Below are 51,948 nucleotides of genomic sequence, written 5' to 3' on the forward strand. Positions count from 1 at the left end.
CATGTTTGGACTCTTATGGGCTAGACGAGAGAGAAGAGCACGAACTTGGAGTCAGGCAAGTGTTGATAACTGAAGAATCAGATGTCTTGGGGCCAATGGGGTTTTCTCCACTGGACAATATGACCTTCCTGTTGAAGGCTCAGATGCATCACCTGGGTGTGCCCCTGGATCCAGCTTTGCTACTGATGATTAGGTGGTAGCCGTGGCTAGAAGTGCATTTAATCAACTGTGGTCAATATGCCTGTTGCATCCGAGGCAGAATTCTGCAGCCTGCCTTTTAACAGAGGCTCCATAGTCTGCTGCTCAGGCATAAGGCACTATCACCACCACCATACGGTGCAATCTTCCCACCATGTACCTGCTCACAATACCTACACCCCATGAATAGCAGCTACCATCCTCCAAGATCATGAGCTATGGCAAGATTGACCTGACTAGTCACTTGAAGAAAAGCCAAGAGAAGCTGCGCAGCTTCTCTCCACCAGCTTGTCAGCTGGCAGGGCTAGGTCAGGTCTAATGAAGCAAGAGAGACTGAGAGTCTGAACACCTTTCTGCATACCCAAGAGTGGAACTGTGTGTGACTGTACCAGTCTGCAATCTAATGAAGTTGGAAAGAAGAGGATAAGAACGGAACAGCCCTGTTGGATCAGGCCTATCTAGTCCAGCATCCTGTTCACAAAGTGGCCCACCAGGAATGCCCTCTTTCCTGCTGTTGCTCCCCTGCAACTGATATTTAGAGGCATCTTGCCTCTTAGGCGAGAGGTGGCTTATGGCCCTCAGACTAGTAGCCATTAATAGACCTGTCCTCCATGAATTTATCCAAACTCTTCTTAAAGCCATCCAGGCTGTTGGCTGTCAGCACATCTTGTGACAAAGGAACAGGAGGCACTCTAACTATAGTACAGGTATTAGAATGGAACCCATCTATGACTTTTTGCAGGTTCTACTTGTATTAACCCTTTGCTTCCAATACATGGATGTTTCTACTCCAGCATTCAATACTAAGATTCCCACTCCCCTGGTAGGTGTGTGCAAACAGGTTCGACCATTTGGGGTCAAACGGAATCACCCCTTGTTTGGTCTGACCCTGGACCGAACACCCCCGAATGTTTTGGGGGTTCGTGATCTTGATTTTGTAAAAACAAAACAAAAAAAACCTTTTTAAAAAATTTTCTCCCCCGAGTTCCTGGAGGTGGCGGGGGTGGTGGTGGTGGTGTCCGCAGAGGGTTCCCCTCCCCCCACCAGCCTTTTAAATGATCCCTCGGCCGATTCAGCTGCTCTTTGGCCTTCACCCGGCAGCCCAATAGCCATTATGGAGGCTGCACACCTGCACACATGGACCTTGTGTAGCCCAGGCCACAGGTGTGCGGCCTCCATAATGGCCACTGGGTGAAGGCCAAAAACCGGCCAAGGGGGTCATTGAAGGCTGGTGGGGGGAGGGGAACCCTCTGTGGACACCCCCCCCCCGCCACCTCCAGGAACTCGGGGGAGTAAATTTCTAAAAAAGTTTCCCCCCCCTCAAAATGAAGACCATGAACCCCCCAAACATTCAGGGGTGTTCGGTCCAAGGTCAGACCGAACAAGGGGTGGTTCAGTTTGACCCCAGACGGTTGAACCTGTTTGCACACACCTACCAAGGCAATGGGAGTGGGAAGGCCAGCAGGGGGAGGGGGAACCTCCGTGAACACTCTCCCGCACCAGCTCCAGGAACTCCCCCGAGGGGAGTAAAAGGTAAAAAAAAGTCTTTTTAAAAAATTATTTATTACAAAATCAAGATCGTGAACCTCCCCCACCAGACTGAACTGAATGGGTGTGGGTGTTCGAGGGCCTTGAACTGAACCAGGCCAGCTGGTTCCGTGCACATCCCTATGCCTTGGTCCTAACACAAATACTGAAGAACACCACCAGTAATAGGAGAAAGGGCAGGTCATAGAATGCTTTCACTAGCAATCCAGATCTCATTTATACAACTGGCTGATCTGGTAGCATAGGAATAAAAATGACCCACAGAAAAAATGATGAAAATGGATCCATATAGGCAATCTGATGTCCATTGCTTGAATAATTTGAGGGTCTCATCTCCCACTTCACATGCTTTTGTTTGCAATTTACTTTGTAGTAAGAATGATGATGGGTCTAACTTAAGATGTGCCAGAGGGAAACACTTGCCACAGCCTATAGGCCAGTTTATACAAATTAGCAGAATCCCATGAGGCTGCAAAAGGTGGAAGGTGCACATCTGAATGTTCCAGCATGATAAAATTCCTTGCACATAGAAAACTAGTATGTTAGGGAGAACTGATTGTTTTTCAAAAAAACTGTTTCTATGCATAGCTGATAAGGGGTAATATTTTACTGTTAATGATTAAAGCATTACAATCATGAAGAGGATTATGGAAAACCTCAAAAAGAGGCCATGGCCCTTGGCAAAGCACCTGTGGGATGCAAAGGCGGAATTATCAGTATTAATGGCTCAAACAGCACACCTTGCCACCACATGCTTAAGTCAGCAGGACACAAAAGGGAGGGGACCAGGTTGATTAGCGCTATGCCTGAATGCACACAGCAGGGGTCCCTTGGAGCCTGCCAAAGCCTACTTTCGGATAATCTAATCTTCTACCAGAATATTCTACTTCATTAGCCCTCTGGCCTTAACAAAAACCTGCCTTCATTTTCACTTAGAGGCCCACTACAAAATACCTTTGACTGAGATACTACTACCCAATTCTAATTATTGTAGAAAAGGCGAAGTATGGCTGTTCTGAACATGTATGTGATGCACAATAATAATTATACTGGTCACATAGGTAGATATGAACGTAACGGCTCAAGCATGAAGCAATGCTAGTGGAAGAAGAGAGCTGGTGCAAGTAAATCTCAGCACCACAGCAGCCTTAAACATGCCAGAAAGATAGCTCTATTTGGTTGTGTGTTTATATGGTGGTAACACACAACAGGGTAGCACTGATGTGGTTCAGAGTGTATAATGAAAATGGGCAGGAAAATAGGCACTCATGTCAAACATATCCCCATGGTTCACAAAAGCCAAGAGGTCTCACTTCAGAACATAATGCATGTCCTAAGCAGACTCACTGAAAGCAAAAGCTGTGCAGTTCCAAGGAAGAGTGGAAGTTGGAATGCTGATATTTAAGAGTATTTTTTCTGGCTGCTAGCCTAGTTCCAGTGACAAGGATCCCTAGTTAGAGGCTACCTTAAAGCAACCAGAATAAAAGCACTTATATGGTGGCCCTTTACTAGATGCGCTGCCCCACCATAGTGGTGATGGGAAAGACCAACAAGGAGGGATGTGGGCAAATGTGTCTGCTAAACGGAAGCAGAGACAAAAAGCAGCCACCAATTCCTACCTATGGGCAAAGTGGCATTCCTACCTTTAAAAAGAGGGGAGGCACCTGACACATTAAGCTGGTGGATGGATTAACCAGCCCTTTTAAGGACCTGAAAACCTGTTCAGAGAAGCCTCTGAGGGCTTCTCTGTTTGCAAGGCAGCTTTATGGATCCCTCAAGAGATGTCCCATGAAACATTTTTTATATGGGTTGCAGCAATTAGAGGCATTCCTCCAAGAAATGCCTGTTTTTCCATTTTTCTTTTGGGGCTGGCCATATTGTACATGTCCAACTATCATATTAGGAATAGCCTGTAATCACTTTCTGCAAAAACGTTTTATTAGTAAAAGGACACGATATGTAGAGAAGGTCTGTCAACCCTAACCAAGTGGTATTTTTCCAACTCTTTTTACTAATCCAAGGTCCTTGAAAAGACGTTATCATTTACAATGAACAAAAAGAATTTTATTGGTACATATACACACAGGAACAACAGAGGTATTTGAATAATCAAATATGGAATGTTTACGAGAGTGTTAAAATAAATAATAAAGATACCCAGATGTGTCAGTGCTAACTCTAGCACCACTAAAAGGAAATGCCCTCTTTTGAACAGCTCTGATTGTAATGGGGCCATCCCCGCAGAGTCTGGACAGGTTGCTACCACCAGAAAGTGGTAAATATTTCTGGAATACAAAGAGTCACTATCGTGCTTTCTACGATTTTGCATTCTAAACGTTTATTCACTGCTCTCGTCCCTTATTTCTTTAATAATAACTATTAAGTTTTGGAGTCCAAAAACATAACCCGTGTCCTGGCCCTCATGCACCACACTATCTTCTCCATAGTACCTGCACGTTGTGTGGGCAAAGTCTATCATTCGAACATCAACAGAGCTAGCAGTGGGCTTGTAGGCATATGCACCTGCTGATTCATCTGATGATTCCTCTGAAAGACCTTCAAGATCTTCTGGATCAGAGTCTACAGATACTTCTTGTAATTCCTTCCCATCATAAATGATGAGCAAAGAGCTGGAGTAGAAGCGGTAAGATTCCTGTTTCTCTAGAACAGATTTTAATTCAGTCAGTTTTTTTAGAACAGATTCAAAAAGTTCCCGTCGCAGGTATTTGCCATTATGAAAGAACTGGTAAAGTGCTTCTTTAAATCCTTGGACTGAAAGCTTCCTTCCGTGGTATTTATTCATAAACATTAATTGGCCAGAGCCTGGCTGATAAACCTGTAAAAGACACAAGGGAAGGATGTATTAGTACTGGCATACAGCAGTTATTCTGAATCAAAATTCTTACATTTTCCTAAATAGATTTTTCTTATTCATTAAAAAGCAAGTTTTTTCAGGCTGTTCTTCCATTTAGGAAACAAGTTTGAAGAATGTTAGCAGATTACAATTTCCTTTGGCTACTGTTTCCAAAGTCAGGTTTTAACATGCCCAGTGGCATTCAGTCCATTAACAGAAATATAATGTCTGTGCTTGTAACTCTGTCTGCAAAACTAAGGGCAGCTGGCACTGCTGCTTGTCATGTTCACTGGCCTGATCATGGCAAAAATGTTATTTTAAAGTGAGAAATGATGTGTGCCAGTGTCACTCCTAGGATGAATCACAGGAGAATAATAATTTAAGGAAACTGAATGGAATAGCGAAGCTACCATCTACTATCGTGATACAAATATTTGTGTATTTATGGATTTATACACTGCCTCAGTCCGTAGGCATGTACAAAACAGTGAAGACTGCTGAGTCTGCCTATACAGACAAACACTGAAATGTTTGCACCAGCTTGTCTCTAATAGAAAATATTTCCACATTTCTGAAACTGCTAAAAAGCATACCGACTACTACTGATCTCTCTACAAGCAGAGACAATGAACTGAGAAACACGTGGAGAAATATTCTGCCACTTGAAATAAGGAAAGATCCTATGAATGGGAGACTTATACCACACAAGAACTGTCTGCAGAAGAGGCACTACTGTAAGAAGGGAAGGCAAGGCAAGGCACTAGGAAAGGCAAAATGAAACAAATACCCTCATCACACAGCAGTACAATGAGAAGGTGAAGAGGTGCTACCCCACAGCAGTATTTCAAAGACTTTCTTAAAACTACAATTCCCACAATGCCAAGCGCCAACTGGATAAAAGGACTCTGGCCTCATCACCAATACTGTCATATTGATGTGTATCCATCAATTGTGACTTGCTTTACAAGTATAATCACGTTCTTTGTGAAAGTGTAGCTTTATGAAGTCTCCACACTACAAAGACATAGTTCATAAAAACCACACACAACACACCAAACAAACCCTAATGGGAGTCAGAACATTTTTCTAATCTCACTAGAAGTGAAATTCTCATTCCTACTTTAAAAAACAAAAACAAAACAAAGCCACACATACCCTTCCCGCAGCAACTAAAATGAGCCAGCACATTCTTTTACAGAAGTGACAGTGTTCCAAAAGAGATTGACTTACAAAATCCAAAAGCAGAATGAGAGAAGGGTGCAATTTATAATGTATGCTTAATGACATACCTGCATTCAAGGGCTGAAATATGTTACATTAAGCCTGTCAATGGCCCTGACATACTGTTGTTGTTCCCTAAACAGCAACTGGGTGTGGGGGCGGGGGGGGGGGGGAGGACAGAACATCAGGACCACAACACAGAGCAAAAGGAGAATTCAATCCTTTACTTCTGTCAGGGCCCCATCCACATACCCTCTAGCTGCTGTCTGCCCTGGGAGGGAAGTGCTGTCATTGGCACAAACGGGAACTTCCCTCTCAGGGCAAACAGCAGCTACTGGGAGGCAAATCTCATGAGGACAAAGGGTTAAAAGCACACATGCACGCACACAATTCCAATCCTGATCACCCATCAGCAGCAGCTGCTATTTAGGAAACATAAACTGGTCCTTGTTTGGATGTTTAATATAACACAGAGTTTGGCCACATATCTAGCCTTTCAAGACTCCAAGACAGAATCTCCAAAAGATTTTGGACTCTTTACTCATTAGGGAGAGGAGAACAGAATGTCTGGGTAGATAGGATGTGTGTGCGTGCCTCACTCCACACACAGACGTGTGCAAACCCAAACTCCCTTATCCATTATCTCCCATATTAGAATGGAAAGCCTGAGGATGATTAAGTAGCACATGCCATGCATGGTTAGAGAAAGGAACAGCAGCTCACTTTCTCAGCTCTTGAGAAGAGAGTGCCTTTGCTCTGAAGTGGCCCATCCGCCTGATTACAGCGATACCACCACGCTCTGGAGCTTTCTTCAGCAAAAGGGTGAACAAAATGTAATAGCTCTCAGCTAGAAAAGCATGAAAGTGGGATAGTTACAGAATTGTTTCAAATAAGCTACTTGACTTTGAAGACAATAGTTAAGTTTTTTGTTTTTAAGATTTCCTAGCAACGTTTAAACAAACGTTTTCCACGGTCACTACATTTAATTCTATTATTAAGAAGTTAATATTTCTCCAACACTTTTCTTTGGAGAAAGCAAGAAATGCACGTAGAAATTGGTTTCACTTACAGATCTCTTTTAAGCAACAAGTATTCATTCCAGAACACCTCCTTAGACTCCTGCCCTTTTTGAAACTCACCTGCATACCACACACCCGAACTCCTATAATGGCCGAAGTACTCTGCTGACATTTCCGGATCTGATTAGCTTTCTTCTCTTCAGAGGCATCATCTCCATGCTGCCGAGTTCCCATCTTTAGATCCAACACACAAGGCACCTCATATCGGGAGGTTAGATTTTCCAGTAAGATAAATTCTGTTTCATTTAGGAAAAACCTAACAGCAGAGGCTGACATCTATATACTGATAGTCAAAGTAATGTTCTAACTACTAATTAGAATCCCCAATGTTGCCCCCTCTTCTGCATTAGCACTTGTGCAACTGAACAGTAAAAATGTTTAAGGGCCAATACTATAAATTTTGTTGGCTGCACTTCAGCTACCTATATGCCTTGTCTTCCACAGACCTAAGAAAAACACTTTCCTATAGGAAATCAGGGTTCAAAATCTTGAAGTCAGAAAATCTGGATTGCATCTGATCTGCTGCAAATATCCTAATATGACCTTGATAACAAGCTGCTCTTGTATATTTTTCCATGTATATCTTCCAGTGTTCTACGGGATTAATACCAATTTTGAAAATCCATTGAAAGTTGTTCTTATGCATGAGATTCATTTCCTGAAGCATACAGCAAATTGTCTACTTACAGGCAAAATACAGCAAAAACGTATTATTCTTTTTCTATGTAAACTGCATTGAGAACTCGTATTGAAAAGTGGTATATAAATAGTAATATCCCGCCCCTGGTCAATTTGCTTTATATTATTGTATTTATAGGATTGGGAGGGTGGGCAGGGCTCACATATAGGATATTTTATCTTAGCAACACATGAGGTGTGTGTGGATTCATTTCATCAGATATTTTACTGAAAATATATGCATAGCTCTCTAGGATACAGTGGCAGAAAAACTAGAACTTTACCACTTAAGAAATCGCTATTTTCTGTCAACACAGCTGTTGACAGAAAGTCAGATAGCTCCTTGTGCTGCTCAAACAAATCACACTTGAGGTTGTAAGGAGAAGTGGAGGCCAATAATGCCCTCTGGCATTATTCAAAGACGTCAGTGCAGGAAGTTTCAACATAAAGCAGCAGCAACATTTCATTCCACATAAGGAATATCCCACAGGTGAATCTGAATTACATCAACAGCAAATGTGCCTATAGTCCGAATTGGTCTGATAATCTTCCAAAGTTAAGTTACACCTCAGCTTTAGGGCTATTTAGCACTGTACAATTCCCAAGATAAAGCAGTCCTTGTTCAGGTACCATACCAAACAAACCCGGACAAAGGATACTATATTGATTCCGATGCTTCGCATTTTCTTTCATTCGCTGCAACTGTTGCTGATGGCATTTCATACTCCAAGGATTATGATGTTTGAACTGGGAACTCACATTCCCCTTTTTCTCAACACTATAATATAACACTTCAGATTTCTTCAGCCATTCAAATTCTTCCTCTAGCTTATGACTGAAAAACAAAAAGGAAGATTAACTTTTAGTGGCAAATAAAAATATTAGTACCTTATCTTTTCAAAAATAATGTGAAACTCTGCATTGTGTCCGCTAGTCTTCAACTGTGTAATGCTTTCATGAATTATCTGGATAACTTCCCATTATTCTCTTTATCAGGCTTTCATCCACATTTGTAAGGACTTTTCAACATTCAAAACCCTTGTATAGTAGTGCATCCAAGAAAAGGTGCACATCCCAACAAAGCGCTGGCAGAAGGCTACCACGCTAGTGTCGAGTTGTTGCGCTAGCTACCTGTACTATATCTGGAGCATGTGTTGCAGTTGAGTGCTGTGCTAACGCAAGCATGCTTGTGCAACACGATGCATCTTGGGCATGTTTCATTTGTTTTAAATTGATTGGGGGGGGTGGGGGGTAACGTTGTGCAAGTCCTTGGGTTTTCTTGCACAAGGGCAACTGTTCCATTACACTAGGGTGTCAGTATTACACTAGGATCCCTATTTCTGGGGTGCCGTTCTGGGTTAGCTGGCATTACAAGAAACTCAGTTAAGTTAGGCAAAGGACTGCTTATGTTTTCCTACATAGATGTGTCTTAACAATTGACACAGGTTTTTGTAACTTTCAAGACTCAAATGACTAAAAATCCCAGATATTCCTTCTGTTACTGAAAATGCCCTAGACAGCTTCAAAAAAGTAGAAGATGAAGCATATTGCAAGGGAAGCCAGAAAAACTAGGATTTCTGAGCTCCATTTATCCCCAATTTGCCAAAGCAAATATTATCTTAAAGGACACTAGATTTACAGGACACAAGCTTATACAGTTATGTCAAACAAAGGCTGATGTCATATCCACACTTACACAGGAGCAAGCCCCACTGAATATAGTGGAACTTACTTCTGAATAAACACACCTAGGATTGCATTGTCAGTCACTGTGTAACCACCTATCACACTTGAGTATTCATAGCTGGACAATAGATTTTCATGCTTAGTGTTCATTTTTGAAGAAATAAAAAAACTCTCACCTTTTCATTTTTTCTTCTTTTCTGTGCTGTCGGACCCACTCCTTAGTTAACTTTTCATTTTCTAGCAACACAGTCTTTTTATTAGTCCATCGTAGTAATTTATTTTTGGGTTCACAGTCAGAATTATCTAGGCTTTCCAGGTTATCGTGGTCCCCATTTAATGGGTATGCTATTAGACAGAGGTTTCCATCTTCATCCTCTTCAAAGCTTACTGATACGACACCTTGGGAGGAAAAATGAGGCATTCAGTTAAGAATCAGCATAATGAAAAATAAAATGCATCTTACAACACAACATAATTTTACACTAAGAATATAGCAACTTTGGTTTTTCTCTTACCCCAAGTCCTTAGTTTTTTATCTTGCCACAGGCCAAAACTCATCTGTCAACCTAACAAATATCAAAACATCTAGACAAAGTGACACCTCACAGAGAAGACAATTTATCATGAAGACAACACATTAATGATACAGGAGATTCTTCTCTTTCTTGTGAGCAGAATCACATAGGAATCAAATAATAACAGGAGACGTTTTCAATTATTAAAATTTTTTTATTATTTTTTAAAATCTGATCTGTCCCTAGAAGAGATGTAAAACATTGTATCTTTACATCTTGCAGAGAAATGTGCCCTGCACAAAAACACCAAAAGCTTTTAAGTTTTGCTTAATAGCAAAGCTAAAAGCATTTATCCAAACAAAGGCTTTCAGGAGGGTTAATAGATTCCAGGGAAAAGGAAAGGCTTGCAAAAGCAGAGTGAAACAAGAAAAACATCACACATTACAACAGACAACTAATTCAAAGGCTTCCACTTAGAATCACCACGTTTAATTTTACAATTTTTTATTTTCTTCCTTTGGGGAATATATTTTATTGATGTTGATTATGTAGCAGTCTTGTAAAAGAAACAACAAAATGAAGTACAAAACAAATTGGATTGAGGTACATCAAAACATGGTGAACCTTGAAAGCATTTTTGCCTCCTCATCTCAAAAGTCTCTAGAGCACTGCGTTTATTTTGAGTCTTAGAGGAAAGTTCTTACAGGGGTGCACCCCCATGCCATGCAGGAATGTTACTGCAGAAGTTGTAACAATTGGCTGAATGGGTTTTTTCCCTCAGTCCTCTCTCTTTATCCTGAAATCAATCAATCTGCACATTCTTGCTGCTCATCACTAGAGTTCTCGGCCGAGAGACTGGCACTTCTGAGCAGGGCAGGCAGCTCTGAGACCTACAGTAGCAAGGGTGGGGAGTGCGGAAGCTCTGACTGACAGTCCTGCTGCCCACACAGGAAAGAGCTACAGGAAAGGGGGGGAAGCCAGCTAGAAAATGGCCTTTAGCTTTATCCTGGAAAAAACAACAGAGATGGACCAAAATGAGCCCCCCCCTTACCCCTAGAGCCATCCCACATCCTCCCAAAGAGAAAAACCACATATGCTAGTACAATTTATTACATTGTGTCAAACTTTTATAAAACACATTTTCATCTTTTAGTCCTAAGAGCTTGTAATGAGAGTTTTTCAAATGTTTCAGTAAGCGTGCACACCGTACAACAATACAGCTCAGAGACATCTGCCCTTGGTCTTCCAATTAACAGATACAATTAAAAAACCAACTCCCCCACTCACCAAAAATAAATAAATGTGTGCTTTATTCAGTGAAGATGTATAATAATATAGTAATAAAAAGCTACTCAGAATTTCAAAATTCAGATTTTTTAAATCAATTAAATTCTTGGAGTACCTCATAAAGAGCCAAGTGTTTTGGTCCACTAAAGTAATGCTAAAAAGAACTGGAATATCCACTCCCACATACCATCTGAGTCAGCCTCGTCAACGGTATTTCACCTTTTGCCTACCTAATGGTCGCGTATTTTCCATTTCCTTAAGGGCAAAAACAAGCTGCATATATTTAACAATAGTTTTTAACTTTGCTATGCTGAAAGTTATTAATCATGACCAAAATATAAGAGGCAGAGGACAATCCCAAAATCCACAAACTTCCAAAAACAAGCAAATCTTATCTAGTTTATTAACAAAACAAAAATCAGAATGCAGCAGCACATTATTACTGAGAACATTTACAAGCTGTTATCAATATACTTACCTACCTGCACCCAAGGGCGATCTCTAGGCTATCATCAGCAGAGTTGTTCTACTCTAACGCTGTTAGTCAGCCCAAAGACCCACTGGCAAGCATCTCCACCCTGCATCTCCACAGCCTGGCTCAGACAACATCAAAATACATGAAAAGAAACCCCCTAAAATCTCTTCGGTGTAAGAGATTTTAGAGACAAAAGAGCAAAGTGAATAAGACGCCCGGCCCCCGTCTAAGGTTGAGAACATACCTTCATACTGAGGAGTGAATTTACGCATTTCTGCAGGAAGAGTCTCATAAAACTGGTGTTCTCTCTGGATGAGGGGCTTACAGATGGTCTTGTCATTAAACCGGAGGACACAGGAGTGACCCCCAACCTGGTGAACAAAAGGCTCCAGCAGGACGCCTTTGGAATAGTGCTCTACTTCCATTGCTCCAAACGCAGGGCTCATCCTTGTAGCACATTAGACAGACCAATGTGACAGTTGTGAAGGCAGCTCACGGTGAGATCTGTCCCTCCAGAAGGTGTTTATTCCAGTTTAGAAAGTCTACAGAAACAGAAGAAAATCCCTTTTCTTTTAACAACTTTGGATAGACATGGCCCGAGAGAGCAAAGCTAACAGATCCTTTCGTAATCAACAGCGAGAAAAACAGAAGTCAGTCTCTCCTCACTGAAGCTGAAACTGAAAAGAGCCAACGAGCTCTAAGCACAGAGACAAACAGGAGTGAGGTCATGCAACTAGAGCAAAAAAAAAAGTCTGCATACCACGCCCGTCATGGTCTTGGCCAATGGGAATTAACACAGAGCTACTTAGGTGTGTCCATTATGAAGGAGCAGAGACTGCCAATGCAGAAAGTAGAAGGGGGAAAAACACTTACACTGCTTCTGTCAGTTCATATCTGCTAACCCTAGCAGCATTTTCTTATCAACTCAATAGTCCACAGGGTAAAACCCAAGATAAAGGATGCATTTTCACTCTTGCCTACATCACATTCCAGATAGAAAACTAGCCTTATAAAATCCGGCATATACAATATCTAATCAATATTATAGAGCAGTTTCTTTCTTGGCTTCCTTTTAGTAAAACGAATGTATTATGCTAAAAGTAAAAGGCTTTTGTTTTTAGCACATATATACACGGTTGTTATTTATTAAAAAGAAATAGCACTGGCCATGAACTAAAGCAGTCCTTTTGCACAGAATCCCTAACTGCTCATAAACACTCCACAAAATGAACACAGTTTGCAATTCAGCTTTTAAAAGAGAATACAAGAAGCTCTTTGGTTAAACCCCTAAACTGCTTTCTTAACTCAGGAACTTTAAAAGGAACTGTTTCAGAGCTATGTGGGTCAGCTTCTGAGGAAAAAAACAACAGAGAAATTCAGGTGCACATATGATTGTACAAACACAGATCACATCCAGAGATCACTCCCAATTTAAAGATTCCTCAGAAACCTACCATGTATATTTTCAGAGTATGTTCAGCACTCCTTACTGTATTTCTTAAATAGCTCTAATCTTAGAGCAACCTTAAAAATTTAATCCAGCAACTATTACATCTACAAAGATTCTTCTGCTAAAAGAGAGCAAATGTGATCCAGAATTACAGCAATGATTGCCCGAGAACAGTACATTTAGTAACTCAATGGTCTTATTGAGTTATTTAACAGGTCATCTTGGAAAACCAGTAGAGGATAAAGTCACCTAAATCTTATTAGCAAATTTAAAGAGAGCAATACAACTTGAGCTACAGCTTTAAATCATTAACGTTCACATCTAAACATAGCCGGACACATGGTTCTCCCTTCAAGAGTGTTAACATGAACGATAATGCACCTAATTCTGAGATACCACAAAATGTTCTAGGTCATTGATCTGTTATACACACTCAAGTAACACTGTAAAGCTCTTCAAATTATGTTAACTCAGAAGTAAATCCTACAGAGTTCACTAATACTTACTTCCAAGTCAGTTTGCACAGAATTATAAACTTAAGAATAAAAGTATATACTAAGAGAATGAATTACAGACATCAGGAATTTTCCTCTATCAGATCTGATGAATGAATCAATAAAGATATTGGGGCTGGAGGAGAGAGATTTTGAACACACATGTGCTGGTTTATTAGATGATGTTGACAATGTTATCATAAGCACTACCTACCGATATAAAGGCCCGGGGGGGGGGGGGGAGGATATTCTCCCTGACTCATTTTCCCACCCCAATTTCAGAGACTTATGTAAGACACTGAAAAATACTAGATAATTATAATGCTAATCCTGTACCATAGAGAGTCATATATTAACTATCAAATCCGAGAAGCATTTCAGCCTTTACAACTCACAGGACATCTTATCTTTCTTTGCTAGTGGAACAGACAGAACAAGACCCTACTTAGGGACCTTCTTTGTTTATGCATTGTTGTTTACTTTAGCCTTCTTTCTTCTTCGATTTGAAGAGTACTGGATAGACTATCCTCCTGATTTGGCCCCTGTTCATTTGTAGAAAGAACTGCAACACCATGTTTCACCCTCCTGCAGGGAAACAAAGAGCGCTGAAACTGCTTCTTCCTGGCCCTATCGCATCCCATTCCTCCTCAACACCAAGATCCACAGAAGTAGTACATAAACTGGATCTTACAGGTCCATCTCTAGCACAACATATATTTGTAGTTGTTGTTTTGTATACTTATGGTACTTAAAAGCTCAAATTAATTCATTTTCCTTAAAAAAAGAAAAAGAAATGTGCTATGCTGCACATAGTTCATTTTGTGTCTTTAAAGCAGCAAAGTAAGTTTAAATAAGCTACAAAAATAAGTATTGCATGTATTTCAATTTCCCCAAAATTTCATTTTCCTCCTTCAAAATTTCTGAAAATGGTACATCCTCAGCACTATCTGTGAAAATACAATGTTATCTAAACTACCTGAAATATTTCATGTTCTTACAGAAACATTTGTTCAAAAGACAGACTTAATGTTTCCTCTTTTAATGGCTTACCAGTCTGAAACACGTATTGAATTAAGTATTGCTGCACTCAGTCAATTTCTGCAATACACTTTTACTCAGAAGATGGCGCCCTTACTATTTTTCTAGTTACAGTAAACTGCACACCGTACTCTCAGATTTAAGGCAGTGTTCCTAGTATATAGGGATGTGCACAAACCAAGGTTCATGCATAGGTTCTGTGCTGAACTGAACTCATGCACCAACGCCAGGTAAGGATCTGCTCTCCTCCTTTTTAAAGATTCCGCTCACTGCTCCCCACCAACCAGTGGCGCCAAACCAGTTCAGACCTTGTCTGAACTGGTTTGGTGCTAAACCTCAGTTCATGCACATCCCTAATCCTATGCCTATTTATTAAGATCTGCACAAGTTAGTGGGATGGGACTTACTTCTGAGAATGCAAATGTGTATGATTGATCTGTAAATCTGACATTTCTTTATCCAATTTTAATCACAATGAATATGTTCAATATCCATAACAAAAAAGCAAACAAGAATTCATCTGATCCTTACAGAAAATATCTGACACAAAGTAAAAAAATTCACCTGACTCGCAAAAGCATAACCCTCCTCACTCACACATCCCCAGTGAGCTCATTAATTTTTCAAGCACTTTCACAACTTGTTTTCTTTCATTTATGTACAAGCAGCCCTTAGGGAATTTTGAACTCTGTGTATTTAGAAGACTGTAGCCTCTTGTGTACTATCCAGGACATGATTCAACAGGATCCTGCCCCCTAACACTCAAAGAGTATTAAAGCTATATCTCATACTTGGGAATGCATAATGCACCAATATTATGCATCAGAATCGATGCATTCTGTTCTGAATGCACTGGTAATCTTCCACTTAAGACAACTCTAATACACTTTCTGTTGAACTACCCTTGAATATGGTTCGGCAGTTTCATTAGCCCAGAATGCTACAGCCTGCTTGTTGGCTGGAGTACATAAGAGCAATCCTGTTACTCAACATGAAAGCGGCTGCACTGCTTGCCTATTAGCTTCCAGACCAAATCAAAATGCTGGTGGTTACTCTAAATGGCCTTTTGCCTATATATCACAGAAAGTACCTTCTCCCATATCCATTTCCCTACTCATTAAGGTGATCTAGTAAAAGTTTGCTTCGCACCCTTCCATGTACAGTTAGATCTGGAAGGGTGTGGAGCAGAGCCTTCTCTGCTGTGACACCTACTCTTTGGAACATCTTTCTTAAGAAACGTAGACTGGCTCCTACCTTAACACAATTTTTGCCTCCAGGTGAAAATGTTTTATTGCCAAAGCATTTGCTGGAACATGCCAAGACTACTGGCTCTTGTTTAAATAGGAGTGCTTCATTTTAGAATGCTAATTTTAGCTTGTTCCATTGGGTTTTATGTGATGGCTTTAGATTTTTTGAGCACTTAACTGCTGGAAAGTAACTAAGAAATTTTGGGTTGGATCCAAATACCATTCACACAAGCAGAATGGCACTTCTGCTCATGGGGAGGGGGATTTCCACAAAATTCCCCCACGACATATCCCACATTATTCTGATGCATCCTCTGACCCTCAAGTGTTCAGCGGGCACTGGGGGCTGCAGAACAGAGGAAGGGAAAAGGAAACCCCACTCCACAAATGGCACACACTAGTGGTTCTCTGGATCCAAGCCTTTACAAATAAATATGGGTACCTGAAGTCACTCTAACACTTAACATTCAGCCATTATATTTACTTATTTATAAGCATTTGTTAATTGCTTTTCAGCAATTAAGTGCTCAAAGCAATGTACAAGAATTTTAAACCATCACAAGCTCACGACTCATTTCTATGGTATAAATTCTCATGGCTACAATTTGGTAGGTAAACATACCACATATACTAGAGTGGGCGGGGGAAGGGAAAAATGTTGCCTTATTGACTGTATGGATCAAGCATAAAAAGGAACTTACATCTAACTCACAAAGTTCAAGAACACACTATAATATCAAGAGAGACTGGCTTCAGTCTGAAACCACTCAAAGTGATTGTCCAAACAACAGTTTTCCTAACCTCTGACTTAATAATTAATAATAATAATAATAATAATAATAATTAGTAATGATTAGTAGTAATAATAATAGTAGTAGTAGTAGTAGTAGTAGTAGTAGTATTTAGGTGCTCAGAGTGCAGCATATATCAGTATTTTCAGTAATCCCTAAACCTGCCTGCACAGAATTATTGTTCCCATATTAGAGACTGCAGGGAAACTTGGGGGTAGAGGCCGAGAGTCTTGCTCAAGGTTACACAATTAGAAGATGGCTGAACAGATATTTATATCAAGAGATGTTCCCAGATCACAGCTTGTGCATTTAACGACTACACTAAGCTCCCATGGTTCAGCACTGACGGGGCGGCAGCAGGGGGAGTATCAACACGAAGGGGTTTTGGTGCCACAGTTATGCTTTTGGATGTGCCATCTGCACTTAACCTGGTAGTCCAAAGTCTGTTGTTTGGACTAAAAGACCTTCACAGATATTGCCAGACACCAACTCCCACCCAATGAGGTCTGCAGGTATCAGGCATACTGTACCAGCACACTTGACATCAAAAAAGCAGCCTAAATCTATCTAAGCTACCAGATCTTCCTAGGTAGCATTTTAGTGTTTACAACTTTTTAACAATGGAATCTTTATACTTCATAGTTCTACTGCAAACAAGATTTTCTATCTTTTCCTCATAAGACCATTTACATAACTCTTAAAAGGAAAGAGTTTTAACTCCTGGAAAATCTTCCGAGCATAAAAAGTAAAGTATTTTAGTAAAACAAATTTCTTCAAGTACAGAATATCCTGCTTAAATATTGAGGAGATATAGAAAATGACCCACCTGTCTGGGAAAAAGGCATTCAAATAATGAAATACAATAAATGCTTCTTTATTGGCAATACCCTTTCTGAGAGACTTAGCAGTTTTCACAATAGTTACTTATCCTTTTTCACTATTTCTCCCTCAACTGCAAGCTATCCTTTAATGAACAGTCTCTCAAATATTCAATCAATCCACATTGACAAGTTTTCAAAATGCTAGCTACTGGCCCACATGTTACAATGTTAAATGTGGGCACTTCCCAGTTACCCTCATTATTATGGTATCCTAGTGAAGCACTGGAGGTCCTGCACATGAGCACAAATATTTAAACTAGTGCACCTACCCTCCAAGAGTGGCACTTACACTGGAAATAATAGAAGTACTGCTAGTTTAAAGTCCAGCTGAGTCAAAAATTGATGCAGTTGGGACACCAGCATAACCTGAGCAAAAGCTCTCGTAGCCACATCGTTTTGTGTGACGTATCAGAGCAGTTGAACTAACAGGATAACCTAAAACAGCCCTAATCCTGAGATCTCTAGCCACCTGCAACAGGATACTAAAAGCAGGAAAAGATCTCAGTGTTAGCATTCCTAACTCACAATGAACAAACTTAGAGCACAGAGAATAGGTCTAACAATGGCTTGTGGCTAGAGGCCACCTCTAGCCTCAGAGGCAAGATGCCTCTAAATACCAGTTGCAGGGGAGAAACAGCAAGGGAGAGGGCATGCCCTCACCTCTTGCCTGTGAGCTTCTCAGGGGCATCTGGTGAGCCACTGTGTGAAACAGGATGCTGGACTGGATGGGCCTTGGGCCTGATCCAGCAGGGCTGTTCTGAAACAATACTGGGTTGCAGGAAAGCCACATGATCTAGGGTCTAAATAATTCATAGTTAGTTGTTTCTGCAAGCTTAGCTTAACCCTTCCAAAATTTCAGAAGTTGAGATCTCAGTGCATACATGTTGTCAAAGTTAAGAGTTTTTGTTTTTTTAAAGAACAAACTGGGGAATTGGAAACTGTACTCCAGAATTACTCTGCCAAAGAGACTACAGTCAATACATCAACACTATATATGAATGGAATTATTTCAGATGGTAAATAAATGAGGGAGAGCTCCCACAAGAGACTAGTGTCACATCAGGGAAAAACTAAGCCAGCCTGTTCTTGATAGAAAAAAAGAAAAACAAACCAGAAAAACAAATCTAAACAAGTTAGCCCACTTGCACCTCGAATGTTTACGCGTTTGCCATCTTGGATTGGGGGGATGTCATCATCACAAACAACGCCACTGAGGGCATCCCTATGTGTCCCTACAACTGTAGCAAATTTGGTTCAAATTGGTTAGGTAGTTCACAAGTCAGCACACTTGAGCCTCAAACGATTACACATCCGCCATCTTGAATGGGATGGATGACATCACCACAAGCTACGCTGTTGAGGTTCCCTACAACTGTACCCGATTTGGTTCATATTGTTTCAAGCACTGCCAAGTTGATGGGACACACACACACACACACACACACACACACACACACACACACACACACACGGAATGCCAGGTGATCTCATAAGCCTACTGGAAAGAAGGCTAAAAATATGCAGTAGGGGAAAAAGAGGACAGTCAGTAGAGAACTGTCTTAAATTTTCTTCCAAAACCTTATATTGAGGCAGAAAGTGCACAGATTACTACAAAAGTTTAAAAGCTCATTATCATTCCATTCATTTTCCAAAAGAGAGAACTTGTAAGAAAGTATCAAAATTTAACTGTGGTAAATGAGCGATATTATGTGGTTAAGCTGTAACACATAAAGCTGAAGTAAACAGAAAAATATAGTCTTCTTCCACAAGATCAGAAATTGGCCACCTGAACTGTCCTGTCAATTATATAATACATGCAAGATCCTACTTCTCTCTCAAGACCACAGTTACTTTGTCAACTAAAAAACTTGCCACCAATACTAAGCAATCTTAAACATCACATCTGACAACTGAATGTATATGGAAATTCACATATTTTTATTTAAAATATTTCTATACAGCCCAAAACATGCATCTCTTGGCAGTTTATGACAACCATCATGCATTATGGCATCATACCTAGGAATCATATTTTATAAAAACACACAGATGGAATGTAGATCAAAGTCAGACACAAGACCTAAGCCAAGCAGGACTAAGACAGCCTGCATTTGGACTGCCGCTGTCTAGGAAGGAGGGAAAAGTATGCACACACAAATGGGGGGGGGGAGAGAGAGAAGAGGAGGGGCTTCATCTCAGCTTCCTTTCATTCTTCCATATAGCGGAGAGAGAACTATATTGTGGTCAGCCCCTAAATTGAACAAAAATCCATAGTGCATAAGCTGCAGAAAGAATAAAGTTTTAAATTGTAAGACTACCCCTTCCTGTATAGAGCAGGCTAAATAAATTATTAAATATAACACTAACAAAAGAAGTCAAATATTTTCCATGTTAAACTTTCAAAGTATTTTCAGAAGATCTATGACTATATCATGATTACGCTGCTCAGCTTGTATTACCATTGTGCTCTCATAGGACAACTGCAGCCAGCAAAGGGCATGGAAACGACATAGTTAGCAAATGCACGGTGAAACCTTTAAAGAACAGCTTATCAACCTAGAAAACTCCTAGATCACATTAAAGGCAACAGAACAAAGCTATCTCTAGTATCTACTGTCTGAAACATGTATATATTACAGCAAGGATCCAAATCAGGTAAATCTTGACATTCATATGAATCCCAACAATTACAGATGAATGTTGTGTCTAGAAAGAAATATAGTAATTTCCCTTTTCTGACATACACGAATGAATGTTGACTCACACATATGTTCAACATTCACTGGGATATTTCTGAGTCTGAGCATTTTCAAGAGTTCTCAGGTATTCTCGATATTTACCTACAATAAAAAATTCTAATTGTCTTTTCCTGAAGTAACCAGTCAGCAAAACTGGTTATGAAGGTAGGTGTTCTGTAGGTTAACACTTAATTCAAATTAAATACTAGAAAGTTTACATTTGAAGGAAAAGATTTAACATTTACTTCATATTTGGCTTTAAAATGTACAACTTTTCAGTAGATATTCCAACGTTATTAAGTTGTTCAAAGTAACTCGCCGGGGGTGGGTGGGAGAGAGAAGATTACTTGTACGGATTTTTAAATAGTCCCCCCACCCCCTGCAACATTCCATGAGCAGCAGCAGCAGCTGTGTTTTTAGTCTAGCATGAAGCAGGAAATGAACTTAAAAGGTTACAGAGACACTTCCTCCATCATTCTAAACTAAAAGAGATGGTGAGCATCAGGAGTCAGCCACTGAGAACCTCTCAGCGCTTCCAGGTGCAGTTCAAGCCACTGCTGCTCACAGAAGTGAGACAAAAAAATTTATTTGAAGCAGCAACAGCAGAACAGGGCCACTAACAAATAAGGCACCAGTAGCTGATTCTATGTATGTATTTGGGAGATTCCAAAGCATGTACTGCTAAGTTATATATCCCCCAAGTATATAAAACAGCTACGGGTGCCTTATTTGTTAGGGGTCCTGTTTTGCTTTTGATCAGCTAGGCACTCAACAACCCAAGTTTACTATTATATACAATATGAAGCAGTGTCTTGCATGTTCTGTTTCTCTGTGCCCAGTATATCAGCCACATAATTTAATTGGGAACATGTGCAACCTTACACGTTCTTGTCCCACAATAGTACATAAAAGTAATGAACACGTGCACACAGAGCCTGAGAACTGAAGTTCAGTGGCCCACAGGAGCCATGGAATTGAGGTGTCAGAAGAAAAGAGCAGAATGCTTCAAGGGCAGTGGGGGGGAAGGGGAGACAGAGACTGTATTGGCCTAATCCCAATACCAATTGGGCATTGGGATTAGAGACACGCAACATATTCTTGCAGGTTTTACTTGTGGTTGAGCAAAAGCAAGTGGCCGGGTGCCTATCAGTTTGGAAGCAAAATGGGGTCACCAAAATATAAGGCAGAGGCTTCGACTTATTTGGGGAAACCCACGGTATGCATACATTTGTAAATTAAGAGGAAAAGCATTTTTTAGAGTCCTGTGAGCTTCCAGGTCTTTCACAAAGTGTAAAGGGCATGGAGATGAAATACTATAGCTTGCTGTCTGAAGGAACTGCCCTCTTTACTACCTTGTTTTGGGGATGGGATGTACTGCTGTCAGCTAGTCACAACTATGCTTAAATCCTGAATTTTTTCACTGGGTAGTTCCCATTTTGGCCGCAGGAGAGGGAAAATAAAGGATCCCAAATAATCAAGTTGGGCAGGCTGCACAAATCTTTAATTCAGCTTATGGTTGAAAGTAATTGATATCTGGAATGTTGAAGGTGCCAGTAAAAGGAGGGGGGGTAAGAAGAAAATGGGGGTGGGGAGAGATGAAGGGAGGGCACTGTATAGTGCAGGGAGGGAAAGGAAAGACCTCAAAGAAAAGTGTCCTTTTTCTCTTCTCATCAAGGCCTGAACCAAGATCCTGTTCCAGGCTGGCTGGCGTCTCAAACAAGAGCACTTGCCTTAAAGGTTGGGGATACACTACAATATTTTGTTGCAGAGCCACTTGTATCATTATAATGAAGCCAGCCTTTCCTCAGCCTGGCTGTCTCCTCTGCTGCTTTCCTTGGATCTGGAAGATCACACTGTTGAAAGTACGGGCAGATAACTTATCCCTGTACTTGTCTCTTCATCGCAGCAGAAAGCCAAGTATGGGAGTAGATTCTTCACCACTTGTCTCTTCAGATTCCTGAGCTCAAGGGAAGCAACAGCAACAAGCACTGTATCACTGCCATGTCAGGCTATGGACTCTGTCTTCATTCTGCCTTAAAGAGCCTGAAGTCCTAAAGGTAGAAAGGAGACAGTGCTGCATACACAACATTATGCTGCAGCAGCAGATTGCCCCCTCCTCCTGCTTACATCCATCCATCAGCAGGCAGAGGAGGGAGCACCAAGTTGCTGTTATTGAGGCTGCCAGCATTCAGAGCAACTGCAGGCCTGAGGTCCTAGGTGAGACTGAACCCCATTTCCTCTGGCTGCCAGTAGCAGTCATGATCCCTGGGACTGCCCTCCACATCAGAGTTGTCCAAGCCAAAGCCTATCAGGACTTTACCACCACAGGGCGCTGTGTGGGCCCCAGTGGCTCTCACCTTGGCAAGGGAAAAGGTCTATTGGCAGGGCGTGTGGCACTGCTGCTGCCAACAAGACCCAAAGTAGAAACAAACAGGGAGAGGAAGCAGCTGCGGCAGCTGATGACCAGGCTGGCCAACGCCAACCTTTCATATGTGGAATGACTGAAGGTGGGAGCAACCAGGCCCAGGCAGCTCCCTACAAAGTCCTGCTGGGATTCAGTTCAGATGACTCTCTGGACAGTTCCAGGGTTCAGGCTGTTGCTGCTGACAGTCAGAAGGAGTGGAGTTCAGCCCAACGCCAAGACCTGCAGCCACCCTCAACACCAGCACCTCAGTGGAAGCACCAGTCAATAGGAAATCCAATGCCTGGTGAGGAATGGCAGTTAGATGACTTGTCAGAGCTGAGCCTTGGAAACTGACTCAGGACAGGAGGAAGCTCAAGGACAGCAGCAGAGAGGAGGCCAAGACGTTGTTGCTGCAGGAGTGATGTAAGAACTATGGAGTGAGTGGGAAGAACTCCCTTACCTACAATACTGCTAGTAGGAAGGACAAGTATCTGGACTCTGAGACAGGTAATGTAGCAAGTGACAGCTTGGTGCAGGCTGAGTAGGAACAAGGGTGCTGTCTTTGTAGAATCAGTTTTTGTTTCAGTGGGGGAAACTAGGAGCAGAAGCCTTAAAAGAATCCTGATCATCTGTTATCTCGTGCATTAGTTGTTAAGTAGATTTAGTCCGTTCTCACTAACTTGAAGCATAAAAATGCTTCAACATAATCAATTAGGCATCATTTAATACCAGGAGTTAATACACTTGGATGTGTGCTTATTCTTCTTTTTCTCGCAACAGAATAGTTTACACTTCTCCAGATTTTTTTTTTTTTAAGGGAGACTTGATCCAAAGTTTATAATCTATATGCCGAGTGATGGCTCTGTCTCGTAGGGTGCGGCTAGTATGCGTGAGTGTGTGTGCGCGCGTGTATGTGTAGTAAATTTCAATCATACATACATAGAGGAGACATGTGAAACCACAAAAGCCAAAATAAGTATGACTCAAATTTTTGGACTGGCTCCCAGATTTAAAGAAAAGGCTTGACATAACAGGTGAGTGTCAAATTACAAGGCCAATAAGAATTTTTACATCAAATAGAACTTCCAGCAAGATTCCACACTTTGCTCAACTGACACGCAGGGAGTTTCCCTCTAACAAGCATGATCCAAAACCACACCCGTGTCTATCTCTCAATGACAGGGCTGCAGAGGTGGGCAGGGATCATGCCAGTTGCACGGCAATCCCTAACCCTTCCCGAGCTCCAAAGTTAAGAGGAACGCTGGGCATGGTTTGAAAGCTGAGTTGTTGAGGAGCCCTGAATGCAGCAACGGTGCAGGCCTGGGCCAGTAAGCCCCAGCATACCTTTCAGCCAGTGAGCTGGAAAGGGGGCAGGGAAACTTCTGCTCCTCAATCACAGTACGTGGAGTACCATTGGCAAGCAACTTCCATGCTCCCCTTTCTCACAGTATGTGGCTGGGATGCTTCCTTGAGTTGTTTGGTCAAGAAACCTGGAGCATCTTGGTCAAGCAGTGGCACAACTGGTAAACTCCATGCTGCCCCTTCCAGTGGAAAGGGGGAGCCATGGGGATTTCTTGGTCTCTGCTTCAAAGAGCTGCCCAAAGTGAGACAGGAGCAGAACTCAACTTCTGGCTTGGTGGCCAGAACTGTGGCTGGACCTCTGTTCACTAGCACAGAAGGAAATGACTGGCTACAACTGGCATTCTAATTCTTACTGAACAGAGTCAGAACACACAGTTTTAGAAACAAAATCATTTGAGATAATTATGTTTGCCAAGTTCAGCCTCAGCCTAACAATGATGCTCCATTTCACAAATATGTATTACATTAATTTTTGCAGCCCTCAGATTCTTGTTCAGCCATGGAGAGGCAGCAATATAATGCTAGACTGGCAGTGCTGGCACAGAGGTACACTTCATCTCCTGAGATGGCACAAGAGGAACACCTGCTCCTCCTGCTCTTGCACTGCAACCTGGCCACACCCCAAACAGAAACAACAGTTATCTTTACTGCTATACTAACAGTCAATATGGGGTGGGAGGGGTAGAGAGACAAGAGAACGCAGAATACTTACTATCAGGGCACACTGCTCTAGCAAAATCCAAGAACAAGCAATTAAGAGATGCTTAAAGTAAAGCATCAGTACAGCTGATTTGTTAATTTCTCTGCATGCCAAAACATTTTCTGTCAGCCGTAGGATATGGATCTAACTGTCCCAGAACCAGTTTAGCATCTCTACAGCTTGCTTCAAAAGATTAAAATTTTCCATTGCAAGGTAGATTCCCCCACCCCCACCCTTATTTCCAAGTTCTCTTTCATTTTCTTCTTCTTTAAAGATGATTGTATTTTGAAACCACAGAAGAACCATGTATATATCATAGACTATAGCAATGCCATTTCGGTAGTTTGTTTCTGAATAAGGCAGTATATAAAATTATAAAATATATAGTTTAAAATGCACCATTTTAGACTTTATTTAGAAACATCTGTTCTGTATCAGGATTTGTTTGACTGAAAATTTGCTTCCTTGTTTTATAGCAGATTAACTCAGTACCAAGAAATAAAGTTATATAGTTTGTTTCCTGCAATTCACTTACAGCTCCAATCTGGGTACTGAATGCTTTAAAGTGAAGGATTACATTTTACAATAGAATCATGAACACAAAAATCAAACTTTCTAAAAACATGCTGGCAAGACACTGAGTCAGCATCAAAGCCATCAGAATAGCCCATTGCTGATCTCCAATGGCACCTCTGTGTTCACAGCCTTTGTGTAGTGGTGATGCAGGGACACTCTTGGGGCTCACCCAGGTAAGAGGGAATACAAAGAACGATGTTTGGCAAGGGCCCCCTGAAACCTGGTGCCAGTACCAAACACAAATTACTCATTAAAACTGCTTGTTTGCCATTTTCCATTACATTCTATGAATGTTTTGTATCATCCATACAGCTACATGCATTAGGAAAACTGTAGTGGATTATAATGATGCCACCAATAGGACAGCATAGTACAGTACTCTTGTCTGTGTATAATAGGTTGTCATTCTTGAGGTTTACTACAATTAGGCCACTGTATGTGCAAGTTTTCTGCTTTTTTTCCTGAGCAGCACCCCAACCATCCCCAATCACAAGCTGTTTTTAAGTTCAAACACCCATCTGTGAAACAGTGGACTAAGCACATGCTGCTATATGCATATGCAAGGATCTCCCTGCCGAACAGATGGCCAGCACTGTGTTGGTGCCAGGCACTGGAGGACAGGTGCTGGATTCAATCCTTCCAAACAGTTGATCATCTCTTTCAGTGCTGACAGTGCTAGCCAGCAGATACACACAGTCCTGATTTAACAATGGGTACTGTGCATACAACCCTGAGTGCAGGATATGGTATTTTTGTACTATACACCAACCATCTGTGGCACCCAACTTCAGCAAGGCAAACTATGCATATGTGACATTTGCAGGAACATTAATACTTTAAAATCCCATATGACTTATTTATACTAAAGTGAATCACAGATAAATATGCTCATTTGTTATATCAAAATTTTAAAAGGTATTTTAAAGCCACAGCCAGTCTTGGGGGAAAAGAGCATCTTTAATATTTTCCTCCCCCATTACAATAAGCTGGACACAGTCAAATAAGGCTAAACGTAAGCAGTATTTCAGTATGTTTATGTTTGAATCAGCATTTGTCTCACAAATAAAATTCTGTATGCCACCTAAAAATTTCGATATTAAGCTGTATATAAATTCAATAAATAAAATAAATTAAATAATAATAAATAATATATTCAAAATAAACTACTAACTTGGCACACTGGGGAAGTAACCTGCCTAGAGAGCAGGAGACTGTTGGCTCAAATCCCTGCTGGTACGTATCCCAGAATATGGGAAACTCCTATATCGGGCAGCAGCGATATAGGAAGGTGCTGAAAGGTATCATCTCATACGGAGATGGCAATGGTAAACACCTCCTGTATTCTACCAAGAAAATGACATGGCTCTGTGGTCTCCAGGAGTCGACACCGACTCGACGGCACAAGCAACCAACCACCAACAAGATGGAAATGCTCTTGCAGGGCACAGGGGATGGCAGACATTAGGCGTCCACTACCTATGGCTGAAAGTGAGTGAGTTTAGAATCTGATTAATAAACCGAAGCTACTGCTGTTCACTGTCACCATTAAGACTAGAAAAAGAAAGTCAGATTCTTAAAGGCAACAAGCAGCAATAATGGATAAAATCCATCCAAAATTATGCACTTTCAAACCCACCATTTTCAGTGCAACAAAGAATGCACTTTATTGTCTCTTTCAGACCAATGGGATTTGATAGTATTTTGATAGTATTTTGCTAGATTGCACTTTTTCTTTCTTAAGCCACATCACAGTAGTAGGGTTAAAAGCAAAGTTGAGTATTTCATTAAGGTTATATAGTCTATTATTCAGCATGACAATTATACAGAGACAATGAACTCCCTAAAACAAGGCTACAAAAGTCTCAAGTTTAAAGCATCATTACAATATGTAATGAGGGAATTTTCATACGAAAGGACTTTGGTTAAGAGTTCTAGGGCACAACTTATTCTCAAAGTGTCACCATCTACACCTGCCACAGCTTGCACTGAAACCCACCACCCCCTCACAGGGGCCAGCAGAACCCCAACTGCCATCTGATAAGGAGCATAAAGGCACAAATAAACACTTTTTATTGCTTTAAAATGATTTGCTGTTTTTAAAAAGCTGTATGTAAGCCATTCTGGGAGCCTTGTCGGCTGAAGCGTGCAAGTAAGCATGCTTTAATTAACTCACTAAATACCAGAAGGAACCGGTGACACAAAATATACACAAATTGCAAATCAATAGTGAAGGGAGCAAAATTCAAATATAAGTTTTCCAATTTGAAAATCTTCACATCTATGAGGCAAGCCCAGAAGCCCTCTGAAATGTAAGCCTGAGCTCAACTGCCATGTAAAAGGGCTCAGCCTTCCCCCCATCTTCTGCCAACCAAACCAACCTCCCTCCCCTGCCAGCCATTTCCCATACCCTTATTCTTGAGCCTGCCTGCCTACAGTATGTCTCAGCTTTGTTTTTAAGGCCTGGGTTTTGTTTTTGTTTTTTTTAACTCATTTCCTGGTAAGTTCTAATGGCTGCTTTTAGCACAGTAGTAGCTTGCTATTGATTTACATATCAAATATTTTCATAACTGAAAGTGAGTTGCAAGAATACAGCTATATCTTACATCTGTTACGTCTTTGAGAAAAACACCACATGACTTTGCCTGGGGAGGTCCACAAGGCAGAAGACAAGGGCCCTCTCAGGTGACAGATTGGAGGCAGTGGTAGTGAGAGTGCCTGCACCACCACTTCAGCCTCATCAGGTTGCTGCTCAAGCTCATCTTTGTCTTCCTCACTGATGACTTCCAGCTCCCCACTCTCACTGCCAGGAGGGAGCAGGGAAGAACAACAGGAAGGCTAATGTTTCACAGTGGTTAAGGGCTTATCTATGATAAGATAGAGCCCCACTTCTGGATCCAATCGTTTCTTAGCTTCTCTAGGTCTAACATAACTTTGCAAGAGACATGGCAACGGGTATGTCAGCCCAGTAATGCTGCATGCACGTAAGTCATGCAACCGCACATGACTTCACAAGAGTAAACCCATTATTTCCAATAGCCTACCCCTGTGTAACAAGGGCAGAATTCACATGCATGCATTGTTAGTGGTCTGATGTGCCCTTGTGCAGCATGTCAGTCATTAACATCAACTCCTCCTCCAAGAGTGATAGAAACCTCCCTACACAAACCAAGGCATCATAACATTTACAACTGGAGCTGGTTTCTCCCAGCATTATGTTATTAGCCGAGAATGGCAAATATCCAGCAGACAGGTGGCTGTATGAAACTGTTTACATCCTCAAACTAAACTGGAATAATTCCAAATAAACAGATCAAGAGAGCGCTAAAGTGACCTCTAGTAGAGGTCCCATTTCAAACGTGGCTCCACATCAAGACAGACACGAGCAATTTCATTTGCAAACTGGGAAGCAACCTGCCTAGAGAGCAGGAGGCTGTTAGTTAAAATCCCCGCTGGTATGTTTCCCAGAATATGGGAAACTCCTCTATCAGGCAGCAGCGATATAAGACGGTGCAGAAAGGCATCATCTCATACTGCACAAGAGAAGGCAATGGTAAACACCTCCTGTATTCTACCAAGAAAACCACATGGCTCTGTGGTTGCCAGGAGTCAACACTGACTCAAAGGCATAATCTTTCCTTTCCTTTAACAATCAATAGCAGTGCATCAGCTTATGTGAAAGGCAAGCTAAAGAACTAGCCCTTTTGCAACTCAAATAATTGGGCCAAATGGCAATATGCAGAAATAATGGGGACAGACAATACTTTTTTGCCATTGATACCACCTCAAATGGATTCCACTGAATCAGCCACTCCTTGAATTATTACTTTCCTTGTCCCTTCCAGTTAAAATTACCACTTTGCCTCTAGAGACCTCTAGCTTATTAGTCCCTAGTGATGCAAAGGTGGGATGGTGGTGGTTCATGTAATGGTTTGGTCACTCAAGCCTATTACAAGCTGAACTCACAACTTAACTTATTATAGGCCCTGCTTATATAAGCTGGCTTGCTATTACTACTAAGCCACCAACCTGCTATTCTCCTTCCTCTGTTCCCAAGCAACTGGGAACTTACCCTTTCAAGGGAGGGGCTACTGGTGGCAGAGAAAACTGACCTGTATCCTACAAGATGACCTACTAAGACTCCACGTCACTCATTTGCTCTGGCAACAGTTCACATACCTTTGCAAAAGGGATGCAAGATTGCTTAGAGGGAAGAACTGAGTGAGAGGGGGATTTCTACTGTGCCGATATTTGGGGGACAATTCTTACTTTTTAAAAACCCACATTTTTTCTAGAAAGCTCAGAAAAATTAAGATAAGTAACAAGGCAAGCTGGGGATGGTTCAACCATCACTACTGGCCAACAACTGAATATGCTTCTTAAAACTTTAAGTACTAGTAGTACTTAATGTACTACTTAAGTACATTAATTCTATATACCAACTTGACTGTGGCAACCTTGGAGTCATATTTTATATTACCAAAATTGGCACAGCAACCCACAAACTTCTGGCTCAACTGCAGCGGGTCATTCAAGTCCACACTCAAATATAGAAGGGAAAGCTCACATGAGCAAATGTATGCTGTACCGTTTGAACTGACCCAACAGTGCAAAATAAGCAATTGCTGTTTTGTAGTTGATGTGGTGGTGTAAGCAATCTAAATACTCCAGCTCAACTGAGGCGGCAATGGCATCTACTGTAACTAATCAAATGAAATGCCAAACAACAGTTATGTCCAGCTTCTGTTAGACTACGCCTCATTCAAGGAGGTACCATATGAGGGTAAAACACACAATTCAGTTGAATCCAGACAGGTAGGCAGGTCCTATGGTCTGGTGCAAGAAAGAAAGAATAGAGATGGCCTTTAATGGATCAACCTTCCCCATTCATAGCAACATGAAATCCTCGTATCAGTGTTTCCTGTAACAGAGACCCCCAAATGTTGTTGACTACAACTCCCAACATCCCAAGCTGCAATGGCCTTTGGCTGGAGTTTACGAAAGTTCTAGTCAACATCTGAGAATTTCTGTTTTAGGGAACGCTGGTGTACTCCTCAACTACCAGGCTGCAGTGATGAAACATCTGCTTGTAAATTATCTTAATACAATGAGAAGGTTGACATTTTCTTATTGATTCAGAAGGCATCTTTCCTGAATCTGTAGTGTTAGGAAGATTATCAGAGAGTTGCTGGACCAGTGCTCCAGCATCTTCAATAGTTTCCTGAAGTCTTCCATCAGATCACTTAACTGTTTGTCTTCTGATGCTTTTAAACACAATTGCTGTTCTCTTTTAGTAGCCAGTGTGTATCTGTTTATTATTGTGTATCTTACCATTGTTATCTGTATATTGTTTTGAGTACACATTCTCAAAAAGTAGCAGGTGTGTTGTAATTAAGCATCAAGATCCTAGTCCTGTAAACAATATAATCTTCACACTAAGCTGTAATATCAATGCTATATAGAATGGTGTTCTCAATGCCTATTCCATGGAGATCTCTTTTCACTGTGTGTTCTCCAGAGCATTTTTGGGGAGATCTGTAAACCTTTTTTGGATAGAGTCTTCTGGGATTATATGGGGGAAACACATATTCACACTGAGAGTAATTTGGTCATTTAATGACATGCTATCCACAACAAATCTCTAGAATAGGATGGCCTAAAAAATCCAAACATTGGGGATACAAAAAGCCATCAGAAACATGTAAGAATTATAAACTTCTGCTGCACAAGCAATCCGGGTGAGAACACCTACAATAGTAGGACAGATTGCTGCTATTTTTTTCAAGGCACTAAAGGTTCTTTGCCATGTAGCATACTACCTAGGAAAGAGTCAGAAGTTCAGTTCAATCAGGAGCAAGTTACTACAAACTAAGATTTAAAATGTTTCAGAACGTGATGAAAATCTCATCTAAATATCTTTTTTTTGGGGGGGGGGAGGATTGCATCTGTTAAGTCCACCACTGAGTGCTATTTCAAAATTGCAGAGTAACAATGAGTCATGCACTTCCCATCACAATAAGAGCTTTAAGCAGACACGTCACGCATACACACCCAGGAGTTCTGATTACCTCACCATTTTATGACGTCCCGGGCCTACACACCCACCAGCTTTTCTAACACTAGTGGAGTCTTCCTTATTACGAGAAGGAAAAACCTCCTAAGAATGCCCCTGCCCAAAGCACCCTCGCTCCCCTTTGGCCTTGGGGGTCGGGTAGGGAGAAGAGCGGCCATATATGGGCCGTCAGGCAAAGGCCACCGAGAGGAGGGGGGGGGGACGATGCTCATCCAAGCAGCCGCAAGGCTATCTCCCCACGGGATGATGGGGAGTTCATCACGAAGGCGATGCAAAAAGAGCAGAGGCAGAAGGCGGAGGCCAAGCAGAGAGAGGCGGCGGAGGCGCCCGCCAGCGTAGCCTTTCCTCATCCCAGCTCCACGCACGCAGGGAAGGGCGCCCCGAGAACCCCCCCCCGGCGGGATTAGGAGGGGAGCCCACCAGTGAGAGGAGGGCAGCTTCGGCGGCCGCAGAGGGATGGAGGACGGAGTGCCGCCTCCGCCCAACCAGGTGAAGCGGCAGAGGCCAGGAGGATGGCAGGCCGGCAACTGAAGCCGCCGCCGCCCGCCGTTGAGAGGGGAGGGAAAGATGGTGGCAGCTGCCGGCTCTCCCAGCCGACGCGGAAGGGAAACTCGACTTCATCAGCCAGCGGGCGGGCGTAGCTATCGTGGGACCAAAAGGCGCCTGACGAGGTCGAGGGAGACGGGACCCGGTCCTGATACCTAACCGCGGGGCACCCGGGAGGGGGGGGGAGAATAAAGCGGGATGCCGTTACCTACCAATCAGCTCCACACCAGCTACAGCCTCGGCTCTTTTGTTTCTCAGAGGGTAAAATGGCGACACGGAGTGGGGCGGCCCTTCCCCCGCTCGCCGCGGGTAAGCTCCGCCCCATGCATCTCCATTGGCTCTGACGGAGCAAGCCTCCGCTGATTGGACGATAAGGGAGCCGGACTCTGTTGCTAGGGGAGCCAAGGCGGGCGGCTAGGCATCGTGTGCCGCGTGATGCTGCTGGGGCTGGTGGAAGATGGGGACAAGGGAAGGCGGGGGATGGGATGGGAAACGGAGCCCGTGAAGATGCACGCACCGATAAGAACGAAAAGAGGGTTCTGCATTTTCCCTTTAAGATTAGAGAAGGCCCCAGTAACGCTGTAGGGCGTGTGAGACCTGCCAGTACCAGGCATTCCAGATATAACAACAATAATCCCGATAATACAACAACAATCTTCTCGCAGGGGCGGCTCGTGAACTCTCCTGGGGGTGGGGGGGGGGGGGGCGGCTGCTTAAGGCGCGATATGGTTGATCGTTTATTTATTGGGGCTCAGCCGTGCAGTGTAAGCCATGTGCCTGGAAGGTCAAGGAGAGCATGTAGGGACAACCATTGCCCCAAATCTGTTTGGTTTCCGGTTAGGAATCCTACCTTTATTGTACTTCAGCAGCACCGACCTGAAAGTCTTTATCCAGGAGTAAGGTCCTCTGAGTTGAGTGGCGCTTCCATGGGATTGCCTGCAGTGTGGGGCAAAACAGGTTCTTCATTTGTGATTTGACAGATACTATTTAAAGAAAGAGTTTGCTGATAGACTAGGAGACATTGTGGTTAAAGTAAGTGGCCTGTACTTCAAACACTGCCCACCTGATACACCCTGTTTTGTCCACCCAATATTTATGCCCCGCTCAGGGGCAGAGGTGCACACACCTAAGTAAATGTTGAAGCCTGGACCTAAAGGCCTTTGGAGGTGCCCGCCCCCTCCCCCCAAGTTCAGCATCATTCCCCTACACACACAACACACACACTGTGACACGTGAAGTATTTTTAACATGGGGTTTTGAGGGCACAAACAGCAACAACTCACAAGAATTTAAAACAGGTATATTTATGCAAATATGCATTAACAAAAACATTTCAACACAACTCAACATATTCCCATCCCACATATTTCTCCCCCCCCCCCCCGTCTCTTAATCACCCAGAGCTGATCAATCACACTCAGACACCCAGTGCTGCATGGGCCAGCAGCACGGCACAGCAACCACACCACCCAGGACAGACTAAAGAGGCTTTGGGGGCCTCCAGAGGGTGTGGAGGCCCTGGGCTTTGGCCTCGAAGTCCAGGGGTAAGAGCGCCTCTGCTCAGGGAGATAAATATCATGATCATCATATCATGATTCAATGATATCATATGATTATGTGGTCCTGAAATATATGTGTTTCTTCCCGTTTAGCTGCTATGGTTGTGAGCATAGTGGAGTATTTGAAAGGGATAATGGGTAAAGTAAAGCAGGGATGGCCATCCTGGGAAGAGCATCATCCTCCCTAGCCAAGCTGCTCGGGCCCCTGACTCTTCCTGTCATGCCTGCTGTTCTCCCTGCTCTTCCAGGCACATTCACTAGGGAGGGTCCAGCCTCCCAGGTGAAAAAATAGTACTCCTCTCCCAGAAGCTGGGTTCTCCTCTCATTTATTACCAAGAGGGGTGCCAGCCAGCTGAAGAATCCTGAGAGCCACAATGTCTTTTCCATGACCAATGCTGCTCTCAGTCCAGACTCCAACCACTGCCACCATCACTCTTGATTCCATTGAGCTCCCCTTCCAAGGCCTTCTCTGGGGGTTTCTCTCATTGCTCTGCTAGCAAAAAAGTCTGAGGAGAGGTAGATGGGCAGGGAGAGCACTGTGAGAGAAGCCCCCTGAGGTTCTTCTCTTGCAGATCCAGCAATTCTTTCAGGTGAGATAGGGTGGTGCTTCAGAAAACTGGGATAGGGCCAAATCACGCAGCCCTTGTGCCCTCAGATGGCTACTGCTGACTTAAATGGTGGGTTCCTCTGCCCCATCACTTCAGGTTGCCCCAAACCCCTTCAAGTGAGTAGCTAAAAGGTGAGTAGCTAAAATCCAGGGTGATAGTGCAATCTCAGGATGATTGTGTTGCATTCTAGGGGCAGGCAGCCATTTTATTCATTTATATATATATAAATATGTAAACTGCTTTGGAACTTTTGTTGAAAAGTGGTATATAAATATTAGTCATATTCATATTCTTATGTATCAAAAATATATTTGTCATTTAATTCAATGCATTAATAATTACTTTTCCATTACATTTGACTTGCATATGACATGCATAGATTCATCCGCAAATCAAGCCTTTTTAGAAAAGATGAATGTCCTACTTGTTAAGAACTTTCATGAGATAACTGATAGATAAGATATTGAGCTAGATGAACCTGACTGAGCATCACACTTCTGATGTTCTTGTATTCAGCACTGGCTCTTGTACTCTTTGTCAGGTAAATATATCCTCTTTATGTGCACTATTCCAAATACGATAATATGGTCACCAACCCACTACTCACCATGTATATAATCATTCTTATTTAAGAGTTTTTAAGATCACCAGAATAAAATTAATGTATTTTGCATCTGCAAATTTTTCTTCTTTTTCTTCTATCTTCTGAAGAGAAGGCTTATGAGATAACATGTCTGTGTATATGTCCATGTGTGTGACCCCTGCTAATGACTTTGTATTTACAGTCCAATACAAACCAAATTCATAGCACATGAAAAGGGATCCTAGAGGACCCCAGTGGGGTGTTGTTGTGTTGTTTGTTTGTTTGTTTGCTTGCTTGCTTGCTTGCTGGTCCATCACATTGTTTCAAGATGCAGCCACTCAAAGTATAGACAACACATTCCTTTTCAACTCATGTGCTGACAGCTGAATGCAAACCAAATCCACAGCACATGAGAGCAGGAGAGCCACCATATTAAAATAACTAGAAAGTTTGTTCCATTAGTTCTGCTTAGAACTACTACTTTTTGTTATTTTTGGTGTTGTTGTGGCATTCCATGTAATGCTCTGTGAACTTAAGATTCTTCTTGTGCACATCTTTTCTCCTCAATCTTTTTAGCTGAATTCATGCTCTCCTGTTGTAAGCAGTGCACTGGTCGAGATGTGCAATGAAGCTGCAAGTATGACATCCTTCCTGAAGCTGTATAAACAAGCCATCTATAATAGAGCTGTCATCTTTGAAAGAAGAACCACAGCTGCAAAGATCATTACTGCTGTGTTTGCCAACACACAGGATCTTGGACAATTAATGTAGCGGAGCTATGCCACCCAATTAATCATAGACATGGAATCACAGTACTGCTCAAGCTGAAATTACTAGCATTTTGTGCTAATATTAAACATCTTAAGGGTCAGAAGGGTTAAAGTGACTAAGGCATTTTTTCCTTTATAATGCATGTAAGAAATAATTCTGTATTTCAAGAGCAATACTCATACCTTTCTGAGCATGCAGAGAGAACAGCATGAATCAATGATTAAATTAATTGATTCTGAGGTATATTTTAGATTGTGTTAATAGAAACATCCAAGCTCAAAGTGCAAGATTACCTTTCCACCCAGCAATGGCAAAGACCACATTTGCAATACAGTACAATGCTTAGTTCGGGAAACTACAGTTCAAGCAGATTTCAAATGATGTTTTAAAAAAGCTGCAAGGATGGGAATTGATTGAAGGAATGGTATATGTTTTCTCTGGGGCAGGGCAAAAAATTAAAAGGAGAGAGAGAAGAATTTCAAATATTTAAAGAGATTTTCAAAAGAAGGAGGACATTTTTGCCTCTCTGCAAAAAGTTGGTCAAAAAATGAATAGGCTTCATTTACAGGTTTAACATCTGAAAAAGATAAAAAGTAAAGATAGTTCAGTAGTGGAATACCTTATTAGGTAGAAGTTATAGAATCTCTTCCTTCAACATGATTGGATAGGTACCATTTAGAAGTATTTTTGGCATCAAGTAAGCATAGGGATGGGCTGGTATAATACTCCCCGAGGATCAGGATGTTTATCGTTGTTACGAATCAGTAAAAAGGACATTATTAAGAAATGTAAATGAGCTTTTCATTTTGTCAGGCTTCTAAAAACCATGTACATTTTTAGCATCCTGTTAAAAAGATAGTTAAGATGACAGTCCGGAAACTACTTGCAGGACTGCATAGTTTTGAGATCGTTGCATATATTTATTTGGTCCATAGCCTTTATCCACCGAAGTATGAAACTGCATCCATTCTGTTTGCGATTGCCAGACAAACTTGAGTCTAATTCGCAAAGTCTTCAGATGAATCTGTCTGCAGATCAGATTATTTCCAGCAAAAGATTGGCATTCACAGCCGCCACCCTCATCCTTCCATCTGTCACCCTCCAATCCACTGCCATTCCAAAATATTGTAAGATCTATTTGTTCTCTCAGTCTTTTGCACAGCTTGTATTATGTGAAGGATTAACATAGTTCATTTGTGAGGCTGCTAGTTTGTGATGCTTAGAGGCAGCCCTTCTGGGAGGTGAGGTGAGGTGGTCACCTCAGGCAGCAGATAATTGCAGTACCGGCAAGGTGGCAAGGTGCCCTTCGGCCCCTTCTCTTAAAGAAGGGTGCATACAATGGGGCACTCTGCCAGGATCACAGAAGCCTTGAGCTGCTACTGGTGATGCTGGTTAATAGCATTCAGTAAGATTTGCTTGTTTGAAGTCAGTGTGTGTGTGTGTGTGTGTGTGTGTGTGTGTGTGTGTGTACGTGCAGGATTCAGACAGCTTCCCTCAAGACATTCTTATGTTGTGGGGGATACTGCATGGACTGAATACTGAGCATCTGCTTCCCCCATGACAGTGCATCTGCATTGGGCATGAGGTTTTTTCTTTAACCTCCTGCCCTGCACCTAACCTTTTTATTTGACCCCAAAAGGGAAAACGTATAAAAACCTTGATAGAACACTTTATGATCCTTTCATAAGAAGATATTAGATTATATCTTACAAAAGATTACCTAGTAATCAGAAGAGGTGTGCATGAACCATTTGGTCACAAACTGGTCCACCATGAACTGGGCCTGTTCACCGGTTCGGTTATGAATCAGGCCAGCCTCCAGGAGAGGCAGGCTGGTCCATGATCGAACCAAACAGACCAGTCTGCGGCAGACTGGATCAAACCAGTTCGAAGGGCTATGCTTGAAAGGGGGAATCTGGTGAGAATTCCCCTTTATAAGAAAAGGGGAATCCTGTCTTTTAAAGAGCGGTGGGGCGGGCACATTTAAAAGTAGTTATTCAGGGTCTGGTGCTCCCTGAATTTGACCCAAATGACTGAATGCGGGGAGCACTATTTGGATTTGGACCAAATTCAAACCAAACTGCTATGATTGGTCTGTGCACATCCCTAGTAATTAGTCTGGTACATGTGTACTAGAGTGGTGACATGGATAAGTCACAGTATCGCTGTCAGCAAATCTATCTCCTTCTTCTCCCCAACAATCCTTTATTTATTTATCTATCTATCTATCTATTTATACATTTTATATCCCGCTCTTCCTTCAAGCAGCCCTAAGTACTACATACTTAGGTTTCTCCTCACAACAACCCTGTGAAGTAGGTTAGGCTGAGAGAGAAGTGACTAGCCCAGAGTCACCCTGCTAGTATCATGTCTGAATGGGGATTTGAACTCAGATCTCCACGGTCCTAGTCCAGCACTCTAGCCACTACACCACGCTGGCTCTTATGAAGTAGATATCACAGTTTTATCTTTGAATCCAGAGTTCTGGGATTATTGTGCAAACACTAAAATGCAGTCCAGGCATGCATTCAGTGATCATCTGGCTAAGTCCATAGTCAAGGTACATAATGCTCTCTTCAAAAAAAACCCTATAAATTATGTAATTGCCCTAAAGTGCTCATTCTGTTTGTATTTAACAATTAATGGAAGGTGAGTACTGAGGAGCAGCCTTTTGATGATGTGCGATTATCTAGCACTCCCATATGGCTTACGATAATTATCACATTATTACAGTCATATCAGATTTCTTCAGACCTCAGTGGTTTTTTCCTGCACTTCTTAATTAGCAAGGCAGGATTCAGTTCCAGTGCACACAGGTCATTTAGATGCCTTGACCTACCATGCTTACTGATGATCAGTTTACTATTGCTGTATTTGAAGACTGTAATAAGAGGATGAGATCAGAACCTGTGCACCAGGTGTGATGTTATGGCTCACCTCTCAGTCTGAATCCCTTAGCTTTCAGCATTCACCCTTCTGCCCTTGGCTGATATGCAGCTCATGTTTCCTTTCCAAATAGTTGCCCTCTTTCTCCAAGAATCCTTGGATCTGTCATTACTTAACAATTCCAGATTTCATGTGAGAGCTGAAGTGTAGACTGATATACTTGCTACTCTCTCAATGTCTTAGTTTGAGTCCTTTATCCTCAGTGGGGCTTGTTAGCATATGTGAGGCAAATCAGCTCTTATCAAAGAATTGGAAGGAACAGGGAGCAAGATTTTGCATCTGTGGTTTTCCTTCCAATAGAAATGTGTTGATATGAGCAGAATAGCATGTCATCGTGTCACACTGTATGAGCACATGCCTCCTACATGCATATGAGGATGCATAATCTCACCTGCTTAAAGCAGGCGTAGTGTAGTGGCTCTAAGGCCGAGCTACAAATCAGGAAGCCTTCTGTTAGAATCTTGTTTCTGCCATGGACTCACCTGGCGGCCTTTGGGAAGTTACTTCCTCTCAGCCTCACCACCCCACCCCCACACAGCAATCTGCAATATAAGGATAATAATGCTGATCTGTTTTAAAGGCCTTCTGTTAGGATCATAAACTCTGAAGTATTGAGAACACCAAAAAAGTTCAACACAAATGCCACTGCCAAACACTAGGCATACTGGCTGACATCCAGAGCAACAAACCACTTGTGGAAGATGTTGCACTAACACAAACCTGTTGTGTTAGCTAGTTGCACAGTCTATAGCTTGTACTTCAGACGAGTGTTGCACTACCATAAGCTTGCTTGCAGTTGCACGACAGTTGTGCAACTATAGCACATCAATTTTGTTTTAATGGGGGCATTTGTGCAAGACTGCTTATAGCATGATAGTGCAATTCTCCATTTTGGGGCACAATTAAACCAATCTCTTGCACTTACACAAATCTGTTCACTTCACCAGCAGTTCATTGCTCTGGATATCAGCCACTGATGTGTTTTTGAACTTGGGCTTCCAAGGCATATATAGTTTTGTTCATTTAAAGGCTCCTGCCCTGTGTTTTTAATAGTGGTGTAGAAGGAAGAGTTTCAGCAGGTATGATTGTGGGACTGTAAGGAGGTGTGCTTGTAGAAGGCTCCATTTGACTGAAAAGTGAAAGGCACCAAAACATTAGTTATTAGTAATGAATCTGGCAGTACAGCTTGCACATCCAACCTGCTATTAATTTTGGATTGCTTTTGCTTTTTGACAACTGTTTTTGTAACCAGGAAGATAGAAGATGGTCTGTAGCTCATTGATGAAGCACATGCTTTGTTTGCAGAAGGTTCACATCCAATCCCTGGAATCCCCAGAGAGGCATGAGAAGAGAAAGCCCTCCTTCTGAAATTCTGGAGAGCTGGTGCTAGTTGTCAGCATATTGAGACAGATGGACCAATGGTCTGACTCAGTAGAAGGCACTTTCATATATTTAATGAAACTGAACACATAGGAAGCTGTCATGTACTGAGTCAGACTGTTGGTCTATATAGCTCAGTATTGTCTTCACAGACTGGCAGCGGCTTCTCCAAGGTTGCAGGCAGGAATCTCTCTCAGCCCTATCTTGGAGATGTCAAGGAGGGAACTTGGGACTGTCTGCTCTTCCCAGAGCGGTGCCATCCCCTGAGGGGAATATCTTACAGTGCTCACACTTCTAGTCTCCCATTCATATGCAACCACGGTGGACCCTGCTTAGCTAAGGGGACAAGTCATGCTTGCTGCCACAAGACCAGCTCTCCTCTCCTAACACAAACTTCAGTTTTTGTATGTGGCTTCTTTGGTATTTTATTGTACTGGTTTTATTGTTCTGGTGAGTTTGTGATGGGGTGGGTTCAACAAAACAGATGTATACAGAGATGGTCTATGTTTGCAGTTTTTATATCAAGACAACATTTGTCCATATCCACTGTTTTCTTTAAACTCATGATATTTTTATGAGATTCTTCAGTATCTTTTGTACTCTTCGCCCCGCTTCTCTTCTGTATAACATATTTATGATAAAAAGACCACAAACTTCAATTCTAAAAAATAAATGCACTTGCTCTGCTGCTGATTCCTACTCAGTCACTTGATAGCCTGCAATAATATGGGCCCTTAGTGTGCATAAATTATGGCTATTATGCAGCATAATAGCCTTAGGGCTGTGGTCCATACAGGGAATTTGAATTGATGTTTTACAAAAACAAACAAAACCATTGATTAGGGTGATGAAAGTGTTAACAGATCATGATTAAAGAATTGCATTTGTGCAAGATGCTATTAAGAGTGATATGCTGGAAAAGATACTTTACGACTGAGTGCAGCAGAAATGCACTATGTCATCTCTTTACAGCTTTTGGGAGGGCTCATCAAATAATAATGAAAACAAAGCCACTCAAAAAAGTGAGTGTTTAAAAGACTTGGCTGGACAAATCGTAGTTCCACACCAAGCCCTGGGCTTGAGGCTTATTAAGGCTTATTAAGGGTTATTTGGCAGAGCCGGGTCCCAGCCAGGCAAGAACAAGCTGTGAAAAGTGCTTGAGTCAGGGCTTTGTTTACTGGAGCTGAAGTTTTGCTGTGGGATTCCCCTAATGCTTCAGGGATAGTAGGCTGGATACCTAACATTCCCAAGGAGCCAACGAAGGAATCAAGGAATCGCAAGTAATGAATTTGTGCTTCTTGCCTAGGGCTGTAATTAATGGAGGGTCATTACCTGGCTCTAATCTCATTTTAATTGGGCTGATCATATCCAACAAAACCCTAATTAATCTATAATGTGCAGTTTAAGAGGTGTGTGTTTTTGCAAATTACAACCCAGAAAAGCTTGGAGGCCTGAAATGCACACTCCTTATGATATCAGTTTCACAAAGATTGGCTGGTTCAGCAACTGATAATAAGCTATGGAATTTTGTATATCTGAAACATCAGCTCTCACTCAGGCCAGATTGGAAAGTAACTTCTGTTTGTGCTTTGTTACTCCCCATCCCTAAAATTTGTTACTCCCCATCCCTAAAATTTGCTTAACAACATTTCTTTTGTTCATATTTACTGTTTTCTTTAAGGAAAGGACTAGCAGAGCTACTCTTTTTAAAGTGTAGTCCTAAATGTAATCTCAATCCATACTAAAGTATGCATTTTGTAGCTTTTCTTGTGTCAGCTGCAAGGGCGTAACTATAATAGGGCAAGAGGAGACAGTAGTCTGGGGGCCCACTGCCTTGGAGGAGGCAGAGGCAAGTCCCATGACTGACTCCCCCAGCCGTACACCCGCCCGGGCTTCCTTCAGTTGTATTCATCCTCCAAAACTGATGTGAGTGTTAAGACCTGGAGCTGCCAGAACAGCATGTCTTTCTCGAGTACCATGAAATGACTTGCATCGTCCACAATTTACAAAACCTTTTAAAAAATAATTTAGGACGATGTTTTATTTTGGCACATAGGGGTGTGTGTGTGTGTATTGTCAGATTCTTCTGAAATACAAAAACTAGACAAAGGTCTCCACAATTTCTCTTCTGAACATCTGTACAGTTTAATGTCTTTATTTCTAAAACATAATACCCTGCTAACTAATATGATCTTGCAGCAGTTTAGAAAATACAGTTAAATGATGATATTCAGATTATCAGATTAACACCTTATTCAAGCAAGATTGTAAAAAGGGTTTTAATCAATCAAAGTCAGAATCTGAACAACAGTTGTGTGACAAAGAAGATAAACTAGTCTTTAGGATGTATGATCTGTTATTATTTGAAGATACAAGAATGGAGGTAGTAAAAACTTCAGTGATTAAATGGGCTCAGGATTTTGGCTACAATATAGAATTGGAGAAATGGGGAAAAACTATAGATAGAAGACATGAAATATACTGCCTGTTCTAATTTAAAGGAAAATAATCTTAAAATGATGTATAGATGGCATCTAACTCCTAAGAAGTTGGCTTTAATGTGTAAAAAAGAGGAGGGTTCATATATACATTTATGGTGGACTTGCAATAAGTCTAAAGGTTATTGGGATTTGATAGACAATGAGCTTAAGAAAGTGTTTAAAATGACTTTCCCTAAGAGTCCAGAAACAACATTACTAGGTATCAATAACAGCTCACTGCTTAGGAAATATTGGATCCTTTTAATGCATTTAACAGCAGCAGCAAGATTGACATTTGCATACAAATGGAAAGATATTGATCGTCTGACTAAAGAAGATTGGATATTTAAAGTGGTATTGCTGGCAGAAATGGCAAAGTTAACGGCATTATTAAGAAAGAAATTTGAAGCATTTAAAAGGGAGTGGGACCCTCTTCTTATTTACCTTAAAACATATTATAAAATGGAGTTGAATCAGGCTTTTGAGTGGTAACAAAAATGTTTTTAAAATGCCCTAGAGCAGGCATTCCCCAAACTGCGGCCCTCCAGATGTTGCTGAACTACAACTTCCAGCATACCCAGCCACAAAAAACTGTGTCTAGGGATGCTGGGAGTTATAGTTCAGCAACATCTGGAGGGCTGCAGTTTGGGGATGCCTGCCCTAGAGCTTACTTTTGTATGATTTAATGGGGGGAGAATCATTAAGTTATAGGCAAGATTTGGGTATTGTAATTGATACTTGTTCTAATGATGAGATGTAAGCCTCTTTTTTCCCTCCCCCGCCACTTTCTTTCTCTCTCTCTCTCTCTCTCTCTCTGTCTTATGTTGTGGAAAAATTGAATAAAAAGTTATTAAAAAGAAAAGAAAAGAAAATACAGTTAAATGCAAAGTGTTCACCTTAAATATAATCACTATAGATTAATTCATCAATCATATACAAACTAAAAAAGAAACCACTTACAGATCAACCAGCAGATTAATGAAGATTAATAAAGCTAGGGAGATCAGAGCACAACAAAACAACAAAAACAAATCTAGGATGCTTTTATAATTAGGATGAAGATAGGCATAACTTTAAAAAAAAAAAGGAGTCCATTTGGAAGCGCCCTCACTGCATGCAGTCCAAACTAAGGCTCCTCTCTTGAACTGAGGTCAGGGTGAGGGGGTAGGGGTGGAATTAGTTCTGCAAGTTAGCAGCCAAAGATGGCTGTAAGCACTGATTGGCTGCTTCTTGTGTGTCATGAAAAAACATTTTTTAAAAAAAGATATACAACCTACATGAAGCATGGTGGAGGGGCAAGACTGATGGCTGAGCCAGTGTCCAGTTTGATGGTATGCACGTGTGTCATTTCACTTATTTGTTTGTTTGTTTGTTTAACACATTTTTATACTGCCCTAACTCAAGGTCTCAGCGTGGTTCACAACAAATACTAAAAGCAGTTTAAAACAAATAATAAACAATCAAAAGTTAAAAAGCTAAAAGGCCTGGGTAAAAAGATAAGTCTTTAGACACTTTTTAAAAGCCACTAGGGATGGGGAGACTTTTATTCCCACGGGAAGCACGTTCCAAAGTCTCGGGGCGACAACAGAGAAGGCCCGTCCCTAGGTGGCCACCAAACCACATGAAGGTAGCCACAGATGAGCCTCCCCTGATGTACGTAGTAGACGATGGGGATCATGCAGAAGAAGACGCTCTCTTAAGTACCGTGGGCCTAAACTCTTTAGGGCTTTATAGGTTACTAGTATTTTTCAGCCCGTTAAAAAAACGGGCGCTAGTTGCCTTCTCCGCCCTCCCACGCCGCCTCCTCCCGCCCGGGCCTTCCGCCTCCTGCGGTGGTTTTGGGTGGGTGGGGGGCCTCCACGGTGGTTCTGGTTTGGGTGGGGGGTCCTCCGCAGTGGTTTCGGGTGGGGGGATCCTCTTCCCCCCCGCCCGGCTTCGGCGGCGCCACCAGGCCTCGGCCGCGGCCGCCTCACCCGGCTTCCCCCCCGCCTCTTCCCCCCGCCCGGCTTCGGCAGCTCGGCCAGCTTCCCCCGCCGCCTCTTCCCTCCGCCTGGCTTCGCGGCGGCTGCTTCTCCTCGGCCGCTGCTTCTCCTCCACCCGGACGAGAGCAGTTACAAAGACTAAAATGACTGGGGCCTTCTTCACAAATGTGACATATGGCCGGACATGCCCTAGGAATGAAGGATGCCAAATGATACTTATGAACATAGACCCTTCAGGGAACTGGCAAAATGCTTAGGGAAATACCAAGAGGACAGAAGGGAAACGCTCACTGATAATGAAGGATGACATTTCTTGTGCATTTCATCTGTTTGATCTCTTTCTTCTCTGCAGCTCTTCCTGCTTCAGGCTTTCTTCTGTGTTCTATTCTTAGTGCAGCATGGCTTGTCTTATATAACTGGACAGATCACTCTGACTGGCAAATAGTCATTTGCTACAAATATTGAGATGTGCCAACTGAAATGGGTTGGGTTGTTGTTGTTTTTAAGAAAGAAAAGCTTGATAAATCACTCAGAGTAACAGCAAACAGGGGAACAGTCAATGGTAGCACAGATGAGAGAATGGAAATCCGAAATTATTTGTTTTTTTAAAAGACAGTTGCCTTTGTTTCCTGACATTGGGCAAGACAGTGCATTGATCTGTTGCCCCTTATTATTTTCTTTGTAATAATCAGACCTGAGAGGGAATTGCTTCAATGTCACTTTAAGATATTGATTCACACATATTTCTTAAGAAACAGGCAAATGTCTTCTTGTAGGCAGGCAAGGGCCAAATCCCACATCTAAGGAAGGTTACTGGTTAACTTTCAGATTTTTTATAAGCATGCATTTAGGCCTGAAAATTATGCATCTGCAAATAACTCTGCACTATTTGTGCCTTAAGAAAATAATACTGGAAGTTTTCTTAAGTTTGTAAAGAAAAGAAAAAATGAAAACAAAACTATTTACCATTGATGTTTCTAATATTTATAATTATATTTGCAATGCATCCCACCTATCGCTGAAGGAGCTTAAGGCAATGTATATATGAGTTATCCTATTTTATCACCACAACAATCATATGAAGTTTTTTAGGCAAGAGAGAGTGTCTAACCTGCCCAATGAGATTCATGGCTAAGCAAGAATTTTGACCTGTCCTGGGTCCTCCTGCTTTATGATATGAAGCTTTGTAAATCACAGAACCATGCTGAGACATGGCCCTGGTGTTCTGGGTGTTGTGATGGGGAGGTCACCAAAGGAGAAGGCATCATCTCCTCCACTCAGAAACAAATTTCTAATATACCACATTGCTACACAAGAAGACAAAGGAGCCCACTTGGTTGGTTGGTTTCCAAACACAGCTTTCTCCATTCCAGAATAAGCAATTACCATTTCTCCAGCAAGTGGGCTATTAAGGTACTTCTCATGACTTTAGCACTCAGATCTTTCTTCCTTCAGCCACGGTTTGAGTTGCAGCACTATCTATAACCTACTTAAAAATTTCAGTCATTATTGTACTCAACAGTCCAAAAACAGAGGAAACATGGGTGGGAGAGAAAGAGAAAGTGAGAAGTAATTACTTATCCTTTAATAAGTGCAAGGCTTACATTAGTCACACTTGAGAGCACCGAGTTCCTTGGAGTGGAGTGCTAAGAAATATCTTCAGAGTTTGTACTCTGATATGATGCTTCTGAAGATATGATGCATCATATCTGCAAATCCACAGGCACCAGACCTCTCATTGCAGCCTTTAGAGAACTGCAGTTCATGCTGATGGCAACTGAGAGCACTTTGATTTATAGTACTTGAGACAAAGTTATAACAGGGAAGCTTCGGCATAGGTTGAAAACACGAGGTTGGGACGAACAGGTTGGTGACTGAAGTCTTGTGGTAGGCTCATCAGGCTGCAGGGGCGTAACTACCATTAGGCAAGGGGAGGCGGCTGCCTGGGGGCCCCCACGCCTCGAGGGGGGCCCCAAAGGCAAGTCAAATGTGAAGTGAGTGTGTGTGTATCAGTGAGGGGCCCATTTTAAAATTTTGTCTCTGGGCCCACTCCAGCCTCGTTACGCCCCTGTCAGGCTGTCAATCATATATGCTTGGCAGTGCAGCACAAATGATTAAAAAGCGTTTTATCTAGGTAACCTGTGTTGGGACCAAAGAAAGACGGCCATGGCTTCCTGAAAGAGGAACATAAAACACCCTCAGTGCAAAATATTTTTTAAAAAATCCTGGTTTGCAGAATCATAGACAACGAATCATATAACAGATTTACAGTGAAATAATTTTCTGGCCAGTGATGACCTTCTAGGCCATTACCAGGCACAAGAGGACATGAGAGTCCAGTGCTGAAGAGGTGGGCTGCCTAGTGTCATTCTATGAACATGTTGTTTACTGTCTTACATAGGAAGCTGCCATATACTGAGTCAAACCATTGGTCCATCTAGCTCAGTATTGTCTACCCAGACTGGCAGCTACTTCTCCAAGGTTGCAGGCAGGAATCTCTCTTAGCCCTATCTTGGAGATGCCAGGGTGGGAACTTGGAACCTTCTGCTCTTCCCAGAGTGGCTCCATCCCCTAAGAGGAATATCTTGCAGTGCTCACACATCAAGTCTCCCATTCATATGCAACCAGGGTAGACACTGCTTAGCTAAGGGGACAAGTCATGCTTGCTACCACAAGGCCAGCTTGCACCAGAGGAGAAGGGAAACGTTGCTATCATAATTTCCGCTTCTTGTCATCTTTGCCAGGGGTCACTGTAGAATGCCAGCGGCATGTTCTCAGCAAATGTCCTGTCTGCATGCCTAGAAATCCAGTCAGTTGCTAACTGATGGCCCCATTCCTCATGTTTGGACAGCTCGGGTGACAGTTTATGCAGTGTAACAGATACCATTTCCTAGTTTAGGAGAGCCAGGGAGGCGTAGCGTCACTTCAGGCAGGCCCGAGGAAAGGCTGCAAGTCTGGGAATGTTTAGAATTCCTCACCAGTTGCTGTAATCCTCTTACAGCCGCTTACATAATCCTGCACTGCTTTTCCAGACTATATTCATTTGAACTGCTTTGAATGTTCTGTGTCTCTCTTCACCACCCTATATTCTGTTTAAAGTAAGAAAAATACACCAAAGAAAACAATGGACCTTGGAATATACCCAGTGGGCCAAGAAGGGGACAGAGCTCATTGGCAGAACTCATGTGATGTTTGCCAAATGTCTCAGATTCTGTCCTTGGTATCTCCAATTAAAAGGAACTCAGACTGCAGGGGCAGGGAAAAACTTCTGCCTAAGACTTAGGGAAGTCACTGCCAATCACAGTGCACAGTACTGGCTACGCGAACCAATAGTATAAAGCAGAACCATATGTTAGTCCCAATTTCAGTGCGAAGGTGGGTGGATTCTTACATTGTAGGTGGATTCCCCATGTGACGAAAGAACAAAACAATGGCTACCATAGCAGCCTCCCTCACAGAACAGGCCATAAAACAACACAAACATACCTCACTAAACTAGAGACTGTGGATGCAGCCTGTGTGACAGTGTAACAGAGCCATTATGCAGCAAGGAGAGAAGAAAACCCATTTCTCAGAAAACCCACTGAGAACCTGTGTGGGCACACACTTTTCTCTCCAGCAACACTGCTCTTTGATTCCAATTTACCATCTTCTGTTCTACTGCATCTGGCAGTGAATACTCACCATGAGCAGCACCTGTATCAAGAGGGAGGTGAAACAAATTTTAAAGTGTCAGGAGTGGGATCTAAAGTTGAGAGGGAAGGGCTAGAGTAGGGTTATAGGTAAATATCACCTCCCAAATAGGGCTGGGAGAGACTTCTGCATGCAACCTTGGAGAAGCCACTGCCAGACTGTGTAGTAGAAAATACTGAGCTAGATGGACCAATGGTCTGACTCAATATATGGCAGCTTCCTATATTCTTATGAGAGGGCACAATAGAGCCAGCAGCGAAGGAAAATATTTTCTATGCTCTGTTGATTAAAGGTGCATAGGCATTTAACAACCAAAACACTGGCAGTAGATATCAAATCTGTATGGAATTAGTGGCTTTAACGCTTTCTCTCACACAGTCCCAATTAGCCCCTGGTGGCTATTTGCCCTGGGTGGGAAGCTCCCACCGGCAAATCCCTCACCACAGAACAACAACATGAAGGATCTGAAAAAGTACATAAAAACAAAACAACAGATCCTGATAATATAAACCCAAAACAACTAAATATATGAATATAAATTATATTGAAAGTAGATCAATAATTTGTATATAGTGATCTGGAAATATAAATAAGATGTAATAACCACACATTTATAACAATACTTATGTACACACTATTAAACAATAATATCAAAAACTATGAGACCACAATAGCTATCTGGTATTTTACGCTGTTTCAATGTGTCTTTTTCAAGTGTCCTATAAGTGCAAACAATCTTCGGTAAGTGTCAGCAGTGGTGTCTCATTATTGTTTTTCTATTGGACGATGATTATTTCTTACAGGGAATCCATCGGTTGTTTCCCGTCATCTATCATCTGTCCATTCTGTCTCCTTGAAGGTTTCCAACTGACTTAAGTTAAGATAAAGCCTCTCAGAGCGATGAGCATGTCACATGTAGTCACCATGAGCTGGCTCTGGTGTGCTATGAGAAAGAGAGCACGGAATCTCATGGCGTTCCAGCTGCTGACCCCTGAACAAACACTCTTAAAACTATCTGAAAGATACAAAGTTGGCCGGTAGAAGCAAGTGCTAAAGAGTAATCCTTGTGTGTAAAATTCAAGCAGGACTTGAATTTCTTGATCAGGGCCCATGGCTTGCAATGGGGAAATAGCATGTGCAGCCATTGTCCTTATTTAATTAAGTCAGTTTAGCAAAATTGGAGAGAGAGTTTTAGAAATGCCTGGAGACTGCTTTCCTCTGCTCTGTCAGCAGGCATCCCTAAATCTGGGCCATTCATGACATTATGATGATCACCAGCTCAGCATCTTCATTGCCCTGTGGCCAAGGTTAAACTGGAAACCCACAATGCACCGCAGTGAAGGCCATGTGAGAAACTGTGTCATGTCAACAAGGCCTGGGCAAGGCAGCTGGCACACACACATGTTCTCACACGCAGCAGCCTCAGCAGATGGAGAAGAAGGGCTCGTGCTGTGCCTCTCCTTCGTCACAGGGATTCAAGAAGCTTAGTTCATTCATGTTTCTACTAAAGCACATGTTGTTTCTCAATGAAAGGCGCTTAAGGGATTATTATTATTGTTCATTATCTCCCTTGTATTTTGCATTGCTAAGTGATAATATCCCAGAGCACAAGAGAGTCGCACTTGGTAATTCCCAGAATGGAAGGACACAGTTGCAGGGGAGTAATGGCAGGAGAGAGGGCACGCCCTCAACTCCTGCCTATGGCTTCCAGCAGCATCTGGTGGGCCACTGTGTGAAACAGGATGCTGGACTAGATGGGCCTTGGGCCTGATCCAGGGCTGTTCTTATGTTCTTAGTAGAGTGATGCGATGCCAATAATGGCTAGAGCCCTTGTTTAGGTAGGTCTGATTTGTCATATTTTGACACCGTTCTGACTCCTTGCTTAAAATTCATTTGCACTGAAAGATCCACCTACTCAGGATAAATCAGTGCTTGGCTTACACTCTCCATCGTTACAAACCTTTTTCAGAAAAATGATCATGTATTTTTCAACCACACTGCAACAACGTGATTGCTCACACACTCATGGTTAAAATGTGTGACGCTGCACAAAGACGGTCTGATGTAGTAATAACAACAACAACAACAATAACAATTAATAAACTGTATTTGTTAGCTGCCCCATAACATATTGTTCTCTGTGTGGCTCACAACACAGCATTAAAACATCAAATAAAAGTACATAACAAATAATAAAAGTACATAACACATTAAAAAGAGCCCCTGGTGGCACAGTGGTAAAACTGCCGCCCCGTAACCAGAAGGTTACAAGTTCGATCCTGACCAGGGGCTCAAGGTTGACTCAGCCTTCCATCCTTCCGAGGTCGGTAAAATGAGTACCCAGAATGTTGGGGGCAATATGCTAAATCATTGTAAACCGCTTAGAGAGCTCGGCTATAGAGCGGTATATAAATGTAAGTGCTATTGCCAGTGCTATTGCTATTGCTAAATCACAACAAACCAAAAGGGAAAGGGAAAACAAAGCAAAACTGGGCCTTCTCCAGGTTGCAGGGCCTCACAGCAATCTGCCCTCCATACCCCCTCTTACCTGGATGGGCCTGAGAGAGTCTCTCCACCTCTGCATGAAGGCTATGGGCACAGAGATGGTGTACAGGTCAGCAAAGGGACCTTCTGATGATGCTGGCCCTGGACCAACCACATATTGAACAGAAAGTTAGGGGGAAAGTTCCCTGTAGCATGCTCATGACATGCTTCTGAGCTGTACAAATAGAGCAAACAATAGAGAGAGAAGTAAGGGAGCCATAGAGATGAACTGACTCCATGTGCCTGTACACACACACATACACATCAACCTGTCACTAGCTGGCATCCTGACTAACACTGCGTGTGTGCTTGTAACAACAGTGCACACACAATGCTATCCCCATACTAGTGCCTGCATTTCTGAAGTGCCATGCTCTTACACAGTTGTCAGTGCACTCTCACACTCTGGAAGCACTCCGTTACAGTGGAAATATGTCCCCAAGGGACAGGTTGCTCTGTGTTCAGGCCACCCCTGGGCTCCACTCTCTACTTGGAGGGGGAAGCCTTCTGGTCTGAAGCTTGCACTACTCCTCCACCCTAGATTGTGCCTAGCCTGTTGCTAGTGCTGGCCTGCACATACTGAGGAGCATGACAGTGAGGGAGGGGGTGAGGCTCTGGTGCTTCTGGAGCATGAGGAGAGCCCCCCAAAGCATTCTTGCACAAGAGCACCCACACTTCAGGCTATCACTCTTTGTGCATGTTTACTTGAAGCACACTGTCAGGACTTGCCCAGACAACGACCTGGAGGAGGAGGACTCCAAGGATGAGAGGGAGCTGGCCTCAGCAGAGGGTTCCACTTCTGACAGCAACCCCCCAGAATCACCAGTGCCAGAGCCACCAGAGCCCGCTGCTCCAATTATGGAGACAAAGTACATGGTTGGCCACTCGGGGCTTTCCTCAAAATGGGTCTCCTCAAGAGGAAGGGAAAACGAACTCAGAGGCCTCCTCAAGAGTAGAATTTCTCTAGGCAGTGTGTGTTCTCTACAGCCTCCAAAAGCTCTCTGATCCAGCTTGACTGCTACTGGTTTAACAGCTCCCCTTAAAAGCTGTAACCCAGCTCCCTGAATCCTGCCTGCGTCCTGCCTTGCTCCCTGGGTCCCACCCCACTACCATAGGCCTGTGCTGTAGCGGCCAAATTGCTGGCCCTGCTTCCTGTTAGTCCCTTAAGAGCAGACACACACACACTGAGTGGTAGTTAGGATCTCAGCAGATTCTAGAATTAGAATCTAGAATCTAGTGTCAAATTCCATTCACACTTGCCTATATTTTAAAAGCAGTGCAATTTGATATTATAGGTCCCTTTTGAAACCCAACACCAATTCCCAGATGTTTTCCATATAAATACTGCTTATCAGCTGTGCACTATTTCATTTCATTTATTGCAATTTATTTATTTAATATATTTGTACACCGCCCCAAACTCACATCTCTCATTTATATCCCACTTTTCTTCTGTGGAACTCAAGCCAGCATACAAAGGGTTCCCTGGAGGTTTTTGACACATGGCTCTATGCCTAGGGGTATCTGAAGAGCAAATCTGCTTCGCAGCAGATTCATTCCAGGG

The 51,948-nt window shown here is 42.3% G+C and overlaps 1 protein-coding gene across 3 annotated transcripts; it reads right to left on the bottom strand.

Moving 5' to 3' along the window:
• Positions 1–3,788: 3,788 nt before the first annotated feature.
• IP6K2 (inositol hexakisphosphate kinase 2) lies at positions 3,789–32,168 on the bottom strand. 3 transcript variants are annotated; one of them, XM_053294724.1, is made up of 6 exons: positions 32,051–32,168; positions 11,786–12,083; positions 9,441–9,663; positions 8,238–8,413; positions 6,961–7,136; positions 3,789–4,582 (listed from the first exon to the last, which is right to left on the bottom strand). In XM_053294724.1, exons 2-6 carry the CDS (start codon positions 11,985–11,987, stop codon positions 4,085–4,087), a joined length of 1,275 nt encoding a protein of 424 aa, XP_053150699.1. In that variant the 5' UTR covers positions 11,988–12,083; positions 32,051–32,168; the 3' UTR covers positions 3,789–4,084. The 3 variants fall into 3 exon arrangements, with proteins under 3 accessions (XP_053150699.1, XP_053150700.1, XP_053150698.1); XM_053294725.1 differs by lacking the exon at positions 11,786–12,083 and having other exon boundaries at positions 32,051–32,162; XM_053294723.1 differs by lacking the exon at positions 32,051–32,168 and having other exon boundaries at positions 11,786–12,233.
• Between the last annotated feature and the right edge of the window lie 19,780 nt (positions 32,169–51,948).

Source organism: Hemicordylus capensis, chromosome 2 (assembly GCF_027244095.1).
Source record: "Hemicordylus capensis ecotype Gifberg chromosome 2, rHemCap1.1.pri, whole genome shotgun sequence".
Lineage (NCBI taxonomy): Eukaryota > Metazoa > Chordata > Lepidosauria > Squamata > Cordylidae > Hemicordylus > Hemicordylus capensis.

Excerpts from the sequence above, each read along its gene's own strand:
- IP6K2 (XM_053294724.1), bottom strand. The coding sequence starts at position 11,987 with ATGAGCCCTGCGTTTGGAGCAATGGAAGTAGAGCACTATTCCAAAGGC. Across the intron at positions 9,664-11,785 it reads ATTCACTCCTCAGTATGAAG|GTGTCGTATCAGTAAGCTTT; the intron begins GTATGTTCTCAA and ends TTTCCTCCCAAG. Across the intron at positions 8,414-9,440 it reads AAAGAAGAAAAAATGAAAAG|TCATAAGCTAGAGGAAGAAT; the intron begins GTGAGAGTTTTT and ends TTTGTTTTTCAG.